This window comes from Rosa rugosa, chromosome 3 (assembly GCF_958449725.1).
Source record: "Rosa rugosa chromosome 3, drRosRugo1.1, whole genome shotgun sequence".
NCBI lineage: Eukaryota > Viridiplantae > Streptophyta > Magnoliopsida > Rosales > Rosaceae > Rosa > Rosa rugosa.
In genome coordinates this window covers 14,596,339-14,648,366 of record NC_084822.1, presented here as the reverse complement: position 1 = coordinate 14,648,366, position 52,028 = coordinate 14,596,339, and the positions used below count along the sequence as shown (strand labels likewise).

Sequence of the window (52,028 nt, the reverse complement as noted above, 5' to 3'; positions counted from 1 at the left end):
TTTCGACGGGGTTCAATCTTCGATTGATTTTAGGGTTTTTTTTTTTCTGCAAATGATTTGTGTTTTGGGGTTTTTTCAACTGGGTTCTTCCTTGTTGTCAAACAAAAAACTCTTTCTTCTTTCAATTAAAGCTGATTTGTGTTTTGGGGTTTTGAGTTTGGGTATAGTTCTTCAATTTTGTAACACGTTTCTTCTGTTTTGTTGGTCTTGTTAGGGAAACTTGGTGCTACAAAAGGATTTGCTGGCAAGGCTCACTGCTCGTAGTGTAGTGCAGAAAAACAGAAGGCTTGTTTGTCTAAATTTATGGGTCTTGTTTAATCGAGTTCTTCAGTATCAGAAACTTTCTTTTGGTAAGAACACCTACTTTCTATTAAATCTCTGTTCTTAAATCTATTCAAGGTTGTTGTGGAATGCACTTTTGATTATTATCTAGCTATGGTGACTCCATTAGGATGATTAGGACTGGAAAGGGTCAAGTTCAATTACTGCACACCATGTGTTTGAAGTTATGCCTCAAAGACAACACCCAAGCTGAACCAGTGGGCTATTCCATGATTTTCGAAAAACCTATACTCCTTGTTTCACTCTCAGTCTTTGATAGCTTAAAATAGACTCTTCAATGATCATTTTGAACCTGGTTTCATGAAAAACGGAGTGAAATTGAGATACCTTATGCTATTTTGAAGTTACTGCACTGTTTCAGGAATTCTGCAGAATTCAGCGTTCCTGTCATTTCAGATTCTTGTTTGACCATTCATTTGAACTGCGAATAACATGAAATTTTGAAAAATAGTAGCTTTGCATGTCTACTTTAAATCTGGAGAGTTGTGATTAAAATAATTGAAAGGATAATTGTTGGTGAATTTTTCTTTCTTGTTACCAGTTTTCTGAGAACTTTTCAACTTGCAGCTTTTGGTACAAGATTAATGATTTGAGAAACTTTTACTCTCTTGTCAGTCCTCAATCTTTAGTACATTGGACTAAACATGCAAAAGTCCTCAATCTTTAGTACATTGGACTAAACATGCAAAGCATTCCTTGAGTCTTAAATTTCAGTTCGAAAGGTTTCATCCATGTTCAAAAGTAACTACAAAGCTCTGTTTTCTGTGTATTCTGATTAGTGCATTCTGATTAGTGTCTTCTTTTTAAAATAAGTCTATAAAAGTGTGGCTTCATAGATGAGCATATTACCTACGGCCACCAAGTATATTTGGTTCTATGTTCATAATTTATAATGTTTCTTTGCTTTCATTATTTATACTTGTTTATAGCCCAACTTCTTTTTGGTACAGATCTGTCGGGCACTTGCTTATATACAGAATGGCATTGGCATCTGTCACCGTGACATCAAGCCTCAAAATTTACTTGTAAGATTATTTTTCCATATGGATGGTTGCTTTTGTATGACTCTAGATATCTTGTCTGATACCGATTCACTGGGTTCCTTAGCAGAGCCATTGGAGACCTATATAAGACTTCTACTGGTTTTACAAAAATTAATCAACTACATGTAATATTTTTTGTATTAAATTTATTGGTTATGCTCAAATCCTACCTGTGCATATTCAGGTAAATCCACACACACATCAGCTGAAACTTTGTGATTTTGGGAGTGCAAAAGTCTTGAGTGAGCCAGACAGAATTGTTGGGGAGCTATTGCAGCCTGGGGGATATCTCAAATTGATTGAGTTGGGTCTTGAAGGTAAGCAATCACCTAATCTAGAATTGTGTCCATTGTGAAATTTTTTAATTTAACTTCATACTTCTGCTGAAGTTGAATGATTATTACTAAACTAGTACCTAAATTTTGATGAACATTGAACAATATCTATTCTCACAAGAAACTTGCTTTAACTTCAATTTGAGTAAGTCACAGAGATCTGAGCAAAATGCTAGCTCTTGGGAGTTCCACTATCAGCTTCAGAGCAAGCAGTGGCTGCAATCATTTGCTCAAAGAGCTTCAGGTCTTTCTCTCTTCTTCACTTTCTGTGTTTCTTGTTGTTTCTAAACAGTAAAATTTGTGACTTTTTCTAATTGGGTCTTCTTCTTCTTCTTCTTGGAAGCTTGCTTTTTCATTATGGGTTTTCAGCCTACTTTTAAGTTTTTTTGCTCTGTCAAAAGGAGAGCATTGATTATTTCGCTAAAATGTGTCATAATGGAGCTTTAAATTAGGGGTGTTTTATGTTTTCTTTGAATTATTAGAGAAAGTAGATGTGTCTTTCCACCTTTTTAAGTTAATAGGCTCCGTGGAATGTGATCTGTTCACCATAGTTTTCAAATTCAGTTTATTTGTATCATTGTGTATACTCGATCATGGTTTTTATGAAAAATATGTGTTTGTCTATATTAGGGATTTTTTTTTCCTGTTTTATTTCTATTTTTCTTTTCTTCTAATGGGTTTCGCCAATCTCTGGAATTTCCCACTATTTTCCTTGTAATCATGGTAAAATTGACCGGTTAATTAATTATCTATGTTGTATTCATTTCCTGGCTTTTTGTGTAAGTGTCTTCCTGAATTTTGAAGTTCCTCAATTTTACTTTTCTATTTCAATGGATTTTTTGAGACTAGGGTTCTGTTCACTTGTTTTTCTTATGGGATTTGACTTTCTGTTGGTTCTTCCAAAATGCTCATTCATCTGTAGTAATAAACCAGGGATGCTACTTGGCCGGAATGAAGTTGCTAAAACTTTGGGTTCTTGACTTTTGTTTCCCAATTTCCATAATTCAGCATTACTACTTCATTTATCTTAATTTTGAAGATTTTCTCTATTATTTTTCTGCTATGCAAGTTTTGATGTGTCATAGATCACGAGAACGGTGCTTGTGTGTTTCCTTTGGTTACTTTTCGAGTTTTATTTAATAAAATGTTTGTTACCCCATGTACTTCTGGCAAAATTTTCACACTCTCCCGTGAAGTAAAGAAAATGTGAACGGAAATAACCGTTTTTGTGAATGGTGATACAGAAATAACCGTTTTTGTGCTTCTGCTTTGCAGCAAATATGGAATGACATTGGTGAGAGCGCGGCAGACCAAGACCGCATGTTGTTGGAGTTGGAAAGGGAATGCTTAGAAGTTTACAGGAGGAAGGTTGATGAAGCTGCCAATACCAAGGCACACCTTCATCAGTCCGTTGCAGCAAAAGAAGCTGAGCTCGCCACTCTCATGGCTACTCTGGGGGAACTCAATATTGATTCACCAGTAAAGAATCAAAACTCAGACTGTTGTGGAAAATAGGAGTAATTGTGATGATGCTTATTATATATGAAGCTTGTCGCCTCCATTGCTTAATGTCTAAAATAAGAGATCCCATGTCTGTTAGTGTTAGTTAATGCTCTGCTGGTTCATTTTTTATTTTTGTAAGCTGCCGTTTCAATTGGTTAATGCTCTATTGCTCTACTATTTCAAATTTTCAATTCTTTGATTTCTTTGATTTTTGATTCTTTGGTGCTTTGTGTGTTTTGTCTTCTTCGCTCTTGGTGTGTTTTGTCTTCGTCTTTTTTTTTTTTTTTTCCCTTCTTGTTTTGGGTACACAAAGGAAGCCTAAGGCCTGGGAAGGGAAGGGGAGGGGCTAAGCTGGCCTTGGGTTTTGAGTAAATGTTCTAAATGGGGTGCTCTGGTCCCAAAGTGAGTCAGCAATTTACAGGACACTAGGATCAATAATAAAGCAGTGAGCTAGCAGCAATGTACTTTTCAGGACACCATGACATTATGATCTAACTGTTTACTTGTGTGTACTTTTCAGCAATCAAATGAAGCACTATGTCATGCTAAATAAAGTTTAGGGTCAACCACTGATTTAATCATATGGTATATCACTCCTAGAGGTAACTAAAACGTAAGGAATAATTGAGCTTATGGTAACTGGATTGTTCATTGGAAGATACTGGACTGTTCATGCTAATGGTAACTGCAGCGCGTGCAATTATTTTGGTACATTCAGGATTAACAAGTGCCAATTTGGTTGTCTCCAACCGACTCAACAATGGTATGTATAAACTTGTTTACCACTGGATCAGAAAAAAGCATTAAGTACCTATTTACTAATTTCCTATATTCTATCTATGTTTCAGGTATCATGTTCCTCGGTATTGGCTCAAGCCATCCCAAAATTTGTTGGTGGTATTTGAGGAGCTTGCTGGCGATGTTACAAAGATTGATCTTCTGAAAGTCACCCACATGTTGAGAAATGGCAGACCAAGAACCGAGGCAAACTGAAGGAGCAAAAGAAGCCTAAACTTCGTCTAGAGTGTACAAACGAGCAATCCATTTCTACTATTAAATTTTCAAGCTTCAGTACTCCACCTAGAAGCTATGGGAACTGTAACCATGGTACCTGTCACGCTCGAAACTCTACCGATGTGCTGAATAAGGTACCCTCACAGTAGTGTCACGCTGCTACTGCTTTGCTTCAGTTCAGGGTCAAAAGTTTTTCCATTTACCCAAGTTCAAGATCAATAAAACCTTGGACAAACTTGCAGTATTGCTAGCTATTTTGCTATGTTGTTTACTTGGTTGCCCGAATTGTGTAGTGCTTCTAGTTTATTACCTTGCAGTACTGCATGCATATATTTTGTTGGCTGCCTAGATTATTAGATATGGGCCATTTTGAACTAATGTTCATGATTAGGCTTGTGTACACGAGACGATGATGGATTATTTTCAGAATGATTTTGGATGTGGATTTTATGGTTTCAGGAATAGCCAATTTTAATTTCCAGAATGCATGCATACCAATTGTACAGGGGACTACTAAAATGTGTCATCACAAACTGCAAGCTACAACAAAAGCACACCAAAATGTGTGGTTGCAGCTGCACAGACACAACACAAAAACCAATAATAAGTCTATTGTCTGTTTGACAATGGGACAACAGAAAATTGTAGTCTGAAAGCCAAAACAACAACATAAGTTAGTTCAAAGTACTGGCTAAAGTGTATAACAACAACAAATAAGTGTGATTGGACGTGATTACAGATAATATAAAACACGTACTATTAGTGGTCCAACAAATATTCAGACCACAAAAATTTGTCGTCTAAATAATCTCAAACGACAGTAAATTGTCGTCGTAATGAGATTGACATAACAGAAATCTATTGTCTAACCCATTTCCCAACATCACATATGTATAATTGCAAAATCTTTCACACAACACTTAAATGTCATACAAATCAACCATAGAACGACACTTAGTTGTCCTCTGATACAATTTACGACCACATATAATTGTCGTGTAAAGTAAATTAACACAACCTTTAAGTGTTGTTGTATGAGAGAAGACACTACATATGAGTCTTCATATTTCTTATTTAAGGGCATTCAGACCACACAAATAAGTCTTGCAATATGCTTCACAGAATAGTATTTCAAAAAATACTGTCATTGTTTTGTTTATCAGACAATACAAAACCGTTGTTTGAATGCTTTTAAAGATACAGATCACAATGTTCCCAAAATGCAAAACTCATCAGACGACACATGTTTTATGTCGTCTGAAAATTCAGACGACAGAACTCTTCTGTCGTTCGATACGCCCAAGAGACGACACCGTACTAGACGACACATTTTTGTTCGTTCAGACGACAGAACAGTTCTGTCGTCTGAAGGCCTTTTTGACATAGTGCAATGAGATTGCCTCATACAAAAGTAGTAACAATCTCATTCCACTTGATTGCATCTATCCTCATTGGAGGAAGTTAGATTTCCGCATTCTTCCACCAAGGATCAGTAGCAGGAGGTCAAATGTTGTTCATGTGAAACCACATATATAAGATTTGAGAAATGGTTTGAGCAATGATGAGAATAAGAAACAACTTTTATTGAAGTTAAAAAAGATCATGAATCCGAGTTATACATCACTCAGAGAGCCACAAGTGAAAACCAATAATCGAGGGCATCCACGTAAAGAAGATACTTCCACTCGTTGTTTACCTTCTGCCTTTGAGTATATGAATGCATTTTCAGGCCATGATATTCATTTATCAGATCCTACAGTTGGTTCCAGACCTCAAAGAAAGAAATTGAAGAAGCTTCCAAAGAATCAGTGAGAAGCAGAGACCAAAGAGTCGTAAGTATCAATAAAAAGGCAAAATAAAGAGTTTAAAAGTTCAAAACGAAAGGTATGCACTTACTAACCTAATCTTATATGTAGTTTATGTCACTTTGCCTACTAAATAAGTTAATTTTTATTATTCAGGTGTCAAACAACACTTACTCTGCGATACCACCTAGATTGAGTGATTGACATGCAAATATCAACAATACATTGCAAACCAAACTGATGTAGATATGGATGGAAATTGTGGATATAGAGTCGTTGCTATCTCAACGGGGTTTGGTCATGATGGTTGGTGGACGGTACGTAAACATTTATTAGATGAGCTTAGAGGCAACCACACTTTCTATGAAAACCACATTTTTGGGGTTGAACGGTTTTGTGAACTAGAGAATTGCCTTGACTATTTTGTTGATGGGTTTGTACTTGAAAAATTTTGGATGACGATGTTGATATGGGACATATTATTGCCACATGTTATGGTGTGACAGTAATCCATTTATCGTCCACCATGTGCATTGTCTTTCTTCATTTGTATAATAGGAATGAATGTTGAAATGCATATCGTGGTGATTGCGAGGGTGGTGAGTTTGCAATTGGATATGTTGGCCGTCATTTTGTTAAGGTAAAATACCATATTTGATATGTCATGGTCATTTTGTTAATTCATAACTAACATACATTATTGTTTGTGCATGTAGGTAAATTTGAGATCTCAATCTGTTCCAATTCATCCAGTTACTCCTCTATGGCACATGTACCAAATTAATAATGGATAGTTGTACCGTATTTGTGAACAACGCATTGATCAATTCAAGAAGCTCAAGAATATGGAAGACGTTGCCACCAGAGATACATTTGCAAACATTGTACATCTTGATATCAATTGAAACCAGTGAAATTTTTGTTGAAATTTAGAGTTCATTCTTATTCTTTTAGTTGGGATTTTAACCTTACTATGCACTTATACTCTCTTGCTTGTAAGTATCGCAGTCCCCGTCTCTGGAGAAGGGCTGGTTCTTGAACAGAAGGGAAACAACACTGTACAGCCTGCTACTACTCTCTGTAGACTAGAGAAAAAGAGAGATGAGGTTGCTTACTCACAACACACTATCATGCAACATTAAAGGTGTGACCACTGCTTCCCTCTACGTATTGAAGCAAAGAAGGTAGTGGAGAAGCAGGTGGACTTGAATATTGATTTCTTGAAGAACATATATCCTAAGATCGAGTGGAAGGCCCTCGTCTTTGCTTCTTGTATAATGGGTTTTGCTGAGCTCCCTGAGGAGGTCGATCATTTAACCTCGATTATGAGGATTTCCTGCATTCTAAAAAAAACTGAGAGAAATATAGAGGAAACCAAATAGATCAAAAAATTCCAGTTGAATTATATAATGGAAAATGGTATTTTGGGTACTATAAATGGGTGAACAAAGTAAATTTGAAACTAAAAAAATATTATGAGAATTTCTTGCATTCTAAAAAAAATTGAGAGAGATATAGAGGAAACCAAATAGATCAAAAAATTCAAGTTGAATTATATAATGGAAAAGGGTATTTTGGGTACTATAAATGGGTGAACAAAGTAAATTTGAAACTAAAAAAATATGTAGGATGAACAAAGTAGTTGGTTGGGTGGCAATAGCTGCACCATATATGTTTATATGCTTCATGCTTCAAAGTAGGTATCAACATCCTTGTAAAACTTTATCTCAAGAGGAAGAATCAACGTAGGACACTAATTCTTTAGAAGATAAATCCTAACCCTAAAAGATAATGTGTGAAAAGCATATGCCTCAACGCCTCAAAAGAGCCACAAGACTTTTAAGGCTCAAGACTTGAGCAAAACGCATCACCTCACGTAGTCGCCTTTTAAAACACAGAAGAATACAAAAATATATTAAGTGCAAAAATTACACTTGATGTAATACACGACATAAAAACAAAACATCCCCTAACTAACTTCAACCCGTTCAGAAGATACATATTTACACACTCAAAAGCGAAAAACTAAAAACTATATATAGACTCATGATTCATGGATCTACCAACCATTGTAATTTTATTGCCATACAAGTAAAAATAAAAATGACTCCAACCAAGGGTAGTAATTAGTAAAGCGTAATTTAGCCACGGAGGGTAAATATGAAAAGTCAGTCAACCCTTCCGTGAGAGAGTACACAGTTCTCACTTGTTTCACTAGTTCTATCGATCTGAGAGTCGCAGCACCAGTCTTCGTCTAATCCACTTGTTCACCATGTTGAAGCTCCTCCTCGCCTTCCTAACCCTAACTCTCCCATTCCTCGCCCACTCCTTCTCGCCGGACCACCCCACCGATCGCCGAGTCCTCGTCTTGCTCGACGACCTCGCCATCAAATCCTCGCACTCGCTCTTCTTCAAGACCCTCCAATCTCGAGGCTTCGACCTCGATTTCAAGCTCGCCGACGACCCCAAGATCGGGTTACAGAGATACGGCCAGTACACCTATGACGCCTTGATCCTCTTCTCTCCGACTGTAGACCGTAAGTCTCTCTGTTCCCTATGATTTGGTTTCTGAGAAGATTGCAGAAGATGATAATGTTGATCGATTGACCTAGGGTTTTTTGGTTTTCTGACTGGTCTATAATGTTGAAGGTTTAACAATTAAACTTATTTTGCTTCAGAATTGTTTACATTTTGTCATATTTGATTTTGCGAGCGTTTGGGAATCTTGAAAGGATTTGATTAGTTCTGATTTTGTGGATCATGTGATATAGGTTTTGGAGGATCCATTGATCTGGCTGCTATACTGGATTTTGTGGATACCGGTCATGATTTGATTATTGCAGCTGATACTAATGCATCTGATTTAATCCGACAAATCTCTGTCGAGTGCGGAGTTGATTTCGATGAGGTTGGTGTAAAGTTTCTTACTGTTTCGGTTTGATTTTCCTCTAAGTTCAGTATTCATAATATGTACTTCTGTTGAAGCATCAGTTATTTGCAATGATGTCCACAGTTGAGTATTATTTGAAAATGCGTCTGCGTCAATATTTTCACTAATGTCTTTGTGACAACACTCCAACTTTAATCCAAAATCCAGTACCAAAGGTTTGTGTGAAGTTATAAGAGTACAATAACAACTGGAGCAATGTTATTATGTGTTGTCAATAACGTATTGAAATTTGAGTTCTTTTGCAAGTAACTTCTGATGTTTCCATAGTTATATTTGGAGCTGTTCCTTAGTGACAGCAAGAATATTGTCATTTAATAAGAGCGTATTGGCAATTACTGACTTTCATTAAACCCGATTCTTGTGCACCGTTGTTGCACTTATGATATGACATTGAGGTTGAATAATATGTATGTACAAATGCAAAGGGTGAACAAAGAGATAAAAAGAATTGAATTTTGTAAAACAAAAGAAAAGTAACTTTTATGCTAGCAAGTTCTGTCCTCAAGTAAGAATTCATCGTATGAATTTGGATGCCACTGTTGCAGTCGTTCTGGCTATATTCTACTCTTATTTGATTTCATATTCTTCAAGGTTCAGTGGCAATCAGTATTAATATCCTTACCTTGAACACATACATGTTTCTATTTGCTTACCTTTTCATCTAGCATTTTTAGCTTCATTAATGATTCTATATGTTTGACTAAATTATATGTAATGGCTGCAGGACCCTTCAGCTATGGTTATAGATCACACGAGCTACGCAGTATCAGACAGTGAGGGAGATCATACACTGATTGCAAGCGATGATTTCATTTCGTCTGATGTAATTTTGGGAAGCAAGAAAATTGAGGCAAGCTCTATTCTTGACAACGTCACCATTAGTTGGCCAATTTAATTATGTTAATTTTGCATGTCTTTTTCTTACTCAAGTTCCTGTATGAATTGTTTGGAATTTTACATATTCATTTTCTTCCAAAAGGAAATTATCTTTCATTTTCTTTTGTTTCTTTACCTTAAAAAAATTAAATGGAAAATTTGTACTTAACTTTGACGGTATGGTAACTTTGTTCTTAATTTTTATCTTTCATTCTTCAATTGAGTTGATTTCACCAAAAAAAGAAAGAGGAGCTTTTAGTAAGTTAGTTGACCCAAGATAAGATATTTAATGAAGTTAAGTAGGTACTAAGCTGGCCACCTTTATGTCATAACATTTTTTATGAAGCCATCCAGCATTTTATGTCTGAGTACCCAACAGTACCTTTAGCAAAATTTTTGAACAATTGCAACAGTAGATGGGGCAGAGACAAATTTCTATGCATTGTACTAGTTAATTCCAACTATAATGCCTCTGTCTCTGATATAATTTTCCTTGGTATTTCTGTCACAGGCTCCTGTACTTTTCAAGGGGATTGGCCATACAATAAATTCAGAAAATAGCTTGGTAAGATTTTTCAACAACTAAGGGAATTAACCTTTGTGCTAATGAAGTTCTTCAACTCTGATTGCTTACATGCTTTGTTGAAGGTTTTGAAAGTTCTCTCAGCTTCACCTTCAGCATATTCAGCTAATCCCAACAGCAAGCTGTCTAGTCCTCCATCGCTCACTGGATCTTCTATATCATTAGTATCAGTTGTGCAGGTATGTTGACTCTGTCCTGCCACAGGCTCCACCCCTCATTGATTTGTGCTTTATATGATGCATCCTTGAAGAGGAAATGATATTGATGATAGAGTTCTATTTACTGCATTATATATTATTGGTCAACATCAATTCTCTCTCCCTCCCTCTCCCTCCTCCCTACCGCCCCCCCCCTCTCCTTTCTCTCTGGAAGAAGCATAGGAGTACTTTTCCACATGTATTTATTAATAAATATTACTAACTAAATGAATACTTCGGGAATATCTTCACATGAGTTCATCCAACTCATTAAATGGATGAGGTTCAGTGCTTTTGATTGTACATTGTTTGCTACATCAGTATGAGTGCAATTATTTTATACATTGGATTTCTTGTAACAGATTTTTCTTGGTCTCTCTCTCTCTCTCTCTCCATGTAGGCAAGAAACAATGCTCGGGTTTTGATCTCCGGGTCATTAAGTATGTTCAGCGATCGGTATGTGACGGTTTCCATCTAAATGAGGTTTTCTTATTTTGTGATCGTTTTCTCTAACAAAGATTAATTTCTCTTTTCAGATTTTTTAGATCTAAGGTGCAGAAGGCTGGGAGCCCAGATAAGTGAGTGATATTCTAAATAGATTTCTTTGTCATAAGTGTCACAATGATATTAGGACATCCGTTTCTAATTGCAACACTATGAAAGTAAAAATGTTCTTATTAGTGGAAAGCTTTGCCTATTGGCAGTTGACTCATAGCTATATGAGCTATGGTCAAGTGGTTGGGATGTAGTCATAGTTGGTGGCACATCTCTGAAAAGGATATCCCAAGTTCAAATCCTCCCTCACAAATATAATAATGGATATAGTGGTTATAGTGATAATTCAGCATCTACAGGTTGTGAATTGATAAACTGTTGTACATTACAAGTCTGTGACCACCTATTTGAAGTAGGAATGCCTTTTTTAACTTAATGATGAATTATGATTCATGTGGAAGCTGCTAGAATATTTCAGAAATAACTAGACATATGTCTACTAGAGAATGGGATCACGAGCTAACAACCAGTGCATGCGTCATAAGATGTTTTCCTTTCCTACAAACTGACTACTTTTATGAATAACTTATGCTTACATGATTGTGTATATTGCTTATCTCTTTTAACTGCAAAGAGTATTCTGTTTGAATAATAAATTAACAAGAGATTTCCTGTGTGATAACAGACATGAGAAATCAGCTAATGAGCAGTTTTTGACTGAACTTAGCAAGTGGGTTTTCCACGAAAGAGGTCATCTGAAGGTGAGGAAAACTTGTATTGTAATTATGATATTATAGATTTGTTCATTGAGACTTAAACAATGAAGTAAAAGAAAACAAAAATACAAGGAGAAAAGAAAGAGGTAATACAGGGTGCCTGATGATTGGAGGATAAATCATCTTATAGCTCATTTTGGTTCTTTATAAGTTTCCTTTGGGACTGTTGAAGTGCTTCCCTTATTAAAACTTGTTTTGATCTGTAGGCTGTGAATGTAAGACACCACAAAGTTGGGGAAGCAGATGAACCAGCTATCTACAGGATCAACGATGATGTGGTAAATTTTTTTTCTGTGTTAGTTAAACTCCACGAAGAGGGGGAAAAAAGTATACTTTTTGGTATCTGACACTGGAATCACAATTGAAGGAATATTCGGTCGAGATTTATGAATGGCATGGAAAAAGTTGGGAACCATATGTTGCTGATGATGTCCAAGTGCAGTTTTATATGATGAGCCCCTATGTTCTGAAAACCTTATCAACTGATAAGAAGGTAATGCATGTCATTTAACTACAACCTTTCTGTAAACACCATTTTCTGTAAACACCCTTTTCTTACAATCAATTTTGCATTGCAGGGTAATTATTTTACAGCATTCAAGGTCCCAGATGTTTATGGGGTTTTCCAATTCAAGGTTGAGTATCATAGGCTTGGGTATACAAGCGTAGCTCTATCAAAGCAGGTAAGAAACGTTCCTTCTTAATATAAGAGAAGATGGTACTATTTAACATAGTCGTCACTTCTATCTAATTTTGCCGCCTAACTGGATGCTATCTTCATGGCTTCTGAAGTAAATGGACACATCTGTAGTTTTGAAGCTTTGTAATTAACCATCAACTCAAATTAAAGATTCCAATCACTGGAGTTCTTGTAAGTTAGAGTTTAATGCAAATTTTATCAGACTTAAAGATAGGTACTTGAAACATGAGAGAAAAGACAAGTTAAGTCTGCAAAGCAAGATGTTTTGTGGGTGTAGGCTTGTAGTGCACAGAAAGAATTATATTCCTGAACTGCACATAACGATTTACTCTTGCCAATCATGATATTAATTTTTTATCTTGCATTGGTCTGTTATCTTTTCTAGCTGGTGTATTGTCATTTATCCCGAAGCTGAATGATTTCCCTGGATGTTGAATTGCAGATTCCTGTTCGACCATTCAGACACAACGAATATGAAAGATTTATACCAGCAGCTTATCCTTATTATGGAGCAACATTTACTATGGTAACTCCTGCTTTCTGAGACTGATCGCTATTACATAATATCATAATATGCATATCTTAAGATGGGATCTGGTTCGCTGGATCCTTTGCAGTTGAAGCGTAATGTCTTCTCTAATTTTGAACTCTTGGTATTGTTGCCCACCTCTCCGGTTCAAAGACTGTCTCAGTCTTGTCAATTAGCATTGGTCTATTTCAGATTACTTTCAATCAGATGTCTTGGTCTTTAACTACTGTCTAGGATTGGCCTATTCTATAGGTCTTGGTCCTGTGATTCCTGTTACTAGTGTCTAGCATTGGCCCATTTCAGATTAAATTTCACTCTGTTGTCCAGGTGGGAAATTCACATTGACTGGTGTTGCAGGCTATGTTTAGATCTTTTCTTTACAGTACATATTTGGTGAAAGTTTACCTTCTAACCATTCTGATAATATAAAATTTGGATTGTGATGCAGATGACAGGTTTCTTCGTTTTCACAGTTGTCCACCTATACAACAAGTAGCTGTAGAACAATTGTACGGGAAAAATGTAATGCCTTATTAAGAGCTTAGCTTTGACAATGGAAATTTTGATTAGGCAAAAATATTAATATGCAGACAGGTCTATGTCATAGATATATTATGTCATTAAGTGGTTGAAGAAATTGTCGCTCCCGTCCTTTTTGTTCATGCAGTTAGATGGACACCATCATCCCTACAATCTTTATGTTAAGGTGTTTTTGAAGCATCTTCTATTGCCCCTCCTCTTGAAGCATCTTCTATTGCCCCTTCTCTCAACATATCTGGGCATTAGTACATTTATAAAATTTGGTAGAACTGGTTCAAGTAATATTGCTCTTGTTAATGCTGGCATGTGAAAGGTCCACATTCTATATGAAAATACATCCTTTGTCATGTGTTTTTGATATGAAAATACAATTGCATTGTGGAGTATTAAGTTCTTGTGTTTTTATCTTGTTATGAATCTCAGTCCGTTTTCAAATTTCAGTCGACTTTACTGCATTAGTCATTTTTTTTCAGAAATGAAACAAAAATTAAGAAATATCTTGGGCCTCATGTAGACGCTGTTGCATCGTCGAAGATTTGATGGAACGGTAGGCCGGTAAATCAAGGTTGTGCTAGCCCACCATTATGTTTGATAGGATGTGTAGTTGTGTACATAACAAAATTATGAGCAATGCAATGCATAAGCAGTTTGTGTTTTGGTTGAACAATAATCCTGTGACAGCCACTGTATAAGAAGTTGTAAGTAGAATGCTAGATCATTATAATTGTTTTGGTTTTGTTGCAATGACCGTTTATGAGTTATTTTTAGCTGCACATCCATTGTTTTTATGATATTTGAGGAAACTAAATAATGACTAACATGAACTGACAAACAATTTGATATCTTGTCAATTTGCTTAAACGGTTGGGTCAATTTGCCTAAGCGGGTCAGTTCAGATAATGTGTTTAATTTGGGTTGGGTAATTTTAAGTCTCTATTGTCATTAGTATTCAGAAATTCAGAAATGCAACCTATTGAGATCATGCACCATATAAAAAGTTCATTAAAAAGAAGGAACACAAATTCTGTGAGTTTTTTGGGTTGCTTGTTCATCCATCTCCAATTTTAGTGATTACTATTGGAGGTCATTAAAAGTCTATTTCAATTAATAAAGCCATTTTTTAGATGAACAATTATTGATCAATCAGATGTCTGTTTGTTAAATTAAATCAGTGATATGTTTGAGCAAGATTAATATAACATATTTCTGTTTGTTTTTTCCAAGAACTCAGATCTGTTTGAGCAATTCTATTCAGATAGTTTGAGCAAGAGTCAGATCTGAGATCTATTTGAGCAAGTCCATTTGTTAACATCTAACATTATCTTTACCCCAAACTCTATCCTTTACCCCATTACAAAGGAATTTGAAACTTTGCTACCCATTTGTTCATGTTTCTTTTCTCCATTTTTCATGAAGAACAAGCACAGACTACTTTCATGGGAAGTACTCAGATTTCCAACAAAAAAAATTCGTAACTCTTGCCAATGGATCCCAGTACAAAACCAGACTATGATTATAGTATGCAAAAACAAAACCCAACAGGGAAGGAGACAATAGAATTAAAAACAATGTATGGCAGAGTTACTAGTAAACGCCTTCGTAAAATAAGAAAATAAGGCATTTATCAGCGAAACTTCCAGAGTCGTTTTTGGCCTCCTATGAATCAGATAAGCACGAAAACTCAGCTTATCTGGGATTAATGGAGGCACCTCCAATCTTTCATTCGCAGAAAGACTCAAAACCATTGAAAGATCAATAAAAACCCAAGAGAAGTAAATCAATAGAACAATACTGTATATGAAGATTGGGATGGAGGAACTGAAGGGTGTTGGAGTTCCTGTTTTGCTCGGCTGCTATGTATTTATACTCGTTTCTTAGTAGAGAAAACCCTAAACCTCCTTTGCTTTGCTATTTGGTCCTTGAGCTTTATGGGATTTCTTTTATGCTATCTGATCAAGTGTTTGAACGGGTCCAAAAGTCAGTTTAAGTTTAAGTTTAAGTTCAAATTCATATCCGTTGTTATCCATAACACGGCCCAAAAGAAGGGGAGCAAAAAAAATCCGTAATTGTTTTTGGGTCTTGCTAAATAAAGCCAGTAAATTTCTTAGTATACCCAGCACACAAAAGTTTATCATTTATTTCCAACTTTACCCCTAATAGAACCCAGCACCTACTTCCATCATCATGATTCCACTTCCACATAGCTTCAATTCTTTCAAAGAACCACAGTTTGTGTTCTCCCTCCGAGGCTCCGATCATTGGCCCATAAATATAGATTAATAGTTCCAGTTGGCCAAAACTAGATGGACATATATATTTTCATCAATGAAAGTTTAGTGCAGTGCAATCATACGCCCACTGGATTCTTGATGAAACTTAGTTTGCTTCGTTGCATCTTGATGTTTATGGAGAGTTTCTTCTTATATAGTTGCAATTGATTTGCTACTGGGCAGTGGGCACTATTACTCGCTTTTGATCAATCGGATCTCAAATGGTATTTTCCTCTTGACATGGAATTCTTTCATCTAGAGAAAATAACCTAAACAATGAAAATCCTCAACAAGCTAATTGAAATTTACTCAACTGTTGAAATCATGCCAACATGAAACATGGCTGTTTTTACTTCAGTTAGAATTTCACCAAATGGAGTGTTGATGGATTTCTGGGAAAGATCAGTTCAAGACCCTAGGTGGTTTCAGTTCAAGACTTCAAGGGCAATAGGAACCGCCTCAATCTCGGTGTTTCTATTGTTTCAGGTCGTCGTCGGCAAACAATTAATAGCAAACCTAATGACGATTGTTTGGGTATGCACCAGCATCAAATTAAACTCGAAGGGGACGTTCTTGAAATATAAAACTTTGTTGGGTGTATTATAATGAGGGCAAAGTTGGAAAATATAGGAGAATTTTTTATTTGCTGGGTATACTAAGAAATTTGCTGGGTTGAAATAGAACACCCTTGTTTTTTCCTTTTCTTTTTATAGCAGGAAACTCTATGCGGAGTATTACTATCAAATAATCTAAAGAAATTTGCTGGGTTGAAATAGAACACCCTTGTTTTTTCCTTTTCTTTTTATAGCAGGAAACTCTATGCGGAGTATTACTATCAAATAATCTAAAGGACTAAATGCTGTTTAGTCCTTGAGCTTTTGACCATAAAACACTTCAGTCCCTGACCTTCTAATTTCACAAGTTTAGTCCCTGTACTTCAAAATTTCAGACCAATAGGTCATTGCTGTCTAAAAGTCGCGGTGAAATGTCTATTATGCCCTCAGTTTTTTTTTAAAATAAATTTATTCCTTTCTCTTTTTTTCTTTATTTTATTTATTCTTTTTTTTTCAAACAGAAAGAAAGAAAGGGAAAAAAAATTCCTTTTCCAAAAAAAATTAATTAATTAATTAATTAAAAAAAAAAAAAAACTGAGGGCATAATAGACATTTCGCCGCGACTTTTAGACAGCAAGGATCTATTGGTCTGAAATTTTGAAGTACAGAGACTAAACATGTGAAATTAGAAGGTCAGGGACTGAAGTGTTTTATGGTCAAAAGCTCAAGGACTTAACAGTATTTACTTCTAATCTAAATATGTGCCCAATATCAATCAGTCAAATAATATCAGTTTTCTTTTGTAGTTAGACTTTCAGATAACTAGTGTTTATTTTCAGTTGTTAATGTAAGATTGCATATTCGACTCAAGGATTCAAATTTCGGTTTCAGTTTCGATTTCGGTACTTCAAATTTAAGGAAATTTCGAAGAAAGTTTCGATTTCGGTGGAAATTTTGGTTAATAATAAAAGAACTCACATTAATTGTATTTATAAAATGATATTTTTGAATGAAACTTTTATATAGACTAAACTAACCTATAATAAACCTATTTACAATGTGACCTCTCTAAAATTATACATTATAATAGAGTTGTGATATTTAATATGGACGAGTAATTAACTATTACTGTAGTAGATTGCTAAACTAGTGTTTTTATCTATGTGTAATTATAAATGTGCTCTATATTGATAATGTGAATGCGATTTATTTTATATTTTTATTATTATTTTTATTTTTTTTATGGCTAGAACCCAACGGTTTGGCCATCTTCTCTTTTTCACTAATAATTAGAAAATTACAACCGGGGGGGGGGGGGGACGTAAACCCGTGAATGAAAATGAACAAGTACAACAAAAGGAATATAAAATCTACTACGATGTGGTTTGATCTAGCTGGTTGAGCTGCTTCAATTTAGTATCATACAATACTACTCCCAAATACATGAATTCTGAAAATGATTTTGGTACTTCATCATATGGGTATTGTATGTGTGTTGATCTCTACTCACATGCAATCCATATTATTGGATATTGTGGAATCCATACATAAATAATTTAATTTAGATTTAAATTTGCTCACCATTTTTATTTTGTGGTGATATCACCACCCAATTAAAATTTGCCACGTCATGTAGAATTAATTTAATACTTAAAATTTATTTATTTAATAAAACATCATGATTAACTATAATTATGTTTTATAACACATGACAATTTTATATTGAGTGGTGGTATCACCACCAAAGTATTGGTGGTGAGCAAATTTGATTCCAAATTTAAATCCAATAAACTCCGGGAAGCTTAACCACGATTGGACAAGTTAATTAATTCGGTCCAAAATTTGTATCCTGGTTAAGCGATCTCAATTCCCGTCACTGACGAATGCTTGATTGGAATTCATACGTCCGAGGATTAATTACTAAGCCAGCATCTGAAGCATTCTTAATTAAGGGGGGTGTATTCAATTAAGAGTCTATTGGATTGTTTTGTATTTTAAAAGTCTTTTAAAATCTTATGGTATTCAATTAGGATTTCAAAAAGTCCTTTAAAATCTTGTGGTATTCAATCAGGATTTTAAAAAGTCCTTATAAATCTGGTGGTATTCAAAAGCCCAGTGATTTTGAATGATTTTATTAGATACTTGATTGTGTAGGATTTTTGGGTGTTTGGTATAAATACCAAACCCTATCAGAAATCCACTCTCTAGAGGTGAGATTTTGACGTCTTTATTTTTTCTCTCCGTCTGAAGACGAAAAGACCTCAAACAGACGAACTGATCTCGACCTCTTACCTCGACCTCTGACCTCAATCTTTATTCTCTACTAACCAAGGTAATTCCTCATCTTTGTTTTGGTATTTGGAGTTAGCGTCATTTTCAAAACTATATGCGGATTGATTGGTTTTTGTTTTGGTGTTTGGAGTCGGTGCTGTACGTGCTTGGACCGGAGCATATAGATAGACACAAACACACAGCAATAGGATTGGTTCATAGTTTTCAATTTCTATGTACTTGGCAAAAGCAATAGGATTGGTTCATAGTTTTCAATTTCCATGTACCTGGCAATTAAAAGCAATGCAAACTGGTAAAAATAGTAAAACAGGTTATTCTATAAAACTAATAAAGAAACTTAAATCATATGTGTAAATATACTTTACATGTATGTAGATTAAAAATGAAAAGTCGAATTATTGTTAGGTTATATTCGAATTGAGCTTTAAACACTCTGAGCTTTAGTGACAGACTATGCTACTGAAATGTGAGTTTCCCCTAGCCTATTTGAACTGTTTGTATACTATAGGCAGTTGTGGTAAATATGGTATAGCATTGAAAGACTATTGTTGATGGACAGATTATTAAAAGATTAATTTCCTTTGTTTGGCATGGCTTATTTCAATGCACATATTATTGTTGATGGATTATGTTAATTAAACGAGAATCTAGTGTGTGTTTTCCCTGGCCTCTTCAATTCTTTTGGAGTATTTACTATGGCACGATTCTAACGTCATGCCATGATTCTACACTACGCTCAAGGGCTTGTGAAATGAAACTCCATGTAAATAGAAATTGAAGTAAGAACAATGAGATAAAATGCATTTATTTTAGTTTTACATTGTCTCATCTGCTGCCTGAATAATTAACATTTTTGCCATACAGTACTGCACCAGAGCTGGTTGGTTTGCTGGCAGAGCTGAATGATGCACTTGAAAGCTTGAAATTAAACAGGGTTAATCCAATTTTAATCAAGGTATTATTTATGTTTCATGAGCATTTTGTTTATAACTTTGAGTTTTATTCTATGCTTCTTTTGGTAGGAATGTCAGTGTTGTTGGTCGTCCGTCTGTTCTCATCTCCGCATGGAGCATTTGCTAGCTAGGATGAGTAATTAATCAGGAAATATTCTTAGTATAATCTTGGTATATGGACTGAAATGACTTGTGGTATAAATGGAATGATCATTCTTCTTTTGACATTGAAAGAACGTTTCTTAAGTAGGAGGCATTATTTAGCAGTGAGATTGAATAAGACACTAAATGAAACAATACAATTTAATTGGATATAAGAGGCTGGTTTTAATATGAAGGTGGATAATTGATGTCTCACAGCTTGTCTCACAGAGTCACAGGTAACATGAAGGCATATTAGTTTTACATAAATGTAGCTCATCCATGTAATACTATATATATAATCCAATTTATGTGAATAGGAAGTAGTACTGTCAACTTATTTCTTCTCTTTGATATGGATTGTGCAGTAGTGATTGCTGCTGAGGTCTGGTTCCATATAAATTGTCACAGTTTTGGCATAGTTTGCTATAAAGGTTAATTTTAAATTCGAGATTGGAGTTGGTGGTTAGCAGTGAGTTCAATTACGGAGGAAAGAATGCAGTGTCAGTGATATGATAGATATATAGCAAATGCAGACCGGTCTTATACTCTTATCATAAATTTAGACTCTCAATTCTATGGACAATGACACCTGCTCCCATCCTGTTGGAGTTAATATAAGTTACTTGTTCCTAAAGATAGGTTGTTTCATGTCCGCAATCTGAACCTATGTAAATAGAACAACTTATTCATATTTAGATTTACTCCCTGGTGGTGTCTTATTGTTTTCTTTTTACATTGATCTTTGATCATCTCATCTTCATAAGAAAAGAGCTTATTTTCTTTGCAATGAGCAGGTTCCTGCTTTGGTTCTTGATTTTGAGCCGAACATTGACTTCAAGAAAGATATTGAAGCAAAGAGGCAGTATGACTCCCTATTAATTTTTTGCTGAACCAGAAGTCCCTTCACACTTGCTGCCTTCAATTTCTCCCTCTGTATACTCTTTCATGTACGTACTGAAACAATTCATAGAAACCAATTCTCTTGTGTATTATTAATTTTGATAACGTGTATGAAATGAAACTGCAGAAATTTGTTACTTCATTGTACTTGAGCGTCCCGTCCTTGCTGCCCCAAGAATTGCATTAAGCATTTCCAATGTGCCCTTGACTTATAAGTATATTTAATTATTTATTTGCATAACGGGGAATAATGGAACAATTTAGTTATACTATACCCTGCTTTGAGATCTAACACAGAAAGATTTTAAAAATTACCCAACATGCATTCAACTTATAAAGTACGCTGCAATCAGGCCAATGTGATTAAAAATTAAGCTTTCGACGTTGAAGATGCTAAAATACTGAACAAGATATACCATGTAATTGTAGTTTCCTCTCGAAAAATATACAAGACAATAGGGAAAGACCATCGTTGATCACTTCAATTCTCTTAACGAATTTCTTCAGCAAATCAACAAAACAGCAGCAGCAAGACAAAAACTCGCTCACAAAAGAATCATGTGACCATAACCCTCACCTTAAACAACAGGAACTTCTCTTGAAGACACATATAGAGAGTAACATGGCAGAATCATGGATTACATAGTACATATTTTGGTCTTTATTATATTATTGTTATAAGGACAATCCATGCACTTATTAAAATCCAAACAAATCTTACTAATACAATACATTGGAATCTATTCAAATCCGTATAGAATTAAAACAATCCGTGGATTCTGTAGAATCAACGAGAATCCATGGATTATAAAAAGTCAGGCAGAATCATTTAAAATCTAGATTGAATACACCCCCTAAGTTCTTCAATTCATCTTTTCACTGCTTAAAAATTAGAAAATATATTGAAGTTGGAGTGTGAGAGCATATATAGTATCTGAATCTCTGAACAATGTCAATTTATTAATAGATTTCAATAGCAATACTTAGTCAGACTTCTCTACTTCATATATCACAGAAGGTTTGGAGATCTCGATCATTGCGTTTCCACCATCTATCCCTAACCAAAGTTCAAATTTCATAGACAAAATGTTGATTCTTATTTGCATTTTTTTCCATTATACGAATAAAGCACAAATTAATTTGAACGGTTGTGAATGACATAAATTACGATCTTTGAAACAAAAAGAAGTGGCACAGTTGGTGTTTAAGCAAAGTCCATGAATTAAACAAAACACAGAAACATAAGTTTACGAGTACTACAACGAAACCTAAAAATCGAAACACATCTCCACGCATAGAAGAACAAGATAAAAAACAAACAAAAGTACTAGAAAAACACAACATAACTCGGCAAAAACAACAGCACTAGGCTACTAGCAAGCAAAACCTAAAGCCCCATGATCGATGATCGGTACTTTTAGCAATGCACAGACCGGGCAAGTTTGCATTTAGCAGGGAGCTGCATGGCAAGGTTAGGGTCGACTCCATAGGTAGTGAGAAGCTTCGAGTTTCTCATGAAGAAGCACAGGCATGGGAAGTCGGCGACGGAAAGAGCTGAGCAACACTCGGCTGTGGGGGCTGCAGGGCTAACCCCAGGAGTCGCAGTCACTGACGGAGCACAGGCCACGAAGCCGTCTTTGGTCATGCGGCAGATGGAGCTCTGTCCCTGACCATTGGACCCAATGGCCAATGCCAACACCAAAGCTGCAATGATCACAAGCTTTTTGTATGCTTCCATGTCTCTCGATCGAGCTCGATCTCTCTTTCTCACCACTCTGTAGTTTAGTTTCTTGGAGGAGTTGATGATGGCTTGTGGCTTTGGCATTAGGGCTTATATAGCAATGGAGTGGATATATTTATATATATGGCCTATGGGGTTGGTGGTTTGTCTTTTTCTTATCTAGTTTTTAAAATTACCAGCATATGAGAATCTGTATTATTCCGACAGGGTGTGTATAGGATTTTCTGCTAAAATCTGTGTTGTGATTCAACTTAATAGTTTTTGAGGTTTAGTGATTGTGATTCAATATACCTGAAAATTTTTAATTGCAAGAAATTTTAAATTTAAAACTTCCGGTACTATAACAGTATAACTTCCCATTGTTGGTTCAAACAGGTTACGGTGTACATGCTACTATTGCACTAGGCCACATGCTTTTCTTTGTACTGTGAAGTTGCCCTAATGCAAAAGAAGCTAATTGTGTGTGTGTGTATATATTACATTGTTTGCCTTCTCTTGTAGGGTTAAGCTTTTGAATTTTAAGTATAATTGAATGTAAAAGGAAAAAAGAAAGAAGTATAACATATTGATAGAAATTTGGTATGATTTTATAGTTAAATATATGAGATTTTGCAACATAATTTGATAAATAAATTTTGATAATCAGGCGTAATTTGATTCACAAATTTAGTAAGTGTAGCAATGTTCTATGAATGAATTACTATATTATTGTTAGAGCCCGTGACAAAGAAAGAGAGTTGGCGTATTGGCATGACTATTGTCTGTGACTCTGTAACTTGTATACGACACCGATCTCACCATCACGGGGGTGAGTGAGTACGATGGTGGTGACAAAGGGATTGGCTGGTCCTTTCTGGGAAGCATCATATCCACATCCATATGAGTCTTTTTAATATTTCTACCAGAGTTTAAAGCAAGAACGTGCTTGTATGGTGGTCACATGTGAACTTCAACATCGGTATGTCAATTTCACTCTTATTCTTTCACACTTTGATGAGGAAGAAGTCATTAATAATGGAGATGACATCAAGATGGTGGTGTTTTCTTTAGATGTGGCATGTGGTTTCTTATGGTCATTTTCCTTGTTCCATAAGAGGAAAGAGATGGAGAAGGACGGGGATTGTGACGTAAATTAGAGTCTTGAGATAAATAAGGAGATTAACTTTGGGAAAAATTCATCAACAGTGTCTGGACACTTTGGTGACTTTCAGAATGATATCTGTACTCTAAATGTTATCAATGTGATACCTAGACTTTACTTTTCGTATTATCGTCGTACCTCTAGCGAACTTCCGTCACGTCTCCGTCAATTGTGAGCACGTGTGACTCACGTGAGCCCAAAAATGAGGTCAAAAAAGACATTCTGCCCTCAGTTTGTTTTAGAGAAAAATTTACCAACGGTGTCTAGACACTTAGGGGACTTTCAGAATGACACCTGAACTTACAAAGTTATCAACGTGATATGAAAAAATGAGTCCAAGTATCACATTGATAACTTTGTAAGTTCAGGTATCATTCTGAATGTCCCCTAAGTGTTCAGACACCGTTGGTGAATTTTTCCAGGGGGTAAATCGGTCTTTTTGTCTTCATTAAGTGACTCACGTGCATCGCACGTGCAAAATTTTCACGGCTCCGTGACGGAAATTAGTCGTAGGTACGACGTTGATATGAAAAAATGAGTCCAGGTATCACATTGATAACTTTGTAAGTTCAGGTATCATTCTGAAAGTCCCCTAAGTGTCCAGACATCGTTGGTGAATTTTTCCCATTAACTTTTTGTAATTTTGATTTTTAAAGAGAAAATGCGGATTCGAACTCAACATCATTTGATATTGTAAAAAATAAAATTTTCATTTTACTCTAAGAAGATTGGAAAACACTTCATTTTAGAGTTTTGTTGTCATTTGATCTTGTATCCGTGCATTTTCTTTTTTGAGTAAGGGAGGGGGCCGGAGACGGAGAAGAAAGGGAGTACTAGTGACGTAAATTAGAGTCTTGAGATAAATAACGAGATTAATGTTTTTCAAGTTTGAAGAGAAAAAAGGGACTCGAACTCGACATCATTTGATATTATAAAATACAAAATTTTCATTTTACTCTAAGGAGATTGGAAAACACTTCATTTTAGAGTTTTGTTGTCATTTGATCTTGTATTCCATGCATTTTTTTGTTCGGGTACAACATAAATTTAAACCCTAGAACTCTATTTCATATTGTTAGAGGAGATATTATTTAGTGCACTTGCACCAACAGAAATGGACGGTTAGATAACATAAATTACATTTTTTTTAATTCAGTGTATAGAAGAATTTTCCTCATAGAGCACAAAAGTCAAGAAATACATATTAGTGGCAACGTAAAGATAAAATCACAAATGATGCATACATATTACCACTGTCACATGCTATTTGTGCACCTATAAAATGGTATAGAGAGATTTGGGTTTGCGAGAGAGTTACTTGAACTCTTAAAATGAGATAGGGCTTTCCAATGAGATATATCTTTTTTTTTTTTTTCTGGTGTTACGGGTTTCACCAAACTTTTGGTACAAAAAACCCTTATGTAACATATGTCAAAACAAGTCAATAAAAACACAAAGAGATAAAAGTGTAAAATAATAGAAACCAAAAGATACACTTACTCTTCATAGAACCACGAAAAATGCGAGCACATTGCTAGTAAAGCCCTCTTGAAGCGGGATTGAGGGGAGAAGAAAGAGGCTATATTATAGGGTGGTTACATGATTCTTGTACAATTTGTACTCCTTGTACGTAATTGTCTTATTGGATAACTATTTTTAGTAAAGCCATTTTTAGAGATTTCTAAAACCTTAACAACTAAGCACTGCCTAGGAAAATGCATGAAGAAAATTGGTTGAGGACTGACTAATAATGAGAGGCTGTGAAACCAAAGACAACATAATTTCCGGATTGTGGATAAGTAATAACTAAATAGGAAAGTAAAAATTTTATGGATAAAAAAGTTGCACAAAATCTGAGTAGAGGTTACAAATTTGAAATAAATGGTTAAATGAGTAAATAAGAAACGTAAGGGACCTTATTGTAAACTTTACATAAATTAAAGAAATATATGATTCGAGTAAATGACGCGAGTTCAATACAAGTCACCATAGCACGTTGATTGTGAATCTATTTAATTCTTAGATAACATTACAATAACGTGTCAACATTATTGTAAAAGTTAGATACATTTATATAAAACAAAATCCAAGTACTGGATACGAATTCAATAGAGACCGCATCACTCCGCCATTGATTAAGGCGTCTTTTTAACTTTTAGATTGCATGATCATAACGTGCCAGCTTATTATAAATATCACGTAAATTACAGATTACAAAACCTAAGATGATACGAATCGATTGAAAAGTAAATGATGATAGCAATCTTTCTACACTACAACAAGAGCATAGAGACCCAAAAATTACCCCCCGAAATACACTGCAATTCTTTTGTCCACATGAAGTTACTTTTTCTTTTTTCATAATTGGATAAATGGATAATCTTTAATGATGACTTGTTAAGATAAGAGTTGAGTTCCAAACCCCTTTCAAAAAAAAAAAAAAAAAGATAAGAGTTGAATAATTCAAGCAACAAAAAAAAAAAAAAAAAAAAGAAAGAAAGGAGCGGGAGAGCGTTACGAAGTTGGCACGTGACGTAGCTTGGAATGCTTTTGAAATCTCCCATGGGCGGTAACCACTAAATTTGCAACGCGTGTCACAAAGCATGACGTGTCCACCGTAGAAGGTTCTGGGCCCACACTCTACAAAGCGGGTGGGTCGGAGCACGCGGTATGACCCAGCTAGCAGCACAACAGCTTTGCTTTTCCTACTCGTCTAAGGAGTTTTACCACGTAAAGCACCCTCCGATTTTTGCTAGTTTTACGAAACTGCCATTTACAGAACCACTCTTGGAACCTGTTGAGTTTCTAACTGAATGACTTCTTACATAAGCTAGAGTTACCTGATCCATTTTGGTAAATTTACAGTTTCTATTTCTTGCTTTCCACGTTGCTTTCTGGGTTCGAAAGTATATATATAGATGCAATGATGGTGCTGCCGACCATTTACAAATCTAAACCAGCCTTCATTCTCTTCCAAGTTTGGAGTTCTCTAATCAATTGCCTACCCATCTTGATTTTACCAACTTGAAGCATAGCAATCAGGTACCTTTCCCTTCATTCCTAATCTTTCCTTCTGTTGCAAAATGACCAAAAGTATCTTAAACAACGGACTATATGTCTCTATTTCTTAATCATTACAATCACGATCATTAGTATTTGGAATTCATTTTCATACTCACTCATCTCTTTTTGATGTTACCGGTTGTGTTTATGTGGTCAATCAAAGAAAATTTTGGTCAATTATAAATGAATTTATAGACACGAACGAAGAAAAATATAGTTCTCTTCCATTAGATCTAAGAACTACTAGTGGCCAACTACAATGACTAATTACTTACCAAAAGAACCCTACTCAATCATGAAATTTGTTTTGTTTTTTTTGGCAAAGAATCATGAAATTTGTTTGAAGTAGTATTTGTTACACCCAAGATTCGTAATTATATGGTTTATACAAAACTGTAAGCGTGAGTTGTTTACTACGAGTACTTCAATATTTACCGTACATTCTCTTTGATAATAGAAAATCTGAATATCTTTACCAAATTTTACGATTTACTTTTATAATTTATACATTTTTTTTTCTTTCGATCTATTTTGTGCGTTCTATACTGTTTCGTCAATCAGTTTTTATCATTCACAGTTTATACAAAAGTAGTCAGAAATTGGCATCGTGATTTTCGTTTTCATTTCTCAAGGATATACACCAATTCATTTTCTATTTTTTTTTGGCAAAAACAGAAAAAGAAAAAGGAAATTGGATAAGTTTAAATTTTAAATTTGCAATATTTCGGATAAGAAAAATGGTGAAGTAATTCCCGGTCATTACGATTTACAGCCAGTGGGTCGTTAAAAGTGTTTAGTGTTCCCACCTGAAGTCTTTCATTGAAGACTTTTGTTTGTTTCCAAATGATGACGACTTTAAGTTGTCCTCTGTTGCTTGCTATTATGACTACCACGCCAAATCTTCGCTCCTAAGCTTTCTTCTTCTTCCCTCCCCTCCTCTTCTTCTTCCAAATGATTCATCGATTCTCTCTCTAGAAACCAAAATGCGGTGCTTCCTTGGCTTCGGTAACTGTTGCTTTGCGCCTTAAAACTGAGATTAGACAAAAAGATAAGGCCTAAAACCACAAGGGTTTTCAGGGAACGAGGAGGACCTTGCTTCCCGCGTTTTCCATGCCCTTTTCACTCTTCTCTCTCATGCGTGCAAGCTATCCCCAAACCCAATATCTAAAACCCCCCAACCCAACTTTTTTGTTGGGTCACACAAAAGTTTCAAGCTTTCCTCTAATTTCAGCTCTCAATTCTCTTTCTTTCCTCTTTGATTTGCTTTGTTTCCGTTATTTAAACAGAACCCATCTTCTATATCCAAAGAGTTTCCTTGTTTGTGCCCACCAGCTGTTCGATAAAATTCCCAGGTTAGATGTGTTATCTTATTTTGTGAGGTGGGTTCGGGGAAAGCCTTGAAAGTTTGGAGCTTTGGATGCTTTTGTGGTTTTCTTGTACTAAAAGTTGAGATTGGTTGGGTGATTGGGTCGTTCATTTCTGCACATTCAATCTCTGCTTTTGTTCGAAAAGGAACTGCTTGTGCATTTGCTTCATATTCTGGATAGGAATTTGGGATTGGAGATTCTAATTTGGTTCTGATTCATGGTTGTTTGTTTAGCTTCTGCATGAGAAAGAAGGGTACAATTAGCAAGCTGGCCAAGTTTCTAAGCTGACTTCTGGGTTTGTTCTGTTTTTTTTCTTATTGTTTGTCTAGATCTGAGTTGAAGCTATGGGAAGCCATATGAGCAAGAAGACTACCACTGAGACATCGTCGTCTGCTATAAATCTGACCACTTTTCAGTACACAACTGATCAATTGAGCTCATATGAGGCTGCTTGCAAGGTTGATGCTGACTTGCAGTCGTTTGATACCAACCTCCAAAACCGAACCAATCAAGTTATCACCACTCTTGCAGCAGGAGTTGAAGTTCGAGCTCTGTCGTTCGATTCCTTGAAAGAAGTGACGGAATGTTTATTGGAGATGAACCAGGAGGTTGTCAAGGTAATATTGGAATGCAAGAAAGACATTTGGAAGAATCAGGAATTGTTCGAGCTGGTCGAGGAGTACTTTGAGAATAGCTTGCAGACTCTAGACTTTTGTACTGCATTGGAGAAGTGCCTGAAGCGAGCTCGTGATAGTCAACTGCTCATTCTTGTTGCCCTTCAACAATTCGAGGAGGAAACTGAGGTGGGAGGCAGTCGGTACACAAGGACAATGGAGGAGTTGAAGAATTTTAAGACTGCTGGTGACCCTTTTACTGAAGAGTTCTTCCAAATGTTTCAAACTGTTTACAGGCAGCAAATACAGATGCTTGAGAAGTTGCATCTTCGAAAGAACAAGCTGGATAAGAAGCTCAAGTACATCAATGCTTGGAGGAAGGTCTCCAGTATCATATTTGTTGCTACTTTTGCTGCAGTCTTGATTTGTTCAGTTGTGGCAGCAGCCATGGCTGCTCCGCCTGTTGCAGCAGCTCTGGCTGCTGCGACTTCTATCCCCGTTGGTTCAATGGGAAAATGGATTGACTCTTTGTGGAAGAATTATCAAAGTGCTATGAAGGGTCAGAAGGAAGTAATTAGCTCAATGCAAGTGGGTACTTATGTTGCCATCAAGGACTTGGACAGCATTCGAGTTCTGATTGACCGATTGGAAATTGAAATTCAGTCGCTCATGGATAATGCAAGCTTTGCTATTGAGCAAGAAGCAGTTAGGATTGCAATAGAGGAGATTAAGAAGAAGTTGGGAGTATTTATGAAGAATGTTGAGGAATTGGGATCTCAAGCTGATATGTGCAGCCGAGACATTCGAAGAGCAAGGACTGTGGTTCTGCAGAGGATTATCAAGCATACCAACAACTGAAAACTTGACCCATCCTTGATGTTCAACCAGGTGCTGTTTTGATGTTGGAAGATTCTAAAGTTATGTGACTTTCTGTTTTTTTCATCACATTTGTTTATTTTTAGTTTGTACCTTGAATCCAGTCAATTGGATGGATTTATGTATAAAAATAATCCAAGACTCATATACTTTCAGCCTTTCTCAAATGTTAGGAAGCAACTGACAAATGATTAGTCTTCAATCTAATTATTGGTTACTAGATGTGTTGGTTATTATAGTAGTTGGTAATTAAATTATTTCTGGTGTCCATATTATCTCATGGATATGATACCATAATGTGGTGCCTGAATGTCTTGAAGATATTAACCTTAGAGGTCTCTTTCCTGTATGGCTATATATTAGTTGCCCAGATACGCCTATCTATTTCTATACACGTAGAGTAAGGTTAATATGTCATCTCTTCCATTGTTGGGTTTGTATACAATGGTGGTCAGATCCATATGGCGGCCAATAAAGGGATTCGATTGCCCTCACTTTAAATTATTTCTCCCCTTAAGTTGTTCGAACAGCTCATATTTCCTTTGAGGGTGGCATGCTTGATAAAATGCCTCAACAAAACTGAGGCGGGGCGTGTGATCTATATCTTAGGGACAACTAACATATAGATCACACGCATTATGACTAAAGAATACAAATATACAATCACGAGTATAAACACATTACAAAAGTAGCATGCTAGATCAACTCTGGTTTAACAAAAGATGAAGAACATACTTGATAAATTAAATAAGCCATGGATGGAAGTCTTGGTCTTCTGCATGCAGTTGCTCTATGTCCGAGAAATCTCACAATGCGGCAAGAGACTGTGGAACAGTGAATTCAAGGACCTCGACTCAAGTTTAAGAGGTTCCTATCCATAAATGAATCCTATTTGGTAATCAATTTTAAGTTTCTCTAATCAACATAAATCTAGATCCACATTATAACATGATTGGAATCTCTAAATAATGTGGATCGGTTGTATCTAGTTTCTCGTGACAAGTAATGCAAGTCAAATTCTTACACGGCGTCCCAAAATTCCTCGAGGAGCTTCTTGCCTCCAAATGAAGAAAAAATCGTAGATCTCTGCTGGTGGTTCTAAACTCATTAATCATTAAAAAATTTCTACATATAGGCAGCTCTTAGGCTGATGGTCTGAACATGTTGCTCTATGAGGTTTGCTCTTTTCCTGTGGTTGCCCATTTAGGTATCTTACTTTTGCTTAATTGATAAGATCACATGTGCATTGCTAATAACTCATTAATATATCCAATAATGCTTAGTAATATGTCCTTAATAGCTAGTATTGTTAGTGGTTGTCAATCGCTGATGTCTAAGAGTCTTATAGGTTATACGCAATGCATGGCTGGTGCATATGAGGGTACGAAGGAATTATTCCTACTCTCCGTCACTAAATTGATTCTTAGAGTCTTATAGGTTATACGCGCAATGCATGGCTGGTGCATATGAGGGTACGAAGGGAATTATTCCTACTCTCCATGCTTAGTAATATGTCTTTAATAGCTAGTATTGTTGGTGGTTGTCAATCGCGAATTATTCCTACTCTCCATCACTAAATTGATCAGACTGATAAAGTAATCTGAGGTTCACATCCAAAACCAATTGGCAATGGATGGAGTGGCCCAAACCCTTATAAACTCATAGGCAATGTCTCATTTTTTCCCATGTGGGATGTATATATTCTCAACACAGACAACTCAAATTACCTATGATAATTCTTGGTAGATAGGCTGCTCAATAAAATGCCTCAAAGAATGAGGCGGGCGAGGAAGCGAAAATTTCTCAAGCAGCTTCTTCGGCTCTTCATCAGCACGAAGAAAAGTTTCCTAGAATTGCTGACGAATTGTCTACAGTGCTCGTTGAAACACTGTTGAAATGGAAGCTTGACTTCAGCAGAGAGAAGTACTTAACTTGGACATCATAAACTCTTACTAATTAATTCAGGTACAAATTCAATTTTCTATTTGACTTGACAACAACAAACAAAAACAACCTTACGCAATGATCAGATATCATTTGCCAGTGCCTTTGTAATGTCTCTTGCGTTCTGCAGTTACTAACTTGTAGCATTTTCACCATCTACCGGTATAGACAACAATGCAAATACGTTTATTTGCTTTCACGTTTCCACCGGATCCAATTCCCGACGACTTGTCAACATAATTATTTTCTGTAGCATTTTCAGCAACTGCAGTTACAGACGTACGGTGCAAAGATTCCTGGAAATTGGACTCGGGGACTTCTCGCACCCTATGTTTGAATTTTATACCACTAGAGTACTATAGACTAAATGCTTGTAGTATATATGGGTGTGAATGATAATAACTAGCTTATCTCTCGATTCTTACCAGATACCATTTATGCAGACCATCCATCCTGAAACTGAGGACATGGTACGTGTTTAAATTGTTGGAAAATATGGACTTTACATTATCTCATAGCATTAAGTAAATGATAACTGATTTAGTTTAAGATAAATTAATAACAAGAAATAATAGGTAACTAGATAGAGTTAAAGCATTATATTTCTTGTTATTTATCTTAAACTAAATCAGTTATCATTTACTTAATGCTATGAGATAATGTGAAGTCCATATTTTCCAACATGAATGTGGTACAGAATGTAAAAGAGTGTGTCTTGCGAATAATTAGTTGATGTAAACACTTGTGTCTTGCGAATATTTTCCATATGGTTACTGCAAACACTATCAACAAGCCACACATTCTCACTCACTTGTGTAGTTGCAGCATTGCTGACAGAGAACATGTTGGTATCACCTTGTTCTTCAATGCAGTTTGCTTGTTGATTGCCTTTGTAGTTGCAATCCTTCTTGACATGACCAAACCTGTGACAATTTGTACACTTTGGTTTTCCTTTAAACCAACATTTATCAGTATGAAGTTTTGAACAAATAGAACACTTTGAATAACTTGAACTGCTACTTCCTTCATTGTTTTTCTTCACTAACTGATCTGATTTGCCTTCCCACTTCTTGCCTTTATTTTTCCAGTTCTTCTTCATCTTTTGTTTTCCCTTTTCTGAATTATAACTAGATGGCTCATCATTTTTCTGATTTGAGCTAAGACTCAGTGTTTGAAAAGCTTTCTCAGATGGTTCATCGATCATGACTCATTAACCTCTGATCAAAAGCCGTAAGTGTCCCCATCACATCTTGAACACCAAGAGTTTCCATATCCCTAGTCTCCTCTATAATACAGATTATAGCATCATATTTTCTATTTAGACTCATAAGGATCTTCTGGACTACTCTCTTCTCCGTAATGGATTCACCATAGGTTTTCATTTGATTTACAATATTAGTCAGTCTAGTACTGTAATAATTTAGCAGCTCAGTTTCATTCATTCTAGTATACTCAAAATCTCTTCTCAATGATTGAAGTTTAACAGTTCTAACCTTTTCTGAGCCTTTGAACTCAAGCAGCAGAACATCCCAAGCTGCTTTCGCTGTTTCTTCATTTGAGATTCTTGGAAAGATCTTGTTTGAGACTGAGTTTTGTAGTATTCCTAGAGCTTTTGCATCTTTCTTTATGTTTGTCTTCAGCTCCACTCTCTGAGCATTAGACATATTTTCAATTTCTGAAACTGTGTAGCCTTCATCCACATAACTCCGTAGTTCATGTGAGATGAACATGGTTCTCATCTTGATCATCTAGAAGTCGAAATTCTCTCCACTGAAGATTGGAACTCTGATTTCTGATGAGTTGCTTGAACTAGCCATATTAGATCAGTACCTTGTGTTTGATTTTTTTCATTTTTTTCAACAGTTGATACGTCCCAGTTGATATATATTGATCAACAGAGCTCTGATACCATGTTGGATGTTGTTATATATAATTTTAATTGCTTCTACTTTGTATTTGAACAAAATATAATTGAAATCACAACTTGTTGATTTGATTAATTTGCAGTAGCAAATGAAGCATGAACAGATCAACTTAACTCAGCAAACTTGTGTACTTAAATTTTTGAACTTGTTCACGCTTTTACATCAACCAACACTTCCCTTATATAGGGTACAAGATTAACCTACAAAATATCTAAGATGAAAGCATATTAAACTAGATTAAAAGTACTTTAGATACAAAATATCTAGCTTAATTTGAGTGGAGCAAACAGTAATGCAAGTGGCTGTAAAATATCTTTCATTGCAGCTAAGATTTTCACCGTAGCATGTTTCGTGACAGCGAACAGACTCAACCTTCACGAACAGACTTAGTTATTCCGCGAACACTACTTCTCTGCGAACTTGCTACTTACTTTTCCCCGCAGTGAAGTCATCCTCGTGAACGCACTTTAGCGAACATTCGCAGCAAACTCACTTCACGAACGCACTTTAGCGAACATTTGCGGATGGAGCAGGAAAACATTAATTCTATCAGCATTGTGGTCGTTCTTGGTTATTTATATTGATGATTATGTTGATCCAGTGATCAATAATTTTTTTATAACCTGTTTTGTAACTCCCGTGACAGGTTCGATCTGGACATAAGCTGGAGATGCCCTGGTAATCAATGAAATACTAAATAAGCTTTATGAGGTTAAAAAAATTTAAGCGTGTAACTCATATATATTGGCTGATGTAGGTTTTTGAGCCGTGACGTGGCTAATGACTTAGAGGCAATTCCCATTCGGGTTAGAAAACCGGCTGACTCTACCACTTTACCCGAAGATTTCCGGTATATAAACAAGATGATAATTGGAAAAAATTTCATTAAGCTAGAGGACTATATTGGGTGCAATTGCCGACCAAAGTGTGTAGCCAACAGTTGTCCTTGCATTCAGCTTAATGGCTCCTTACCATATAAGCTTGGCAGGTGAGAATTTGTTTATGCTGCAAATGTAGATAGTCAATATTATTATTTAGCAATATACTAATATCGTAGTTCGATGAACTTACTTATGCTGTACCACTTATGCAGACTATCTGGCCATAAAGACATAGCGTTTGAATGTAGTAAAAGATGTAGCTGTGAACCTAATTGTGTCCTACGGAGTTCTCAAAATCAGTTGAAATACTCACTTGAGCTTTATCATACAGTAGACAAGGGATGGGCTGTTAGGACACTGTCAACTATACCCATTGGTGAATCATTGTGCGAATATCTAGGATTGCTTAGAAGGATAGAAGATCTAGATGATGGTGCAACAGAGACGAATTTTTACCTATATGACATTGACTGCCTCCAACAATTGAAGGAAAGAGGGGTAATGCCTCATTCTTTTAATATTCTCTTTACTTAATTTTATTTTTCTCATAGTCACCCTTCTGGTGAAAGGACAGTTCGAGTTAGCGGAGATAATCCCATTAGAAAGATGAACATGTTCAGGTGCTTCAGAGGTTCCTTTGTCAGCTAATAATTAACCCAAAATTTGATCTTCCATATTGGTCCTTTGTCTCTTTCCTTCTATTCAACTTTATCCCTTGTTTCTGATAGAATTAATGCTTTCCTGCTCCATCCGCGAAAAGTTCATGAAGTGAGCTCGCCGCAAAAGTTCGCTAAAAGTGCGTTCGCGAGATGAGGTCACTGGGGCGAAATGTTTGCGAAGTAAGTTCGTCGCGAATGTTTGCTAAAAGTGCGTTCGCGAGATGACAGCACTGGGGGGAAAAGTAAGTCGCGAGTTCGTTGAGAAGTAGTGTTCATGAATAACAGTTCGCGGAATAACTAAGTCCATTCGCTAAAGGTTGAGTCCGTTCGCTGTCGCGAAACATGCTACGGTAAAGTCTTAGCTGCGATGAAAGATATTTTACAGCAACTTGCATTACTGTTTGCTCCACTCAAATCAAGCTAGATATTTTGTATCTAAAGTACTTTTAATCTAGTTTAATATGCTTTCATCTTAGATATTTTGTAGGTTAATCTTGTACCCTATATAAGGGAAGTGTTGGTTGATGTAAAAGTGTGAACAAGTTCAGAAACTCAAGTACACAAGTTTGCTGGGTTAAGTTGATCTGTTCATTCTTCATTTGCTATTGCAAATTAATCAAATCAACAAGTTGTGGTTTCAATTATATTTTGTTCAAATACAAAGTAGAAGCAATTAAAATTATATATGACAACATCCAACAGTTTCTTTCTAAGTACTTGTTCTCGAAAGATTTACTTTTTCATTTGTACCATCATTTGTCTTTCATACTAATACAGTTATGTATTCATTTATTTAATTTAACAGACGACATCAAATGCTATACCAGGACTTGAGTCGGTGAAGATGGATCAGGTTAACAATGATCCTGAGTTTACAATCGATGCAGCCCACCGTGGAAATATATATATCTCGATTCATTAATCATAGCTGTGAACCTAATCTATATACCCAGTGTGTCACACACAGGCACCCTGATATCACTAAAGCCATGCAACAAGCTCGGGTCATACTTTTTGCAAAAAGGAAGATAGAGAGTTTAGAGGTTTGTTTCTTTATCAAAGTCTTAGTTTTAATTGTTTAACATTCAAGAAGTAATAAGTACTGTGTTATAGTGAAACTAAGTTTAATGTTATGGATTCAAATTTGAGATTTTCCTATTGGTGTAGCTGACAGTTGTTTGTACTGCCTGATAGGAGCTTACTCTTTTTTACGGCTATCCAATTGATAGTCTCAAGGACGAAGAGGGCAAAGTCATTAAGAAGGACTGCTATTGTGGTACACCAAGTTGCAGGAAACGCTTAATTTAGGTGAGATTGTGTTTATTGAAATCCAAATGCATCTCTTACATATGTTTTTGTTTGGATCAATTAGTTTAAGGATAAAAAAAAAAAAAAAACTGAAAAAGCTAGGGATGCCAACTATTGAGCACCACTTCATCAGTTTCTCTTTAAGCCTGTAGATAAAAGACTTATGCCCACTGTTGAAAATATACTATACAAACACATCATTTGTCACAAGTACTCTAAGCTTTCATTCTCCACAGCTCCATCGTAGTTAGTTCTCCTGGTATATAGTGAATGAGTAATGTAATTAGAGTTCAAGAGACCAACACTCATCACCTTCACATAGACTAATTTCTTCCCCCTTAAGACTAAGGCCATAGAGGCATGGCCAGTTTCCCACAGATAAGTGACGTCACCCAATGCAATTCGTTCACTTGACCCTTACATGTTTGGTCCTGCCACATCTGTGGGTCAAGTTCTGAGACTATACAAGTCTACGTCGTAATTCAAAACAGCCGGTGGTTTTGGGTGCTTTAGTGTACCTACATGTCTGGCAAAATATACTGTATTGTACTGTATATACTATGATGCATGGAAACGCCAAAATGGCCGCGTTTCCCGTTTCGGAAACGGAAACGGGTCGGAAACGCGTATCCGAATTTGGAAACGGTTTGGAAACGTCCGTATCCAATGTGGAAACGCCAGAATATAAATAAATAGGAAATGTGGGGGTAATACTGACTTTTTACTTGCAAAAATTGAAGGAAAAAAAAAAAAAAACAGACCTAGATCGAGAGAGAGGTCATGAACTAGTACTTTGTTTATGTTTCATATTTTTTTTTTCTAATTTTATATATATATATATATATATATATATATATATATATATATATATATATATATATTTAATTGGCGTTTCCTTCACGTTTCCGTTTCCTATTACATTTAAGATTTGCCGTTTCCACGGTTCCGATCGTATCGTATCCGGAAACTCGTACCCATTTCGGTGCTTCTTAGTGTATATATGATCATTGACGAAATGTTATGGTTGTGTTTGGACCCAAAATGAACATTTTGGCCTGACAAGGCATGTGTTGAAGAAATTGAGCCAATGTCAGTGGCTCAAGCTATATATTGTCGACAAGCTCGAAATATATATTTAGAGGCTAAATAAAGCCTACTATGGAAGCATGGAAGCATAAAAAGTTAACTTTAGCACATTTTCCTACTTCGGCTAGGAGAAACCGAGCTAAACAAGGAAGGAGGGGCGACAGACTAACCAAATGAAATCTAAATGAGCTAAAACTTTCCAGATTAATACTAGACATCCCAAGGATAATTTCTTATGAAGAGTGCCAAAGCTATTTTTGAGTGGAAGGCCTTCAAACAATCAGTCCAATTTTCTACAGAAGCAAAACTGGAAAACTGGACCTGTAAGAGGTCCAGCAGCATTTCCAGCCCAACCGCACGGAATAAAGCTCTGAAAATTTGTCAGGATGATCTACACTCATAGTGGAACATTTTTTATGAAGAAGTCGAAGGCTCATTCTGAAGGCTTGTTGGAGAAATAATTGAAGGAATAAAGGGGCAGAAACTGACCTAAAACCAGCTCAATATTCACATGTTCATGTTTCCTACCCACATGAAGAAAGCTAGATGCTTTTCTTTTTTTCCTTGGATATATTTTTCTACTACAATCTCTTTAATAGATCACACTTCCATGTTTTTGCACCTTCATGCCTTGCTTTCATTTCATCATTTCTCTATCTTTTCCATATTTTACAAATCACTTTCATACTCCACTTTCATTATTTTTCTTCCACTCATCATTTCACTCTTCTTTTTCTTCCCTATATAAACACCTTCTCCTCTCATTCTAAAATACACATTCACAACATCAAAACATCTCTAAGATGATCTAAGTTCTCTCTAGAGCAACCTCTCAAGAGCAACTCCTCTCCTTCTCTTTCTCTTACCGGTGATCACACTCCTAGTCCTAGTCTTCTCAGAAGCCGACTTTCAGTGCCACCAAACCCTCTGTCAACGTGCTTCGGTCCTAGTCTCCTCGGGAGCCGACGGTAGTGCCGCGACCACAACGGTTACAGAACCAGCCAAGCAAGGGTAACGCCCTAGCAACCCAGCCAAGCTAAAGTCACGCTTTAGCAAGATCTCAATACTTCCCGGTGATTTCGCTCTGCTCAATCTGCAATATTGAGTATCGACTTGTGAACAAGAAGAAACTTCAGCAAAGTCCTCACCACGAGGCACAAAGAATCCCACTACGAGGTTGGTGTTCTCCTCGTCTACAATCGCTCGACAGAAGTCAGGTCAAGGGACACCCCCGACGACCGCACCCGAACGGTGCTGGCACGCCCGCGCAAGAAAAGAGACTGTTGACCAGCTGCAGCAAAATTGGAGCCAAACAGGTTGTATTTTTATATTATCATTACAGTTGCAGTTTTTTGGTTGCAGGTTGAGCGTGAGTGCGGGTTATATGCTTACTGTGGTCAGTGTGGTGCATCAAATTGGACAAAACCATGCCAGCAAAAGTCCTGCTGAAATTTTTTGAAAAGATTTTGTTTATTTCATTTTATATAATCTGCCTACTCAAGTAATACGCCACTTTATCTCTTGAGACCATGGTTAAGAATAATGTATGTTATACATTCTAAATTTTTCATTTTACTTCCTTTTGATGATGATAAATTTCTGCAAGTCAATATATATATGTCAAATTTATAATAGGATCAAGCAAAGAATTATCCAAGAAATTATACTGATATGCTTGTCACTCGGTGATGTAGGAATGATCAAACCAGTCTTGAAGTCAAAGTCAACAATCAAGTCAAGGCTTCTCCAAAGTCCACGTGGAAGGCTGAAATTGTTCAGCAAGAAACCGAGTCAGCCAAGCCTAACTAATTAGCTGAGCTTAACTAATTAGGGTTAATTAGTAACCAATTAGTCATGATTAGTTACAGGTTTTGCTATATAAAGTCAAGCATTGTTACAGTGTAACACTTCAAGTTTAATCAAGCAATTACATCACTATTCTCAATTCTCTCTCTCGCTGTTACACTTTCTCCTTCCTCATCTTCTTCCTCATCTTCTTCTTTCATCAAAACCCTAGCTACTTTCAGCAGGTGACCGGTTTAGTTAAAAGCAAATTATTGCACTAGTCATTTGTTATATAACAACTTTTCATATAGATTCAAATATAATCTCTTCATTCAATAAGAATTAAGGTTACAATTGTTTAGGTCATCGTTAATGACCTTCATTAGCCACTCTGGCGGTCTGGCCCTGTTTCAGTACACTGCGTTTCATGTTCTAACAAAATAAACTTTGCTAGAGAGTGGGTAACATTGCTGCATTCTCTAGGTTTTTTTTTTTTTTGGGTACCACAAGCGTGAGCAATTTGATTTCCTCTACCAGCAGTCCTTCCTCTGCCCAGCAACATTTTGCACAATTAACAACTCTTGCTATCCAAAAAAAAAAAAAAAAGAACAACTCTTAGTACATCCTTGTTATCCACTTCAATTTCCACTGGTATAATACTTGATTCAAAGCAAAAACAATACCCGATTTCAACGCCAACGATTCTGGATTTCTGGTACCAAAGGTGAGAAACAACCATGCACCGACAGGGTTAGTCGGCGATATGCCTGTGTATGCACTCAATGTGCCTTGAATTTACTGATTTCAAAGTTTGATATGCTTCTAATAACCAGAAGGATATGCTTCTTAATTTGGGATATCTGTTAAGGAGCTACAACTCTTCTAATATGCAGGCAATTTGTAATTTATGCTGGGGATAGGACTTTTGCTTTTCTAATATCTAATATGATGTGCAGGAGCAATTTGCAAGACAACGAAGACATCTACAGTGCTCTTTAGAGGTGAACTAAATATATATATATTTTTTCAAATATATGATAATTACGTTGCGACCTATATATTGCTTCACATTCTATTTAGTACTTGCATGTTTAATTCTTTCTGCTGAAAATATTATATACTTGGAATGCAGGACTTGACAACCCTTTCGCAAAGTCATCTTTTTCTTCATGTAACTATATTGTACATTCCACTTCCAGATGAAATGATTATAGATTTTCTTGTAAATGACAGGGAGACATTGTTTTTGCTTTGGGGACTTCATATAAAAAGTTAGACCTGATTAGGAAGATTGTGAAAAGCTGAATACGCAAATCCTGCAGCTCTTGTCATGAAGTATAGGAAGGATCGATTAAACCGCAAGCTCGATCAAATAAACAGAAAAATATTTTGTAGGCTTAACCTGAAAAGTTAAACCTGATCAGTGAGATTTTTAGAAGATTTGTTGTCATGAAGCATTGTTCTGAATTCTGATCAACCGGAACTAGAAATTGATTGACTAAACTGAATTCTAGAAGCTGGTGTTTTTTGTAATATATGGTGTATATCCTATCAAAATGTTTGGCATATTTTGTATAACTGCTGACAGTGCTTCAGCTCTAAAGTGAACCTGTTGACCCATCTTTTCTTTAATTTAATTAGCCTCTTCTGGTTCGTGAACAAGAAAGTTTTTTTTTTTTATCTTTCCCATTGGGTAGAAAATTAATATTTCCATGAATTTTCCTCACTACTGCTTGAAAACACTTGGAAAGTTATACGGAAAGTTCGTAATTAATGCAATAAAATAATGAGAAGTGTGTAATTAATGTGAAGGAAAATTTTGTCAAGCCTTTCCAACAAAAATTTGTAGCTTTTGGTGTCGGGGGAAATGGAGGGGTCAAAGGAATACATTTGACATATGTGAGTTATGTCAACAAGGTGACATTGCTTACCTCTAATCAAGCAATGCTATTGAAATGGGACTGGACCCTTTGGATGCAGGAAATCCCAAGTTCCCAACTACCCTTCCCTACAAGATAAACTAATTAGACATCCTTCTTTTACTTGGACTTTTGGAGACGGTTCAGGGTCAAAATCTGGGGAGATTGATGGATCCCAACCCCATTAAACTTCAGGTTTATTTTTCATTGTACTCTATTACCTGTGCATTCAAAGGTACACAGTTTAATCACTGCTTCTAGTGAGTGATTCAGCATTCCTTTTCTCATCAGTGCTACTTTCCGTGCACATGAAGCACCAAGCACTCTCTCTACTCCATTGAATCCCACTGCTGGCCGTGACAGGATGGTCTGGCATCACAGTACCTCTATTCTTTAAATCTGGTTATTCGGTAGCTCAGCATTCTACAGAATTATCTAAAGCCTAATCCGGCTATAACTATAGAGGTGATACAACAGTTTTGGTCAATAATTCATGCTATCTGGGTTTTCCCTCCAGCTCTTGCGACCTCGAAGTTGTGTCTTAAGTGAGATTCTAAAGGTTACAGAAAAGCTTTCTTGATCTATTTCACCATGTATCTTTAGTAGCCTCTAGGATAGATTCATTTGGCATGGTGGTTACGGAAAAAGCAAAATATGCATCAACCTTAGTTTTAACCCTCTTCGGAACTGAAAACTTCAACAATCTGAAAAAATCATGCCAGACTATTTGGTCGGTACTCGCTGAATTGCAATTGCATTTTCAAAATCCTACATTTGGGGGAAGCGACTGAACTATTGCATCATTTTTGGTGGCCTCCTCTCAAAAGTAATGCAATATCTCAATGGAGGCAGACCAAAAATGATACAATAGTTCAGTAGCTTCCCATCAACAGGGATTAAAAAAAACAATCCTGCTGGCCAAAAGTTGCTTTTGAATGAGAAAATTTGTTGTATAGATATGCAAATAGAACCGTCAAGTAAAATAATAACAAACACCATACCAAGCCTGCTGGCAGAGAAAACTCTTGAATCATACAATCTAAAAGTTTGGATGCATCTACTCTGCGTGAGAAGGAAACTACTTATGCTATTGCTACCCACTTAAAAATTACAACCGGTACAAAACTCATACATGGAACCTGTTGACACTCCTTCAATAATAATAATCTAAGATGATTTACAATTAAACAAGCCTTTCCAAAGGCTAACAATGGGCAATGGTCGAATATTGAAGTAAGTAGCAGATATGAGATATGCACAAACGGAAGATACATATATCTTAAACCAGATGGACGAGAAAAGGGTTAGGTATGTACACGTTCCTGTCGCGATAATTACTGCCATAAAATTGATAAGGCACTTCAGAGTAGAGAGTTCACCTTCTGTTCCTTCATGGGGAAAATGGCCTTGAGAATGAAAATCAGAGAGCAACTGGTCTTTGAAATGAAATGTATTCATTAGCCAAGTCGAAACCTCGTCTTCAGATGAGGGAATATTATCAAGTGGGATACGTCGGACATGCATATGAACTTCAGTAGGGTTCACCCCAGCGGCATTGTCGAAGAAAGTCGGACTACTAGGCCTATAGCCGATAGTCACATCATAAACTGCAGTACACAGAGAAACCAATGTACAGTGTAAGAAAATCAAGAAAAACTAGCACAATCGCCTCTGAGATATTGTAGTAGATATAGCTAGCTAATTAACCCAATTAATGACAAACACAAAATTAATTTAGCAGGCATAATTGACTTGCTGTAGGTTAGCCTTTAAATGTAGAGCTAAAATCATTTTACCACCCTGAACTTTACACCTAAAATCATTTGTGCCCCTAAACTTCTAATATGATAGCTTGTGCCCTTGTACTCTCCAATGTGATTGCTTATAGCCAAAACTTAACTAATCCATCAATTTCCTCATATAGTGTTGCCCACTCAAACTAGATTTTGGCTTTCAATCATGCAAGAAACACACCATTTACATGTCCAAAGCAAAAAACTGACCCTAAGTGGACTCTCATCATCACCAATTTATGAAGAAATTGATGAATTAGTTTACTAATGGCATTGGTTGATCATATTGGAGAGTATAAGGACATATGTGATCAAATTAGAAGTTTGGGGACACAAATGATTTTAGGTGTAAAGTAAAGGTGATAAAATGATTTTAGCTCTTAAATGTACCATCCATCCTGCAATGCAAAGAACCATAGGCACCTTTGTTTTCCATCTGAATCATATATTGTCATATAAACCTTTTATCTTAAACTGGAGCATTTATTTCATTACTGGACTATAAGTTTGACGGATTTCTTAACGGGAAACTACTATCAGACAAATACAGTAATCAAGGGGAAACACAGAGCAACGAAGCAGCAAATCTTGTAACTCAAACATTACAGCCAATCCAAGTTAGTTGTGTCTATTACAAATACAATAAGCAATAAACAATGAATTCACTGTGAAAATCAACCCAAGTGTTTAATAATTTTGATCAGAAGTGTTCCGATAGAATTAAGTTAAGTGGATTGGAAGATGAATGACAATAAGGAAATTCAACAGAAAATGTCATTGCCTTGAACTGTTAACAATAAGACTCTGAGGTGTCACCTTCATATTAAACAGTCCCTACACCGAAAACACATCATCAATGGATTTGTGGAATAAAATCCACACATTCAAATACTGGGAACTCTTTGAAATAACAGGAAAGAAGGCCCCTAATTGAGTAACAAAGGACTCACTGTACCGCCCAGCTGGCCATTTCTAGAAATAGGGGAAAGCCATATGAGCATAATGTTAAAGGTCCATTCTTTGAACTATTAGTAAGGAAATATAAATTCAAGAAACAGAGACTGGAAAATTTTTCATTAGGAAACAATTGAAACTACAATTCAGAAATTCCAAAAGACATGTATGTAAGTTAAGTTATAAGTATATTTAGCCAGAGATGAACCAATTTCCAGGATTATTCGCCATTCTAGAGAAGAAGTTTTAAATTTTAAATTGTACAGAAGAAACCAGGCAGGATTCAGTGAAATGAAAGTGTAAACCCCAAATAATATGTAAAGAAGGCAACCTGCATCCAAAGATCCCCTTAATTCTTCTAAACATGTATAGAAGCCCTTTGTTTTTGGAAGCAAGACATGCTTTAGTACAGGTAAGCCATGTTCAGCAGCATACTTCTGATTACGGATGCACTTCTGCTCACTGCATAAAATAGTTGGGAAGAAAAATCTCAATACATGCCTTAGATAAGAGGAAGCAATATTTAACTATTATACATGCAGGAACATTTAACTATGATCAATCACCCTTAGATTGCATCCTTTGGTATCTTAAATTACTCAAGATAAAATGCTCAGGAACTTAATACCAAGTCTACAATAAAAAGGAAAGCAGAAGCAGGACGAGAAATTACGTGAAATCTGTTCCTTCTGGGAAAAGAGCAAGCCAGAGAGAATCTTGAGGATCGTTTAAAGTTGAAAGCATTCGACGCATATTTGGTTCATCGACCTCCCACTTTCTCTCCACGGAAATGTACTCCATTATGTGAAACGTCCAACCAAATACAGGAAGTTTCATCAAACTACTTTTAAGGATATACTTTATGTATCCCTGCCGTCCTTTGCGCAATGCCAAGTCCCACAAATACATCCAGTCCACCTCAGTTCTATGATTTGAAATAAGCAAAATGCGTTCCCCTGTGGGAACACTTTCTCCAGAAAAGATAACTTTAGTCCCGTTTATCTTTTCAAAAAGAACAGGCCATAAAGCTATCCAAGCACCATAGAAGACAGCTGTTATTCTTCTACTGTAAGGTATGCTGAAAATCCTAACTATAACAGCGCCCATGAAGCCAAAATACACTAACATCATGAAGGCAGTCAAAACAAGCACAATTAAGCAAACCACACCCCTAATTGCTCGTAGTGGAGTTAACGGACGGGCACTCATGGCATTATTTGAAGGCCTTTGAACATCCATATCACTCAAACTCAATCACTGCACTAAAATATCCGCTTACAACGATCCTAATGGGAATACCAGGTCACACCAAATGTTCACTGATTGCAAGAAACCAAGTGGAGACAAACAAGATACTAGCAGAATATACAGGGCATCATGTTCTTGGCTTCAAGAAACGACTCCTGACAGTTTATATAGCCGATGCCTCGGAATAAAAAACCACAAGTTAGTCCTGCATAAGGAAAGTGAGGAAGAGAGTCAGCAATGACATGTATCATGCATTCAACCCACTTTCATGGTAGGTCAACCTTAAATCATATAAAACAGTAAATGCATTCTAATACCAATGTGCTAATCTAGCTGCTCCCCAATCAACCCAACTCAATTCAGGAAAAATCAAGCCAACAATTAGGAAACCAAGACCTAATCGACGGATCTAGAATCGATTGTGAGATAGCAATTGCAGTGAGGTTCCCAAAGTAATGAAAATTCGAATCAGAAGCAAAGGAAGTTAGATCGAACAGAAAGTATTGAACTTTGGGGAAGTCGGTGACTGTGGTTAGTGGTTTTACCTTGTTGCGGTGGTCTCCGAGCTTCGCTGGCTGTGAAGGAGAGGCTGTGAGGAAGGGACTGAGTTTGAGATGGAGTAGGAGCTCTGTTCTGCAGTGGACCCCAGTATTGCCTTGTAAAAAACTGTAAAAGGCGGTGGAAATTTGAGGCTGGGCGCTGTTCGGGTTGGCTCGGCTTGGGCCTTAAACCGAACCCGAACCGCAATTTTCTGTTGATCATTTTTTTTTTTTTTTTTTGAAACTGATTTCGGAGAGTTTAGACCGAATTTCGGTTCGGTATCGGTTAGACCCGGAGTTAAACATCATGAGTAAAATAACAAGAAAAAAAAATTGGTGGAAACTTGCAAAATAACCAAAGGTTAATTCGAACTAAGGACTAAGAAATCGATAAATTTAGCAAAATTTGGGATGTATTAAGTCAAATTCAGTAATTGTTTTTTTGTCAGTGATTCTATGTATACCTATTCACCTTTATTCACTACGCGTCATTCTGAAATGAAGTAAAGGATCTTGTACCCATGCCTCAAAATTTCCTTGCCAAGCATTATTGATAATTGCCCGAAATGAGAAGAAAAAATATTATGATAAAGACGTTCCTCAGTAATATCGTCATGACTCTCGAAGTCGTGTGCGGTAGGAATACCAAACCAAATACGATGAGTAGTGGGGTCCTGAGCTAAGCCTTGGCTAATGTTCAATATATTCTTTTCAAATAAAGTAGATAATATAGTCGAATAAATATTTTCTAAAGTTTTATTTTAAACTTTCACTTTTTTGTCCAACTTTCCATCAATTTCCTTGAATATCTACCGATATCGATACTCTCTCAATATTTTTGTTGATATTTTTATTTTTTGGATAGTCGATGTATCCTCGATATCCGAACTTTTTGTCCTTGATTCGAACTACTAACTGTCATTTATAGTTTGTTGAGAATATTATGTAATTAGGAATAGATTTCTTGTATCTTTAGGAAATCATGTACAGGAGGATTATGGCATTATCTGTATCCCTAGATTATAGGGTTTCCTTGTTGATCAAGGTTGTATATCTATATATATCGGTGATTATCAATAGAAGAAAAATTAATTCAGTCACAATTACAATTCTTTATGGTATCAGAGCAGGCAACGTCCTGACTCTTCTTTCTTCTGCAAATTCTTTTGCAGCCTTTATCCTTCTTCGTTTTCCCTAACCCTTCATGGCTGGAGATGATATCTTTTCTGAAACTCCCAATGGTGGTAGCGGCACCAGCGACACCTCCTCTGATGAATCTGCAAATCTGTTATTCCTCCATCATTAAGACCATCCTGGTCTCATCCTTGTCTCCAAGAAATTGACAGGAGACAATTACAACTCTTGGTATTGGGCCATGAGGATGTCACTGAGTGCGAAGAATAAGATCAGATTCATCACCGATGCGATCAAAGAACCCTCTGCAATCAAGAAACCAGAGGAGCATGCTTTATGGCAACGATGCAACGACATGGTCTTATCCTGGATTCTCAATTCTCTTGAACCAGACCTTGCTGACTCAGTCCTCTCCTGCACAACACCTCATGCTATTTGGGAAGATCTCATGGAACGCTTCGCCTTGGGAAATGCCCCACGTATCTTCCAAGTTCAAAGAGACATCTACAAGATTAAACAAGGCCAGATGTCAATCGCTACTTACTATACCAAATTGAAGGCACTTTGGGATGAGCTTGCCTCGTACAATACAGTGGAGAATTGCACTTGTGGGGCACAGAATGACAGCACCAAACTCATGCAATTCCTTATGGGCTTGAATGAATCGTTTGCAGGTACTCGTGGTCAAATTTTGCTAATGAATCCATTACCTTCTGTGCGACAAGCCTATGCTTCAGTAACTCAGGAAGAGAAGCAGCGAGAACTTGGTGTTGCTGCCCTTGCTCCATCCAACACAGCAGCAATGGCCATTTGTAACAATCCCAGACCGCAGCCTTTTAATCTGGGCAATCAAGGCAGCAGTTCTCGCAATCGCACTCTAGTTCAATGCACCTATTGTAACAAATTTTATCATACTGAGGAGACTTGTCACAGGAAACATGGCTTTCCACCTGGTCATCGGCTCTATAAACGCAATCAACAACAAGGAAATCGACCTCCATCACGCAATGATGCCTCTGCTAATCATGTTGATTGCACACCTTCATTTAAGGAGCTGCAAGCCACACTTCCCAACTTGATCGACTGAAGATCAATACACTCAGGTTATTGCTGCATTGAATCCTAAGCCACCAACTCCTCAGGCTAACGCCGCTTCTGCTACAGAGTTTACTTCAGGTTTGTCTTTGGTGGATTCTAATCGATAGATACTCGAAAGTGGAGCAACTCACCACATAATTGATTCATCACATTTTTTTACTAGCCATAAGAATGCATCTTTTCCTTCTGTTTCTTTGCCTAGTGGAGCCAAGGCAAACATCTCTATGAAAGGGTCGATTACCATTAATAATGCAGTTTTGCAGGATGTGCTTTGTGTTCCCTCATTCGACGTTAATTTGATGTCTGTTGGACGCACTATAGATGATTTGCACTGTTCAGTAACCTTTTTCCCTTCTTGGTTTATTTTGCAGGATTTGGCTACGAGGATGATGATTGGTGTGGGTAAGTGTACATACCTCCAATAATATGGAGTATTTACTACGTCACCAAGCATAAGTAACACCCACTTTGGGACATCCACAAGACATGGCAAGGCCCAACCGAGACATACATCGTGTAGCCCTATGTTCAGGCTACGCGGCGGTATCCGGAAGTCGCAAATCCGCCACCGGGAAGCCACCTTCCCGCCCTTGCCAAGATGCCTCCACAACATGGCTTTCTGCATGTTAAATAGACTAGAATAGTAACTTTGCTTGTCCCACATCGAAGAATAAGTAGAGGAGATGGCTTCCTTGATCTATAAAAGGAATGCCTCCTCCCACAACTCAAGACATTCCATTACATACTTTGTAATCTTGTTAGGCCGCAAGGCTCGACACACTAGTATAGCTTTCAAGTGGACGTAGTCTCCCGCTCATGCGGAGGCGAACCACTATACATCCTGTGTCAACTCTCTCTCTCTCTCTCTTTATTTATAGCTAACTAGAGTCCCCTCGGATTCTAACGTTAACATTGGCGCCGTCTGTGGGAAGCCAACACAAAGGCTTCGTCACCTACCACGAGCTTTGGCCCGTCAGCGTCCGGTCAACGCTTGGTCAATGCCAACCAACTCTGAAAAAAAAATTTTGGCGGCAAATCTTCTCTGGACACCCAGAGATTTGCTCTGGACACCGGCCACCTCCAAGCATCATCCTCCGCCAGCTCCAGTTGACAGCTCGCTGCCATGGCACCCAGGCACCTCCGCTAGCCAACTTCGCTGCACCATTGAGCAGCCAGACCAGGTCACCGCCGGACCGCCAGCCCAGCCCAGCGCCGGCATGCCAGCGCCCACTGCAAGCAATGCCTCCGCTGAGCTCACAACCACCGCTGAGTAACAGCAGCTACCGCCGGTCAAGGCACCACCAGCAGGCCTCGGCTGACCAGCAAAAACCTCCGCTGAGCTCAAGCTCCGCCGAACTCTTGAGTCTCCGCCGAACTTCCAATCTCCACTGAGCTCCAAGTGTAGAGCCTCCGTCGAACTTCACCACCGGACAGCCTCCGTCGGACTATACACCTGCTGAGCCTTTCCTCCGCCAGCCCAGCCTAGAGCAGGCAGCGCCCATTGCCAGCACGCCAGCGGCAAGTGCCAGCATCAGCGCCACCACAGCACAAGCTCCGCAGGCCTATCGGTTCGCTCGTCACCCAGCACCTGTCGCTCATCACCCAGCGGTTCTTGACTCTCGCCTGTCGCCGACAAACGTCAAGCATCAGTTCCAGCACCGACAGCCCAGCCCTAGCGGCTAGTGATCCGCCACGCGTATCCAGTGGCTAACGCTCCGCCAAGCTTGTCCAGAGGTCCACGTCTGGCCAAGACTCCACCGGCCAAATGCTCCGCCGAGCACCATGCTTCGCTCAGCTGTACTGTTCACCGCCGGCATCTTCCGCCAAACTTTGCCAGGTTACAAGACCACGAGCAAAGATCCGCTCCGCCAACCAGCTATCCACTTCAGCTGAGCTCTAGGCCTCCTCCGAGCCTCCCTATGCCACGGTCCCTACGCTGACCCTCATCCACACCGCTGGACAAAAGCTCCACTCCGCCGTCCAAGAGCTCCACTGGCAGACATCCGCTAACCACGCTCCGCTCCGCCAGCCTCATCACCACCGAGAGGCACCGCTGGAAGTTCACCACCGACCTTCGAACTTCATCGCCGAGCGGCACCGCTGGAAGTTCACCGCCGAACTTCGAGCTTCACCGCTGAGCTCGTTCTCCACCAAGCTTCCATATCAGCACCCAGCTCCGCTCCGCCGAACTCAAAACCTCCGCTGAGCTCCGAGTTCCGCCGACCTTCTTCCACCGCTGGACAACCTCAGCTAGCTATCCACATCCGCTGGACATCCTCCGCCGGATAACCTCCGCTGGACATCCACCGCTGGACATCCTCTGCTAGCCAAACCTCCGCTGGCCATCCACCGCCGGGCAGCCTCCGCTGGCCATCCATCACTGGCCACCCTCCGCTGGACATCCTCCGCTGGCCAACCAAAGCGATGGACCGTCATGCTTGGACAACTCCAACTTCAACTCGCTCCAAATCGGCGCAAGATAAGTGCATTCCTCTTATCTCTTACGCTCTTGCAATTTGAGCTACCGCCGATGCCATGTCTATACATGTCTCCATGACCCTTACGCATGCCTACGACATGTTCTTGGCCACTTTACTACTTGTACATGCTTGCTCTATGTGTTTGTCATTTTTTCATGCAAATACATACTGTACACATCCACGGTCTACGACCAAAACCGCCAAGCGGTCAGGCAACGCCTCATAATAGCCATTGATCCGGCAGCAAGGGACTAGTTAACACAGCCTACGGCAGCCATTGATCCGGCAGTTAACCCCAACGCTTGGGTACCAAAGATTGGGATCGCTTCCCAACACCCTCTGCTCCGTGCAGCTCCCCCTCAACAAACATGGCTGGGGAGTCGGGGACTCTCTAGCGGGGCCTAGCAGGGGCCCACCCCTTGAGCTTCCGCTCACGAGCTTCCCGCTCATGCCTTCCCGGCACCCCTTGAGCTTCCGCTCACGAGCTTCCCGCTCATGCCTTCCCGGCACCCCATTGAGCTTCCGCTCACGAACTTCCGCTCATGCCTTCCCGGCACCCCTTGAGCTTCCGCTCACGAGCTTCCCGCTCATGCCTTCCCGGCACCCCTTGAGCTTCCGCTCACGAGCTTCCCGCTCATGCCTTCCCGGCACCCCATTGAGCTTCCGCTCATGCCTTCCCGGCAACCCTTGAGCTTCCCGCTCACGCCTTCCCGGCAACCCTTGAGCTTCCCGCTCATGCCTTCCCGGCATCCCATTGAGCTTCCGCTCATCCCACCACACGTTAATGGAACATGGAATTTTTCTACCATTTGTCGCCCGCGACAAATCAAATTCTTTTCGTGTTCCATTAATACAAGCGACAACCAAACAAACGCTTACCTTCGCAGCGCTCATACAACTTCCATTTATCATATGCAATCCATATGCTCACACGGCCATACGCACTCTCAAGTTTGTACGTCATAATCGATCGTCCTCGACGCCATTCGCGTGTATACATCAACATGTATCACGCACCTCATACGCTTATATATGCCAACGCATATCAATGCAACCGGCATTCTACATATGCCTGTCTTATTATCTTTTATTGTGCAGGATTATACGAGTCCCTTCTTGCTTACGGAGCTCGGGGACTTGTAGGGGCCGTGCACCCCTCGGTTATTACTTATGCTTGATGACTTCATGATTTGAACTCCCCAACCAAGAAGCTACTCTTACTCGGGGACTTCGGGGACTTGTACATACCTCCAATAATATGGAGTATTTACTACGTCACCAAGCATAAGTAACACCCACTTTGGGACATCCACAAGACATGGCAAGGCCCAACCGAGACATACATCGTGTAGCCCTATGTTCAGGCTACGCGGCGGTATCCGGAAGTCGCAAATCCGCCACCGGGAAGCCACCTTCCCGCCCTTGCCAAGATGCCTCCACAACATGGCTTTCTGCATGTTAAATAGACTAGAATAGTAACTTTGCTTGTCCCACATCGAAGAATAAGTAGAGGAGATGGCTTCCTTGATCTATAAAAGGAATGCCTCCTCCCACAACTCAAGACATTCCATTACATACTTTGTAATCTTGTTAGGCCGCAAGGCTCGACACACTAGTATAGCTTTCAAGTGGACGTAGTCTCCCGCTCATGCGGAGGCGAACCACTATACAT

The 52,028-nt window shown here is 37.7% G+C and overlaps 5 protein-coding genes and 1 non-coding gene across 7 annotated transcripts; 3 read left to right on the top strand and 3 right to left on the bottom strand.

The window, feature by feature from the left end:
• The first annotated feature begins 8,234 nt into the window (after nt 1-8,234).
• On the top strand, nt 8,235-13,868 carry LOC133739263 (dolichyl-diphosphooligosaccharide--protein glycosyltransferase 48 kDa subunit). The gene is made up of 13 exons (XM_062167007.1): nt 8,235-8,579; nt 8,814-8,950; nt 9,717-9,842; nt 10,380-10,433; nt 10,517-10,630; nt 11,049-11,104; nt 11,185-11,226; nt 11,829-11,904; nt 12,126-12,197; nt 12,287-12,412; nt 12,498-12,602; nt 13,062-13,145; nt 13,597-13,868. Exons 1-13 carry the CDS (start codon nt 8,315-8,317, stop codon nt 13,642-13,644), a joined length of 1,305 nt encoding a protein of 434 aa, XP_062022991.1. The 5' UTR covers nt 8,235-8,314; the 3' UTR covers nt 13,645-13,868.
• Nucleotides 13,869-15,254: 1,386 nt separating this feature from the next.
• LOC133741588 (small nucleolar RNA snoR83) lies at nt 15,255-15,385 on the bottom strand. Its single transcript, XR_009862032.1, has one exon. It is a non-coding gene; the product is annotated as a small nucleolar RNA snoR83 (small nucleolar RNA).
• A 6,833-nt stretch (nt 15,386-22,218) lies between these two features.
• LOC133737292 (putative lipid-transfer protein DIR1) lies at nt 22,219-22,539 on the bottom strand. The gene has a single exon (XM_062164885.1). It carries the CDS (start codon nt 22,537-22,539, stop codon nt 22,219-22,221), a length of 321 nt encoding a protein of 106 aa, XP_062020869.1.
• A 5,099-nt stretch (nt 22,540-27,638) lies between these two features.
• Nucleotides 27,639-29,825, top strand: LOC133739647 (UPF0496 protein At4g34320-like). The gene is made up of 2 exons (XM_062167428.1): nt 27,639-28,098; nt 28,443-29,825. The coding sequence occupies exon 2, from the start codon at nt 28,458-28,460 to the stop codon at nt 29,583-29,585; it is 1,128 nt and encodes a 375-aa protein (XP_062023412.1). The 5' UTR covers nt 27,639-28,098; nt 28,443-28,457; the 3' UTR covers nt 29,586-29,825.
• A 4,317-nt stretch (nt 29,826-34,142) lies between these two features.
• Nucleotides 34,143-36,320, top strand: LOC133737291 (histone-lysine N-methyltransferase, H3 lysine-9 specific SUVH4-like). The gene is made up of 6 exons (XM_062164884.1): nt 34,143-34,150; nt 34,230-34,460; nt 34,566-34,851; nt 35,818-35,865; nt 35,966-36,055; nt 36,207-36,320. The coding sequence occupies exons 1-6, from the start codon at nt 34,143-34,145 to the stop codon at nt 36,318-36,320; spliced, it is 777 nt and encodes a 258-aa protein (XP_062020868.1).
• Nucleotides 36,321-42,065: 5,745 nt separating this feature from the next.
• On the bottom strand, nt 42,066-45,784 carry LOC133740364 (probable 1-acyl-sn-glycerol-3-phosphate acyltransferase 5). Of its 2 annotated transcripts, none has more exons than XM_062168313.1 (4): nt 45,651-45,784; nt 44,531-45,310; nt 44,189-44,319; nt 42,066-42,717 (listed from the first exon to the last, which is right to left on the bottom strand). In XM_062168313.1, the coding sequence occupies exons 2-4, from the start codon at nt 45,094-45,096 to the stop codon at nt 42,278-42,280; spliced, it is 1,137 nt and encodes a 378-aa protein (XP_062024297.1). In that variant the 5' UTR covers nt 45,097-45,310; nt 45,651-45,784; the 3' UTR covers nt 42,066-42,277. The 2 variants fall into 2 exon arrangements, with proteins under 2 accessions (XP_062024297.1, XP_062024296.1); XM_062168312.1 differs by lacking the exon at nt 45,651-45,784 and adding an exon at nt 45,423-45,567.
• Between the last annotated feature and the right edge of the window lie 6,244 nt (nt 45,785-52,028).

Bases quoted from the DNA above. Each gene is read 5' to 3' on its own strand.
- LOC133739263 (XM_062167007.1), top strand. From the start codon at position 8,315: ATGTTGAAGCTCCTCCTCGCCTTCCTAACCCTAACTCTCCCATTCCTC. The intron at 8,951-9,716 runs GTTGGTGTAAAG...TAATGGCTGCAG, and splicing joins GCGGAGTTGATTTCGATGAG to GACCCTTCAGCTATGGTTAT. The intron at 13,146-13,596 runs GTAACTCCTGCT...ATTGTGATGCAG, and splicing joins ATGGAGCAACATTTACTATG to ATGACAGGTTTCTTCGTTTT.
- LOC133737291 (XM_062164884.1), top strand. The intron at 35,866-35,965 runs GTTAACAATGAT...CTATATACCCAG, and splicing joins AGTCGGTGAAGATGGATCAG to TGTGTCACACACAGGCACCC. The intron at 36,056-36,206 runs GTTTGTTTCTTT...ACTGCCTGATAG, and splicing joins GGAAGATAGAGAGTTTAGAG to GAGCTTACTCTTTTTTACGG.
- LOC133737292 (XM_062164885.1), bottom strand. From the start codon at position 22,539: ATGGAAGCATACAAAAAGCTTGTGATCATTGCAGCTTTGGTGTTGGCA.
- LOC133739647 (XM_062167428.1), top strand. From the start codon at position 28,458: ATGGGAAGCCATATGAGCAAGAAGACTACCACTGAGACATCGTCGTCT.
- LOC133740364 (XM_062168313.1), bottom strand. From the start codon at position 45,096: ATGGATGTTCAAAGGCCTTCAAATAATGCCATGAGTGCCCGTCCGTTA. The intron at 44,320-44,530 runs GTAATTTCTCGT...TATTTTATGCAG, and splicing joins CCAGAAGGAACAGATTTCAC to TGAGCAGAAGTGCATCCGTA. The intron at 42,718-44,188 runs GTTGCCTTCTTT...TGTGTACTGCAG, and splicing joins AAGGGGATCTTTGGATGCAG to TTTATGATGTGACTATCGGC.